At 47.4% G+C, this 71,755-nt stretch overlaps 1 protein-coding gene and 1 long non-coding RNA gene across 2 annotated transcripts; one reads left to right on the top strand and one right to left on the bottom strand.

Annotated features, from left to right (window-relative positions):
* Window positions 1–38,670: 38,670 nt before the first annotated feature.
* On the bottom strand, window positions 38,671–60,607 carry ISX (intestine specific homeobox). The gene is given in 7 exon segments (XM_074374480.1): window positions 38,671–41,261; window positions 41,263–41,451; window positions 42,352–42,468; window positions 44,073–44,224; window positions 59,451–59,801; window positions 60,047–60,294; window positions 60,534–60,607. Coding segments are annotated over 7 exon segments (1,281 nt in total). The 3' UTR covers window positions 38,671–41,111.
* LOC141579442 (uncharacterized) lies at window positions 52,291–55,591 on the top strand. The gene is made up of 2 exons (XR_012510888.1): window positions 52,291–54,308; window positions 54,903–55,591. It is a non-coding gene; the product is annotated as an uncharacterized LOC141579442 (long non-coding RNA).
* Window positions 60,608–71,755: the final 11,148 nt, after the last annotated feature.

Below are 71,755 nucleotides of genomic sequence, written 5' to 3'. Positions count from 1 at the left end.
CTGCTGCCCCATGTGGTGGCGCTCTCTGCCCAGACTCCCTCTCCTTCTTGGCCAGTTCCTGTTCCCTGTGAGCCAGCTCTGGCACCAAAGTGTCCTCCTTTCCCGAGGAGGGTCTTTTCTCAAAAGCCTCTGATGGCTTTCTTCTTGCCCGTGGGTTGAAGTCAAGGCCGTAGCCTGATTCCAGGCCCTTCCTGAGCCGACCGAATAAACCTTTCCAGGCCTTCCGCCTGCTTCTCTCCCCGTGCAGTTGGCTCTCCAGCTACCCAGATGATCTTCTCATTCCAGTTCAATTTGAATTTAACAAGCAGTGACCTGGTGCTGAGCGCCGGGCTGCTTATTAACTAACACGACTCCCAGGCAGTGGTTTCTGATCTTAAGCTCCTGAATTCCCCTCTTTGTAGATTGGCCTTCCCAGCAACACTCCTCCTCCAAACCAGGTGTCATTTTCTGTAGTTTTTTTCTTTCACAGTTGCCTGCCCCTTTGTTCTGTCTTTTCATTTCGGCACCAGCCCAATGACTCCAATCCCATCCCATCCACCTCCAATTTATCACACGTCAAAGCAAGATACTCAGTGGGGAAGACACGGGCTTTGGGATCAGACAGGTTGAATCCCTGTGCTGACCCTGGATCAGCCACTTCCTCTCTCTGAGCCTCAGTTCCTTCATCTGTAAAATGGGGGTTAGCACTACCGCATAGGGTTTTTGTGAGGATTCAGTGAACTAATGAAGATGATGAGGACATTTCGAGCCTGGCCTTAAGCCTAATGTCTGGTGCTAGTAAATGTTCAGAATCTTAGTCGTTATTGTCATCATGGCTGTTGCTAATTGCATTCCTTCCAGGTCCTATATACCATGCTGTGATGAACACACACAGGTAGCTTAGCCCCTGCCCTCAGGGGGTGTAGAAGCAGATGGATAATTCAGATACATAGTGTAAGTTCCATAGAGTTTTGAGCATGGTTGCTGGTGAAATCAGGGAAGGCCTCCTGGAGGAGGTGTCCCTTGGGCTCACCTGGAGGGAAGAGCAGGGAGGTTTGCAGGTGGGGAGCACACATCTCCGAAGTGAGGGGGTCCAGCTGGATGATGCCCGAGGTCTGATATAAAATGCCTGGAGCCAGCTGGACAGTCAGGTGACTGTTGGGCTCCTTTCTCTTGCTGGGACCAGATTTGGTCACATTCCTTTGCTTGGAATGCTCACTCCCCTCCTGGCGCACTCCTACTCACCCTTCAACACCTGGCCCAGGTGGCCCCTCCTCTGGGTCTCGCGGAGCTCCCTCCACACTGTCACAGACCCTGGTGTTGCCCCTCCCGTGACACTTAATAGTTGTGGGCTGCAGTTTCTCATTCACGTGCTTGGCTTCTTCCCCACTAGACTGAGCACCTCTTGAGGCAGCTTTGTGACTCATTTTCTCTCAAGTCCCAGTGCCTAGTGCGGCGACCATTTGCTGACGGCTGAGTGCTCATTCTCAGAATTCTTGGGCTCTCTGGAGAGACATGTCACAGTGTATAGATGTGCCCATTTTAATTAGCCAGCCCAGTCTGTCTCCTAAACAGTCCCATTTTGGGTTTTCTGTACATTTTGAATATGCTGCATTCAGCCTCGCCACCTGTTGGGAGATGGCGAGAAAATGAAGCAAATGGCTTTAAAAGGCCCAATTACTGCAGCCACAGCCATTCATTACAGGCGGTTCCATCACTGCTGACCTCCGCAGCTCACTGGCTGTGATTTAGTGGTCCTGGACTGAGCTGTTTGATGATTGAGATGTGCCCAGATGCCATCCACCGTGGGCTGCCCCGGACGGTACATCACCTCATTAGGCCCCTCCCGTAAACTCTGAATCTGTTCCACCCCCACTTTACAGATGAGGAAACTCAGGCTTATCGAGGTGCAGGGACTTGCCCACTGTCATACAGGTGACAGCAAAGGCGGGATTACAGGAAACCCCCTGTACTCTTCCTTCTCAGCTTTGGAAGCTGGACCCGCTGACCCTGAGCCTGGGGTCAGGAGAGACAGCAGTCAGCTGACCAAAGCTTTGGCCAACTTTTGCCTTTGAACACCTTTTAGCAGACGTCCTCTCCACCTTTACTAGGTGTTAGGTTGGGGGAGCGCCAACGATGTGAAAGGGCCTCCTCTCTTCCCTTACATTCTCCTCGTCTTCTGTTCACTTATTCCCAATCAATATACTGACACCTTCCAAACCTTCATTTTCTGCCCAGTTTTGTCCCTGAGTACCAGATTGTTGAACATTCCTGCTTGGGGCCTGTTAGTTATTGTCCTCAAAGTTCCCCAGGTCAATCCCGGGGAGGACAGAGGAGATGCTGTCCCTGCCCTAGTAGAGCTGATTTCTGGTAGATGGAAAACAGATGAGAGAAAGAAGACTCAGAGAGGTTTAGGGTCTTGCTTAAGGTCACACAGCAGGGGACTAAGATTCACATTCAAGCCTCTAGCCCCCTCTCTCAATATCCTAGCATTCTTTTCATGGTGTCAGGATAGAGATGTGCTCCAGAAAGGAATGACCTCAAAATGTAAGAACCTCAGAGCAAAGAGAACCAAATGCAGAGTCAGGAGTCCTGGGTTCTAGTCCTGGTTCTGCCTCTACATCCCTGGCTCTCCTCTCTCTGGGTCTCATACTGGATCTGTAAGATGACAGTTTGAAATAAATACTTTCCATAAACATGGTCAAAGGCCCATAACCCCCCCAGCATGTACCATTCCTCCCTCCTCCCTGTCCACTTATTGCGATTGCTGTTTTACTCATTTCTGACTGACTTTGGCCTCCTTTGCACCCATCTCCATCACTCCCAAGTAGACTGTGAGCTCTTTAAGAGGATAAACTGAGTGTCTTTCATGTCTTTCCCCCCCAGAACGTATAACAAAGAGCCAGTTAAATGAGTTGGATGAATCCTATAGGCAATAGAGAGTCATTGAAGACTTGGGAGGAGGGCTCAATATATACAGGCAGTATTTTAGATTTTTCTCCAAGTATTAACATTCTCCAAATTCTAAGAGACAGAAGTCCTTTGATGGGGAAGTCTTGAAGGCAGGACCCGATCACGAATGAATAACTCAGAACACATCTCAAGACGGAAGGCAGGTACAGTCCCGTTAAGTACGTCCCAATTGGCACCTTTCAGTGCTTCTCCAGCTCTAAAATTGGGTGGTTATGCCCACTGAGAAAGCTGTTAGCAACTTGTTCTCAGCGCTGCGGGAAGCAGGCAGCAAGTGAGTTCAGGAGAGCATGGTAATTGGATAACGCCTGATGATGCCTTCCTCACATCCTCATGACTAAATGGAATCAGCTGACCTCTCTGGGGCTTTCCAGCTTGACATTTGGGATCCATGTCCACCCTTCAGTCTCTCTCTTTTTTTCTCAAGTGGGATATGGAAGAACCAAGAGAGAGAGGATGTGGAAACCAATAGGGAGAGGGTGTTACCTGTTGTAAGTGATTGGGTTCACATGCAAAGATGAAAATCTACTCATGCAATTATAGTGTGATGCCTCCCCCATCACAACTTCCATCTGCCTTCAACGTCCCTGGGAAAGCTGTCTCCTTCAGTCCTTCCCTGGCTGAGCATCCCCTGATGGATATGGAAACTTAGGACAATACGGTTGGGAGGTAAGGTTAGTGCTGGTGAGGGGGCTTCCTACCTGAAGACAGTCTCTAGGCGTAGAATTACCAGGTAAAGGGCAGTCATTTCCCCACCCCACCCCAAATTATTATTATTTTTCCAACACCTTTATTGTATAATTCCTATACAGTAAACCACACGTATTTTCAGATGTACAATTTGATGAATTTTGATATCTGTATATACCTATGAAACCACCACCACAATCAAGATAGCTAAAATTTAAGGGCAGTCATTTCTAACATCAGAACACCAGTGAACATTCTCCAAGAGAAACCGAGGAAGGGAACTCAGCTGATCACTTGCTATGGATCAGGTGCTGTGCTGGGTACATTCTCAGTTCAGTCTTACATTATTTCTTCTGGGAAATGACAAACCCAATTTCTATGCTGAGACACAAGTTCAGGTTCTCTGAATTGCCTGAGGTCATAGAGCTAGAAAATATCAAAACTGGGATGAGAACTCAGGTTCAAGGCTGCCATTAGTTCATATGGCACATCTGTGCACAGAAGAAGAAGGTACATCCTCCAGGCAGACGAAACCCTGTACCAGGATGCTCTGCTTAGAAGCAAAACCCAGGCGATATTCCAGCAGACCTCCTTACCCCATCAGCTGAGCACCTTTGTGCAGTGTTCAACCTGAACAACCATACATCGCAGCCCTCCCTGGGTCTGTCTCCCAATCTTGTGCTCTTCAAGTCAGGTTGTGCCACCTCTCAGCCGGGTGGTATTGCCTCCGCCACAGACATTCTTCCATCCATTGGATAACTGGTTGGATAAGAATCATAGAATCAGAGAAGGAGTAGAATTAAGGTCATCAAATCCCAGCCTCACATTTTACAGATGAGTAAACCAACAGCCAGAGGGGTAGAAGTGATTGCTTGAATCATGAAGAGAGACTGCTAGCTCCTTGTTCTCCCTGTCCCATTCACTTCTCACCCAGGAAGAGGCTTGGCCTCAGTTCCTGGGAATTTTGTCCCAAAACACAAGAACATCCACGTCATGGCCAGGCCCTGACATCTGGCACCAATTGATTTCCTTTCTTTCTCAGGATGAACAAGAGTTTGGGCTGTCACCCATCACCCTCAGCAGTTTGCCAAAGTGTCTCTCCTGAGGACACACTGGTGGTAATTTGGTGAATGACTTTTCCTGTCCTGTTGCTCTCAAAGGGCAGAGCCACCTCCCCAGGTTAGAATGAAATGAAAGAAAGCATTCAATGGCAAGCACATCAGTCCCCAGGTGCATGGAAGGGCTGTTCCTCCCCTCTGTCCTCCCCCCGGCCCTTCTGCTTTCAAATATGGGAGGGGCCGTTCTTCTGTGACAGTCATGCTTAGGAGACCAGGGTTGTAGGCTGGGGAGATACTCAGAGTATTTAACCCCTGGCAGGAACTGGGCATTATCTAATCAGAACTGATTGAGGCTGCAGCGAGACAGGGTCCTGGGGGCCCCCACATCTCCCCGAGGCTGGATGGTGGGTGGTCCTGGGGCAGAGCAGGGGGCAGTGTTGCGGGCTCAGGTTAGAAATGATTCGATGTTTGACAAGTGGTCTGCCCGTACCTGTGCCTCCAGGCTTACAGTCACCCCTGGTTGTGGGTGAAAAGTGTTTTAACTCTGAGTCTGACCCCACCAGCCACTTTCCCCAAGTCTGAGCCAAGCCCCACGGTGGAATCAGAGAGGGTGCCCACCGACCAGGTCAGAATTCCAGCTGGAAACTTTCTCTGGGACAGGGCGTGGCGCTGCCCTCTCCTCCCTTCACCGTTTCACCCCTGTGCCCTGTTGGTGACCCAGGTTTATGGCGCTGCCTATCATCCCCCACAGCTGCAAGGGGGGCCCTTATCGCGCAGTGATTACACTTAACAAAGCACAAACACCCGTCCTGCTCCGGCGGGAGGGCAGCGTGGGCTCTAATTGTTTTATGGGCTTTTCACACTCAGAGAGGAGGGGAGACATGCCAGCTCCCTGGATCTGGTTTCTAGGACTTCTACTCCACAGCTGCCTTCTTGTCTGCCCCTCCTGAGTCCCCAAAAAGCTTCCAAGCAGTCAAGGAAAAACATCACATAATTGGCCTTTCCATTTGGTGGAAAGAGGAAGAGGGGTCCCCTGGAGCCGGACAAAGCCCCCCATCTTACTAGTGCTCCTGCCAGGCCTGATGGCAGGCCCCAGGGCTCTCCTGAGCCTGGCCAAATCGGGGAGCTACACAAAGCCTGCCACGCCGAGTTTAAAAGAAAATCACTGCTGTCACCGATCTTACAGCATCCCTCCCATCAGCCAGACTCCAAAGGCTGACATCTGTCATCTCCTGGTGCCTGGAGCAGCCCGAGGAGTTGGAGGGTTTGGCGGGGGGACGGCCAGGAGAAGCAAAGTTTATTATCCATACTTCACGGATGAGGAAACCGTGGTAAGGGATGTTAAAGGACCTGCCCACGAAGTCTGCAAAAACTCAGATCTGCAATGTCTTCTGAGTCCTAGTGTGTCCTGTCGTGTCTGAATCTCAGCCTCACTCTCTTCCCCCTCTCCCGTCTCCCCTCCCCTCTCCCTCTTTCTCTCTTTCTCTGTTTCCTTCTTTCTCTGTCCATCTCTGTCTGTCCCTCTCCATCTGTTTGTCCCCTCTTTTTGGCCAGTGGCTGAGACGGTGAGCACACCTCGAATCCAAGCCTCTCTCCACTTCTCTCCCCTCTGCTCTTTCATTATCTACTTGTCTACATCATTAGGTTTATCTTGTTGTGTCGTATATATCTTTGTACACTACCTTGAATCCTTTGGGGAACAGAACAAGGCAGGGCAGTGATAATGTATTTAATTTAAATGGGCCAAGTGAGTTGAAAGCAAAGTTCACCCAGGAAAGGGAGAGAGGATTCCCGCTGCTCCCCATCGCTTGGCTCCCCTCCTGGCTCCCAGTTTCCACTGGAGCCTCTGCTTCTCCTGTTTTATTTATCATGTTTCTGCATGAGATGGGAGGAAGGTTTCCCAGCTAAGGAGCAGTGTGAAAAGCCCCGGAAGTAGATGGACTCGAGAGAGCTTTCAAATCCTTTAAGTTTTTCAATAGCTTTTCCTTTGGGGCTTTTCTTGGAGAAAGAACAGCATTCAGAGTCTCCCCTGTGCTCTGCAGCCTGTCATTCCCAAGATCTTTCAGTTCAGGGTGAAGCCAGCCAGGCTCCAGGGATGCAAAATCAAAGAGGCGCACGCTCTCAGGGTGGGGCGGGGCCCCTGCACTTTATGGAGAGGGTGCTTCCTTAAGTTTGCGCCCCACACCTTGCTTGCTTTAGCTTAATCCCCACTGCTGCTTTGGTTCCCTTTTCCCTCTCCTGCATTTTCCTCTCTTGAATCTTTTAAATATGCTCAAATTCCACCCATGTTTTGCAAAACAAACACCACCACCTTGACTCCACCCTCCCCTCCCACTGCCACCCTGCCTTTCTCCTCCCCTTGGGTGCCATACAGCTCCAAAGGTGCCTTATACGCCCCACTTCTCCTCTCTCCTCAGCCCGCACTGGTTACTGGGTTCCTCCAACTCTCTCCAACAAGCAGTTTGCACTATGGTGGCCAGTGTACTCCATGCTGCTAAATGCACGGATGCTTTCTGGACCTCTCTCCTTCCTGAAATGCCCATTTCTATCGGCTTATTCCATATGGCGATGTTCTGGCTCTCCTCCCACTTCTCTGGACCCCTGTCCTCTGTCCATTAAGTGTCAGTATTCCCCAAGACTCCCACTAAGTGCTCTGCTTTTTCCCATCCGCCTCTATGGCTTCAGTTACCATCTGTATCCCATGTCTTCAAAATTTCTATCTGCAGCCCAGACCTTACTGCTGAGCTTCAGACCAATACAGAAATTGTCACTTGTCATCCTTATTTGAATGTTCCCAGCATAACACAAAACCCGTACATTCAAAACTGAATTCATTGTAGTTTGGTATAGCTGTCATGGAAAACAGTATGGAGATTCCTCAAAAAACCAAAAATAGACTTACCATATGACCCAGCAATCCCATTTCTGTGCATATATCCAGAGGGAACTCTAATTTGAAAAGACACCTGCACCCCAATGTTCATACCAGCACTATATACAATAGCCAAGACATGGATACAACTCAAATGTCCATTGACAGATGACTGGATAAAGAAGTTGTGGTATATTTATACAATGGAATACTGCTTTGCCATGAAAAAGAATAAAATAATGCCATTTGCAGCAACATGAATGGACTTGGAGATCATCATTCTAAGTGAAGTAAGCCAGAAAGAGAAAGAAAAATACCATATGATATCACTCATATGTGTGGAATATGAGTGGAATCTAAAAAAAAGAAAAAAAAAAAGAGGACACTAATGAACTCATCTACAAAACAGAAACAGACTCACAGACATAGTAAACAATTTCATGATTAGTGGGGGAAAAGGGTGGGAAGGGAAAAATTTGGGAGTTTGAGATTTGCAAAGGTTAACCACTATATATAAAAATAGATAAAAAACAAATTTCTTCTGTATAGCACAGGGAACTATATTTAATATCTTGCAATAACCTTTAATGAAAAAGAATATGAAAATGAATATATGTATATATATGCATGACTGGGACATTATGCTATACACTAGAAATGAACACATTATTAACTAACTATACTTCAATTAAAAATTTTTTTAAAAAATATTCCAAAACTGAATTCATGATCTTCCTGTCCCCACCTCCACCTTACCCTTAAATAACTGGTCCTGTTTATTCTGTCTTTAAAATGTTTTTCTAGCCGAGAACTAGATTATGTGGCAGAATGTAGGTGTGCATAGGTGGGAGGAGTCGTGGAAGGCTGCGTGACCTTTCATCCTAAGGAGGGGAAAGAAATTCCTAAAAATATGACAACACTGTCAAAAATAAATTAAAGGAGGTACATAAGTTGTGAAACATGAGTCAGCGTTCTATTCACCCTGAGATGCTATATTCATAAAAACCTTTTCATCAAAAAAAATTACGTGCTATGGCGAAGTCAGTGGAGGGTAACACTTGGTGACATGAGAAACCCCATCACTGCATTTGAGAAGCCTCTGAGTCATCCCCCTCCCCCACTGCCAGCCCACCGGTGGGGGTTCTGCTACTGACTTGTAGGAGATGCTCCCCAGAGGTGGATAATGAAAGCAAAGCCCTACTTGGCCTATGCTGTTCCTACTGCCTGAAATTCTTTTCCTTAATTCTCTCCCCTCCTCAGCCTCTCACCATTCCCTTCCCTCGACCTAGTCTCATGCACCCTCTGGTTCTCAAGTTAAATGTCACTTCCTCCAGGAAGCCTTCCCAGAATGCCTTATGTCCTTCGGGTCCCCCTGACCCTTGAGCTTGCCCTTCCAGGCTCTAATCAAATAATAATATCCCAATTATCCAGGGTTGTCTGTGGCCAGCTCAGCATCCCTGTCGCCCCTTTCACTGTGGAGAAAAGGCTAGGAGCTGCTATTTCTCAGAATCCCCTTCCCAGGATGGGTCTGGGTTAGAGCTGGCCAACGAGGCACTTGTAGGGGATATGATCCGTGGAAGGAAAAATAGCCATTGTCCTCCAGAGGCACTGCAGCCTGACAGGTGTGCAGAAGTGAGGCTGGAAGCAGCATTCAGGGCACCTACATCAGAGCTGCAGGCTGAGGTGGCTCGTGGGAGCTTCCCAGTGGCCTCTAGGTGAGTTCTTGAAAACCAGCTCATCGGGGATGGACTCTTGCCTTCCAGCATTATGCAAGCCTCAGATTTCCTCCCCTAAATCCCTTCATACTTGGAATAAACTGAGTGGCTTCTGTTTTCCTGATAGAGTCCTTGCTGACACACAGATCAGGTACGTGAATAGTATTAATATCTGTCTTCCCTCCAAACCATAGCCCCATGTGATCAGGGCCACCATGACATGTGTGGCTGTATCTCCAGATATCAGTCTAAACTGAAATAGAACCCATATCACCCCATTTAACAGATCGGTAGACTGAGCCCCAGGGTAGCTCACAAGATAGCGGCAGAGCCACCATCACTTGGTTTCTGAGTATATTCTTCCTTCACCACCAAGACACTAGAAACTGAAGGACTTAAATTCCAAACAGCTTGAGTGACAATTTCAGATATTACCCTCCTCCCCTCAATCAAAATGCTGGTCACACGGAAACCAAACCACGGGCTTCTCACTACTACAGTTGAGTTATTATCACCACTTTCCAGCTGACAAAATTATTTCCTATCTTTGTGTTTTACAGGTATAGCAATAAAAATTATTGTCAAGGGCATTCTTACAATTTTTAACTACTAATGGAATTACAATGCTTGATGGAGTACAGGCAGCAAACTGTACTCCCCACAGCAGGCAGGAGCTTTTTATTTATTATCTCTGGGCTTCACAGTTACCCTAGCAATATAGTTCCTATTCACCAGGATTATTACCATTTTCAACTGCTAATGGAATTATTGTTTTTGTTTGTGGTTTTAAGCCTTAGAAGGAAATGTAATCCTATCAACAGTACTGAAATTTTTAATGTCCTTAAACCTTACCGTGAATGATCAATATAACAGCAGAACTCCGCTAGACTTGTCATTGTCACTTCTTCTTCAGTTAAGGGGTTCTTTTTGTGCTTCTCTTGTTATGAGAGCCAAATTAGTCAAGGGAGCATTTGGGGCATTCATTCATCATACAATTATTTAGTAAATAGGCCCCATGCTAGATGTGGAGACTTCTGGGATAAATGAGACAGCCTAGGATGGTAGTTAAGGGAGTTGGCTTTGGGTTCATCTGGACGTAAGTTTGAATCCCAATTCTGGTAGGTGGCCCTGGGCATGTTTTCTGACTCCCTAAAGTTTCCATTTCATTATTCCAAAATAAAACATAACATAACAAAACAAAAAAGCCTCCAAACCCTCTCAAAAACAAAAACAAAAACAACAAAAAAATCCCAAAAGAAACCATTCTTACCTCTTAGTATTGGGGTAAGGACCAAAGGTGTAGACTATCTTTGCAGCATGCTTGGGAGAATGCTTGGCACAGAGCAGGCGCTCAGTGAAGGGTGATCGTGTTTGTGGCTGTTGCCATTGTCCCAATCCAGCCCTTTCTCTCAAAGGATTTGCATTCTAATCAGGGGGTGGGAGGGTCACTCCAGGGGTCACTCGGTATTGTGAAGTGTGCTATGCAGGGTATCTTTGGAGAGCCATCTGACCCAGCCCGGAGACATTGGTGGTGGGATGGCTTCCTGCTGGGGGGGGGACCCGGAAGCTGAATCCCAAAGGACAGACAGATGGCACTGATGCTCACGCAGCAAAGGAGATAAAGGGCAGTGGGCTTCCTCGCAGGCTAAGTGACTCCTGCCAGGCAACTCTGTGACTTTGAGCAACAACCCAAACTTCTTCCTGCTCAACGTGTGAAAAGCCATGACTGATAGCACACGGAGCTTGGAGAGCCTGCAGGCTGTCTTTGGATGAAAGAAAGCATTATCATATTAACTAATTACATGAATTAAAATAAATTAATTAAATAAATGGCTTAATGAGATTAGTGCATTTGTTGTTTAATGATCCGTTACCGCTATTGATAATCATAATGGATTCTGCACTTCTGACAGGTGACAAGTCTGTCAGCCAGCTGCGGAATTTCAAATCATGAAGGAGTCGTATAGGTAGGGGAGGATGGAGGACGCTGCAACTCTCCTGGCCTTGTCCTGCAAAACCCCGGGGTGAGGAAGGTCAGAATGTGGCCAGGGGGCTGGTCTTCACCCCTCCCTCAGGTGACTTCTCAGAGCTTTGGTTTCCCCACTTGTAAAGGGGCAGGGGCATCAGTGATACTGAAATTAGGTCATGTTTACACCAGAGTCTGTCCGCCTCCCCCCCCCCCCCCCCCCCCGCCCCAGCCCAGAGCAGAGCCTGAGGCAGAGGCTGACGAGGGCGTCCCCTGCTTGGCACTCAGCCTTGCTATCTATCTCGGAAAACTCATCCACTTGGCCTTTGCAGACGAGGAACTGCCACGTGGCTGGAACCCATCATCTCCATCGATGCTGGGCACTGCGGTTCCATGGACACATCTCCTACCCTTATCAGAAGGATAACAGCTCCTTTAATTGGCTTCCCTTCCATCCTGGGTTTACTTCCTTCGGTCCTCACTCCTCCCTGGATCATGTTTCCACACACAAACCTTTGGGGCACCCGGGCAGACATTGTGCTAAAACAGCCCTAGGAAGCAGTTTTGTAAATCTGTGCAGCAACATGGATGAACGTAGAGATGATCATACTAAGTGAAGTAAGTCAGACAGAGAAAGACATATCCTATGATACCACTTATATGTGAAATCCAAAAAAAAAAAAAAGATACAAATGAGCTTATTTATAAAACAGAAACAGCCTCGCAGACATAGAAAAAAACTTATGGTTACCACAGGGGAAAGGGGTGGGAGGGATAAATTAAGAGTCTGGAATTAGCAGATATAAACTACTATATACAGAAAAGATAAACAACAAGGTCCTACTGTACAGCTCAGGGAAATACATTCAGTATCTTGTAATAATTAATAATGAGAAAGAATATATATACGCATAAATGAATTACCATGCTGTACACCAGAAACTAACAGAACATTGGAAATCAATTATACTTCAAAAAATAAATAAATAAAAGAGGGTTGGGGGATGTGTCTGCCCACCTGGTGGGTTAGAGGAACCTGGTGCAGTGTTTTCAGACTAGTTCATTTAACTGTCCTTTTTTTTTTTAAAACACATTTTTTTATTGAGTTACAGTCATTTTACAATGTTGTGTCAAATTCCAGTGTAGAGCACAATTTTTCAGTCATACATGAACATACATACATTCATTGTCACATTTTTTTTTCGCTGTGAGCTACCACAAGATCCTGTATATATTTCCCTGTGCTATACAGTATAATCTTGTTTATCTATTCTATATATGCCTGTCAGTATTTACAAATTTTGAAATCCCAGTCTGTCTCTTCCCACCCACCACCCCCTTAGCAACCACAAGTTTGTATTCTGTGTCTGAGTCTGTTTCTGTTTTGTATTTATGTTCTTTTTTTTTTTTTTAATTCCACATATGAGTGATCTCATGTGGTATTTTTCTGTCTCTTTCTGGCTTACTTCACTTGGAATGACATTCTCCAGGAACATCCATGTTGTTGCAAATGCCGTTATGTTGTCATTTTTATGGCTGAATTTTATTCCATTGTATAAACATACCACATCTTTTTTATCCGGTCATCTGTTGATGAACATTTAGGCACTTCCCATGTCTTGGCTATTGCAAATAGTGCTGCTATGAACATTGGGGTGCAGGTGTCTTTTTGAAGTCCTCATTCGAGGCCTCACGGTCCTGCTCTCTGCCCTTCAGGCCCTTGATTATCATAGGAAGCCCCCTTTGGCTATGTGTTCTGTTTCCTTTGTAGTCTGTCTGTCCAGGAATTAGATCCCAGGCCTGCTTTTCAGCATACTCCGCTGGGCAGCTGCAGGAGGTGAAGGGGAGTATCCTTAATGTGGCCACAGAGGCACCACGACTCTGCCTTGTGTGATCTGGGCCAAGTATCAGATTTGCAAGGTTTCCTGAGCCATTAAGAAAAGCTGGCCCAGTCTACAATCTATATGATTACTGTCATCCTAGGCTGTTTCAGTGTCACGGCCACCACATAGCTCAGTGTCCCACTGTCCGCCTGTGCCTTGTCCCGGTCAGCCGTGGGTGAAGATCTGAGCAGGTGTGATGCTGCCAGATCTCAGGGGCCACTGATTGTTTTCAAATGTGAACCTGACAGGCTGTTTCCGGTACCCAGCGCCTTCACTTGGGTTTCCCCCAAGGTTTACTTATGTGTGGATAGTTTATTTGGGAAAGTGATTCAGAAAGGAGGAGTGAGGATCAAGGGAAAGAAAAACAGGACAGAAGAGAAGCCAATACAAGAAGGCGTCCTCCTTTCTGCCACCTATAAGGTGGACTAGTTGATCCTAAAGTAGCTTCTAAAAGGCTCTGGATTCAGTTTTAGAAACATCTGTCCAAGAAAAGAAAGGGGGGTCTCTCCATCAAGAATTATCCCCGGAGTGCTAGCTGCCCTGAACTTTCATTTTTCATGTTAGTGGGTGCTGAGTGGGTGTCTCCCAGGCACCGGGAGACAGGAAGTGAGAAATGCATATGGCGCCCAAGATGGGGCACTGTTAAGGTGCACATTCATAAAACTGGAGGAAGCCTTCAGGGCCTTGCCCACCCCACCCCCTGCCCCAAGCAGTGGCTGGAATTAAAGACAAGGCCAAGAAGATGGGAAATGGTGCCAGAGAAGTAGCCAATCTGTAAAGAGCTTGGCAAAGTGCCTGGTACAAAGTCAGAGCACAATTTAAAAGGCGGTTATGATTTTGTAGCCCTGGTAGCTTGCATTTACTAAATAATGGATGAATGGAAGGAAAGAACAGTGTCTGGCCTTTAGTAAGGGGGCCCCGTGCATATTTAAATGGTGGAGCTCACCTGCTAAGAGAATGTGAGCTCAGACCTCTGAGAGGTCTCTGTCCATCTTTTGCAAAGATGTCCGTGCTGGACCAACAGGACTTGAAACTGTCATTCTTGAGAAGAGATTTCGGCCTGTGGCCTCTGAGGACTTCACAGTGATGGGGAACAGCACGGCAGGGGGACAGTCCTCAAAGGAGCAACCTGAATAAACTCAAGTGGCTGGGGGCTGTCAGCCTAGTGATTCTGTCCAAAGACTCTGAGCCTCCACTGGCTGGGTTTGAACCCAGATTCAATCACTTATTAAAATGTGTGTGTGGGACATCTGCTTCTGGGAAGGTTGTATAGACAGACTTTCCCCTACTCGTCCTACAAAGCTCAACCAAAAATCCTGGACATTAAATAGAAACAAAATTCAGAAGATTCTGGAAGTTGGAAAGAGAAGACAGTCTGGATGGGGACTTTGGGAATGATGGGGGCATGGTTCCCTGAAAAGTATTGATCCAGATTCTTGAACCCAGTGAAAATTCCCTTCAGGAATGAAGAGGAAACCAAGACGTCCTCAGATGAAGGAAAATGAAGAGAATTTGTCACCAGCAGAGTCACCCTAAAAGAATGAATAAAGAAAGTTCACCCAACAGTGTTTAAGGAGGGGTTGGGGGTTGGAAGGAAGTGGGTGTCATTTAAAAGGGCAACACAAGGGACTCTTGTGATGATGGGAATGTCCTGTGTTCTTTTTTTTTTTTAATTTTGTTTGTGGGGTATTGTTTTTGTTTTTGTTTTTTGAGGAGGTAATTTGGTTTATTTATCATTGGAAGAAACTGGATAAAGGGTATTAGGGTCTCTCTGCTGTATTTCTTAGGGCTGCATGTGAAACTCCAATTGTCTCAAAATGAAAAGTTTAATTAAAAACGAGTGACCCTCAGCAAATTGCTCACTTCTCTCAGCCTCAGGTTTTCCCATCTGTAAAATGGGAAGTCACTTTTTTCCCATTTGGGGAATCATAGGAGGATCCCCATCATGTAAAATGGAATTATCAGAGCGTTGTGGTAGGTAAATTAAATAAAACAAGACAGTTCCCCAGAAGAGCCCCTGACATGTAGTAATTTCTTATGATGTGTTACTGACAATTACTAGGACCACTTTGTGCCAGACAGCAGCCAAGACTCACATGGTTCTCTCACTGAGCCCCTGCAACCATCGGGGAGGCAGACGCTATCAGGATGGCCATTGCACAGACGGGAAGACTGGAGCTTCAACAAGTTGCCCAAGGTCACACGGCTAAGAAGAGGCACACAGACGGTTTGAACCCAGGCCTCCCTGCTCCTTCTGCCCAGGTTCTGATCCACTTGGCCGCATAGCCCAGATGTTGGTTCTTCCTCCAGGAAGAAGTTATTTTTGTTATTTGTCCCTCTTCCCTTCACTGGATTAATGATCGCAAAGACCCCTGGAGTTTGCCCTTGACAGGGAGAGGCTGTGCCCCACACCCCTGTCCTGTCCCACCAGCTGGCCAGAAATTCCAAGTTTGGAGGAAATCGGGGCAACTTGAAAGCGGGCAGACAAGAAGGCAGGCTGGGGTCCCGGAGCCTATGACAAGGGATACGAAAAGAGCTAGAGAATTTGGCTAAGGTCATAAAAGTTCCCCTAGGGGCTTACCGGGTGTGAGCCGGAAAGAGACCAGCGCTTAAACCCACATCCCCTACTTGCTGATCCTGTGACCTCTCTGAGCCCCAGTGACTTCACAGGGAAACAGGGCCTGCGTTGGCACCTGGGGGTGGCGTGGGGGTGGGGCTCTGAAGACCAGAGGCGGTCCCAGCAGTAAGCACATGGCACTATCGTTGGTATACAGTCGGCTCTTAATAAATGTTCTCTCCTGCTCTCCTCACTGCTGGCTGATTTAAGAGGTATGATCCTTACTGCAGGGCTCAGTATAAAGTAGTAGGGGAGGAGGGATGAGCTGGGCTGTCCAGAGGGGTCCCTTCCCTCAGGTTTCAGGGCAGGGGGTTCCAGGTCTTTTTGATAAAGTCAACCGTTCAGCTCAGGAAACGAGGATTTAGTGACAACAACAATAATAGTAAAAATAGCCACCTAGGCAGACACTTAGCGCTATTAGCAGGCTAGTTTATCAGCAGAACACCCAGCAGGCATTAACTAATTAAAACTCCTCCAAGGCAAGCCATTATTGATTTGTGAGGAAAGATAAAAAGACCGCCAGTGGAGGTACTTAGGTCCAGCCAGCCTGAGCAATGAGTCAGTCTGAGCCACTTTGTTTAATGATGGCTCTATTCTCAGGTGCTGGGGGCACTGCCCCGGGGGCCTGGGAGGCTGAGACTCCTGGATGGCCTTGGACCCTCTGCACCGTAAGTTGTCGTCAACCACAGAGACAAGACGGCCAACCTTGTCTTCCAGGGAAGGGGGAGAAAGGAGGTGGCCTGGGCCAAACCATGGTGACAGTAACACTACCTACACAGTAACACACGAGCACTGACTACACGGCAGGCAGTGCCTTAGGCGTTTACTTAGGTTATCTCGTTTAATCTGAACAACGCCCCAAGAAGTAAATGTCATTATGCCTGCTTTACAGATGGAGAAACTGAAGTTCTGAGGATGAACTAATTTCCCCGAGGCCCCAGAGCTGGTGAAGGAAGAGCCGTATCTCAGGATTTCTGGAGGGTCTTGCACAGACATGCTCTCCTTTGGTCCTAAGGACAAACCTCTGTGCTGGGGCCTCGATCTCCTCCTACAGATGGAGAAACCGAGGCCCACAAGGAGAAGGGCATTACTTATGAGGGCTGGGGCCAGGTCACAGTGCAGGACTGTCTGATTCCAAGCCCACTTTCCTTTTTCCCCGTGGACCCTGAGACAGACAGAAAGAGGAGCTCTGGTTCCCAGAGGAAGTTTTCAATGTTGAATTTGGTGTAGAGAGTTGGTGATCAATGCTGTGGACGCTGGTGCTGGGGCCAAACACAGATTCAGTTCCCTAGTGGGCCCGGGTGCCCTGGTCTCCTCCTCTGTGTCTATGTCTGTGTCCAGGGAATTCCAGAAGAGTCATTCCAAGTCCACCGCCTGCCTTCACATCCTTTCTCCGCCCTGCGCAGTTGGTCGGGCAGGGAAACAAGTGCTCAGGCCCAGGCAAGGGGCTGGTCCACCCCTGAGCGCAGGCCATCTGACGTCTGTCCACGGCCCAGGCAGGATGAAACCCAGACCCACACAGCCAGCACCCTGGGATCCACGGCCCGAGAGAAGGAGATGGAAAATAAACAGGCTGCCAACCTCCTGTCACTTCGTGCTGTGTTAGGCACTTTCATTTAATTCACTCTCACAACACAGCCAGCGTGAGATTACCGCCCGTGTCCCCACTGAGTAGAGGAGGCAGCCGACCACCCGGGGACACACAGCTGGCAGGTCAGGGAAGCAGGCTTTGGACTCAGTCTTACCTCCTCCGGAACCCACATGCTTACCTGTGGCATTGGCCCACCTGCCCTGGAAACAGAGGGTGCGGCGTTTACTGCTAATAATAAAAGCTAACACTTCGAAAGCCCTATTCTATGCAGTGCATGGCTCTTTTATGTAATCCCAACAACAAGCTTATGCAGGAGGTGTTACTGTGCCCTTTTCCTGGACGAAACATTCAAGGCAAAAAGGTGTATAGCGTTCCCCATGAGCCTGGCAGCAGGATTTGGGACTCAAGTCTGTCTGACTCCAAACCCCAGCTCTGACCCGCTCTGCCGGTACCTGTTTTGTCTTGGTTCCTGACACGCGGAGTCTCCGGCTATTACCTGTCTGTGGCCTTCCAGCTTCTGTCCTGCTGTTCCTGGCTTCAAAATCGCGTTTCCCCATTCGAAGCTGAGTGTCATCATAGCACAGGAGTCAAAGGGCCTGGGGATTAGTGTTTATAAAAGCCTCCCCAGGGGACTCTGATGTGCACCCCAGGTGCTCTTTCTGGGCAACTCTATCTGGTCTCAGGTCCCTCCTCCCATGGCCTGTCCTCCCCTGGACCACTTCCTTCTGGATGTCTTGGTTATATCACAAGTCAGGGCTGTCAAAGACTCCATAATGAAGCGTTGTGGAAGTTATGGCAAACAGAGGCACAGAGAGGGAGAGTCATCGCAGGGGGAGCCCTACTGTCCCCCAAACACACTAGCATTTGCCACCTGCCAGCCCTTGCAGGTACCTTGAAGTGAGAGAAAGGAGGAAGGCAGATGGGGCCGAAATAGCACCCTTATTACTTACTGATGGAGCAGGGCCTGGAGGGTGTGGCTTAGATCCCGGGGCCACATGGGATGCTATCCCCTTCCACGCGTCCCTCTAGGGCAGGGCTCCCCGTGGAAGGGCTCATGTCCCCATGTTCCCAAGAGACTGGGAAGAGGAGGGGCTGGGCTGCACAGACCCACCAGTCCACAGGTGTGAGGGGCAGCTGGCGGGGGCGGGGGGCACTGGTCCGTGTCCCCCGCATGGAAGGCAGTGGCAGGAGTGAGGTGACACTTGTGTGTCCTTCATTAATGGGATGTTCCAAGTGGCTGCTTCATAACCATCTGTGCGGTAAAAGAGCATGTCTGCAAATCGGGAGGGTGATGCTTGCCCTCCCAGGTCAGATTCCACGAGGGTGAACCAATTCTGCTAAAATACGCTGCCCTACAGACACTTTATCAGGACAGTTTGACTTGCCTTCTGGTCCTGGTTGAGCTGTATGAGTGACCTCAGACATGCCACCTCTCTGGACCTCCACCCCCTCATCTGCAGAATGAAGAGAATCATAAAACACGGTCCTGTGATGATGGATGTAATTAACTTGATTGTGGTAATCTTTTCACAATGTGTATATATATTAAATAATCATGTTGTAAACCTTGAAAAAAAATAATAAAACACGGTCCCAAGGATGCAGTGAACAAATGGCCGGGCACATGCCGCAATGTTCAGGAAAAGTTCGGGGCTGCGCTTAGGTTTCAGGGCTCTGTTGTTCCCCGCTCCGTGCTGGTGCAGTGGCAGCGTCTGGTCGCCTTCCCCTCCCTGGGGCCAGAGGGCTCAGCCTGAGCGAGCCCTGGGATGCTCTGGCCCCAAACCGCCCAGCCACACCCCTCCTCCCAGCTGTGGCAGCGCCACTTTATAAAGCCGGCGGGCGCTCTCCACCAGAGCAACGCCCCAGGCACAGGTTTTCATCTTGCAGCCATAAAGTGGGATCAGGGAAGAATTTACAATCGAGGCTATAAAGTAATAACAGCAAAGAGGCTATTTCATTGGGTTCAGGTGGAGGTGAGCGAGGGGTTCAGAAGTTCAAGACTTCCAGGCATTTCCTGGCGGCTGATAACCCTCCCGGGACGCTGAAACCAGCTGGTGTCCCAGCCGCAGAGGCTTCTCGAAGACCAGATAAGGGGGGCCATTGTTCCCGGTTCTCAGCGTGGACTGATGGACACCTGTCGGTGCAGGTGGTGCCCCAAGACAGGCGCTGGGGGTGAGATGCCATCTTCTTGGGCCCTCACCTGTCTGCCACCCTCGGAGGACGTCCTCTCTGGCTCCTGCCTTACTCTGAGCAGGTAAAGGAAGGGGCAGAGCACGGCCAGAGAAGTCAATCATCCCCTGCCATGTGGGGTCTGACAGGCCTGGGTTCATGTCCTGTCTCCCACTTACTGTCTGTGTGACCTTGGGCAAGTTCCTCCACCTCTCTGGGCTGGATTCCTCATCTGTCCACGGAGAAGGCAACGCCTCCTGTAACTGAGATTATAGCCTGGCACACTGTTGCGTAATGAAAGAAGCTTTTTGGTTTTTCCCTTTACCATCCTTCTCTTCCCTCCTCTGGGGCCCTCCACCTTCCCAGGACCAGGTAACCCCTATTTGGGGTTACTCAAGTTTTAAAAAACAGAGTTGAGTGTCAATGGCAAGACAGATTTGGTGGCATGGTTAGTATAGCCAGACACATTACCTATAGTGTTCAAAACTTCTTTATTGCCACAAGAGTCCAGCAGTATTTTTGGGACCCTTTAGGTCAGAGGTTAGCAAGTGATGGCCTGTGGGAGGAATCTGGCCCCCTGACTGTTTTTGTAAATAAAGTTTTATTGGAATACAGCCACGCCACGCCCATTCATTTACATATTGTCTCTGGCTACTTTTGAGCTACAAGGGCAGAGTTAAGTAGTTGCTACTGAGACCAAAAGGCTTTGAAAGCCTAAAATATATACTCCCTGGCTCTTCCACACATTTGCCACCCCTGCTCCGGCAGCTGGGGGGGTCTGAAACTGGGGTCTGTGCTCAAATCCACGGCCCACCCTTTATTTTATAGGAGAGGAAGCTGAAGGTCTGAGACTTACACCCACCACACAATGGTGAGATGGCTTCTCAGGGTCAGGGTACAACGTGGTGAGCTCAGTATGGTTCTGTTCTCATCCAGGGGTCCCACCGGTGGCGGTGGCCATTGCCCGCCAGACCCACGGCTGTTCAATCATGTGTAAAATGCTCTGTAGTTGGTGAAGCAGATTCCAAACCTCTGTTCCCTCAGTCCTCAAGCTATTCTCCTGGCAAGTATTTGTGTCAATAAAAGTGAAACGAATGAACGGACAATTTTATTTTATTTTAGAGGGATCTTTGAAGTTCCCATGACCAGCATTGGCAGGTCCCAAACTCAGAGCAACGCCCCCTGCTCCCTCCTGGCTTCTCCATCAAGCTCAGAGCCTTCAGCGTCCCTCTGCACTGGAGACACAGGCCAGAGCCAGCTGAACACATGAAGGTGATGGGGCTGGAGACCCCAGCCTGTGATCTAATCCATCACCCCAAGCTCTCTGTCCGGGATTCTCCCCTGTTATGTTGTGGACCCATCAGGCCTACACTGGCTTTACCCGCTCATCATGCACCAAAACACAGAGTTTTACAGAACCTCTTAAAGATACTCTGCTGAGTGAGTCATTTGAGAGAGAGTGTTCTCCTGTCATAAAAGAAGTTGTGTCGGTGGTGTCCCAGCGCTGGCTGATTGAATCTGGAGCTTTGGCTGGTGCACGTGTACCCTTTCTCCTCCCACACCCACCAAACTTAGGAGGCAGCTCATCCCTGGAGGGGAGGGGGGGAGGGGGGCCCTTGAAGGTCTCCCAGATGCCCTGAGCAAAGGGGTCCAAGACAGAGCTGGAGTGAGCATCTGTTTCTCTGGACTCCCTCTGGGGAGTGGGGGTTGCTGCATGGGGCAGAAGAGAGGGCAAAGGCTATGGAGCTTGAAGGACCCAGGTTTGAATTCTGAATTGGTCACTTGCTGTGTGGTTTTGAGCCTCTTCTAAGGCCTCTGGGCATCCCTTTCTTTGTCCATAAATGAGGACAATGAAGATTCCCCCATTGACTCAACTAATGTGTACAAGAGTTTCTTCCAGATGCCAGCAGCTGCTATGTGGATTAAATGCAGTAATTCCCAGGAGGATCTGGGTCCAGAAAGTACCCATTTGAAAGCTATTTGTATTCTTGTTCTTGTTCTTGTATTCAGTCCTGGCTTCTTGACCTTTCCCTTCTCTGGGGCCGTAGAAAAGATCTATTTGTACAGAATCTGAGATGGGAGTGCGGGAGAAAGGCGCGATGGACAGGGGTCTAGAGACCCTGCCCTGGGAGGGACCAGGGCTGATGAACTGGGGAAGATGAGGCTTGCGTGGACACAATCCCTTCAGCCAGTGTGCTGGAGGGGGCATGGAAAAAGGCAGAGACGGGCACAGAATGGTGGCCAACACAATGGCCTGGATACCAAGTTCCCATCTGCCACCTGGGGTCTGTGCACTTTGTGTGGCTAATTGACCAGGGTCACAACTGTGCATGTGCACCAGGGATCGTCACAGACTCCTAGTTCATGGGCTGCTGTCGAGGCTATCCGAATGGATCCTGGCATGTGGGAAGGGTTCCCAGGTGTGGGTGTTATTACTCTAGGGGCTTCAAGGGCAGAGCTTTGTGCAGAGGGCAGGGAAGGGCAATGGTTAGTTACACGGACATTCTTGGCCTTTGGGTCAGACTGTCAGGGTTTGAGTCCTTGATCTGTTCCTCGGCAGCTGAATAAGCAGGGAAAGGTAACGTTTACTTCTTCAAAACCAGATTCCTCAGCCATAGAAGAGGCACATGCTGACTTCATAGACTACTGGAGAGGTTTCGGAAAATACTTAGCACAGAGCCTGGTACATAGTAGGTGTTCCATAAGTGGTAGTCATGATTATTGCTCGTATTAATAGATGAGTGGGTTGGGAGGTGAATTTCAGTTCAGCTCAATGAAGAGCTCTGGATGGAATTCCACTTCTAACAGTTGTGGTTAGGTTGCCTCGTCAGGTCATGAGTGCCCTGTGAATGGCAGCATTCAAGCAGGGGCTAGGGGATCACTTGTCAGGATGGAATGGAAGAAATCCATTAGGGAGGGGAGGCTGTATTAGATCATACCCAAAGTACCTTCCAGCTGGAAGAGAAGCCTCATTATTAAGGCACATTGGCTTGTTCGACCATAGAGATCACCTTGGGATGGTATTTTCCCTAACTGTGTGAGGCAAAATATTAACAGGTGTCCTGAAAAAATGTTCTAGTCAAGTAAATTTAGAAAGGGCTGCATACTATGACCCACTTTAAAAAGTCACATGCATGTCAGCAAATTCAAGGCTCTGAGAAGTCCTGCAAAAACAAAAAGCTTTTATTTTGTTTGGTTTTTAAGTAGAGTCACTCCCTATTCAGATATTGCAGGGCAACTGTGTTCAGTAAAACATACTCTAAAAACATGGATCTAGGAGAATTCACCTCTCTTAGGCAGGACCCACATCTCCAAGTTGAGGTTAGATGGCTTACTGAAGTTGGTGGTCCATCTCACCCTGAAACCCAGACCCTCTCAGAAGCTCCTGGGCCAGTGAGCTTTCCTCTCCAATACCGTGTCATCCCCAAGAAGACTTGTATTTGTAAACTGTCAGATCAGTTCTGATCTGGCTTCTGTTACTGGTTCCTATGAAAGATGGTGAACCCGGGATACAGAGGAAGTGTCCTGCTGGTTGTCCTTGCCCCTTAAAAAGGCATTCAGCTGCATGGGGTGGAGTTCAGCTCCCTGCTGTCACTTCTGCACTGGTTTTTTCCAGAGGCTTCCTACCCCTTCTAATTGCTCTGAGCCCCCAGGGCAGGTCATCTCCCCATCACACATCCCCCTGTGTGCACATAGCCAATGGCAATGAAGGAATTATGAGACCTACATAGGAAATTGCTCATGATCTGACTCCCCTCCTGGAAAGCAAACTTGGAGAGTGTCTCCGTCTTGTTTGCTGCTGAATCCCCTGCACAGAGTAGGTGCTCCGTGAATGCTGCTGAATGAATGAACATCTCATGCCTGATGGTCATCTGAAAGTTGAAACTGAACTTTGCTTTAGGGCCGTAAGTGCAATTTCAGAGATCACATGCTGGATAGTAAGATAACTTTGTCCTGGGCTTGATTGCATCAAGGAAAGTTCAAGAAATGTTCAAGGAAGGACCCAAGCCTGGAGAATCAGAGGGCCTGGGATTCCACACCCACGTGCTTCTTGACTCTGTTCCAGTCAAGGTCAGCTGCTGCTTTCCCACGCCTTCCTTTCTGCCTCTGGGATTTTGTTCATGCTGTTCCCCCACTTCTCTCTGTCTCTGTCTCCATCTCGTGTCTGTGTCTCTTTCTCTCGGCATTCTTAGGAATCCACCCCATTGTCGTGAAACCTTTCCCGACCCCTCAAAGCATACACTCATCCTTCATCCTTTCCTGAACTCCTTTGGCAGAATTAATTTCACCACACTTTTAGGCCCTTGCCTTGGGATTAAACCATTTCATTGCCCATTTCCCCAACCAGATGCCACCTTTCCTGAAGGCCATGTGTCACACCTAGTTCAGAGTACAGCACAGGACTGAGGACACTGGAGCTGAGCATGGTCATTCTCAGGACTGCTGATGGAATGCTTGCTGTGTGCTAGGGATGTGCCAAATGGCCTCACGCATCACCTGCTCCAGCCAGCAGTTCTCTTACCACCGCATCTTAGAGATGAGGACACTGGGGATGACAGAAGCTCGCATGGTTCGTAGAGCTGGGACACAGCCCAGGACTTCTGGAGTCTGGACACTTAACTCCTCACGCTCAATGAGTTTAATCCACAGGGACTAGCGGGATGAGGCCTGACCTCTAGTTTTTTCATTTCTCAGATGAAGTGGACCAAGGTTAGGGTCACTAAATGGAAAATGCATCTATTGGAAAGAGTAATGGCTTTGGAGAGAGATGGTCCTGATTCCAGACTTGGCTGCATCACTTACTGTCCTTTGGCCTCTCTAAAAACATGGTTCCTCTTCTGGAGAGTGAAGACCAACCCCTCAAGGCCACAGAGATGCTTTGTGGGAGGCGTTGCACCCAGTGCCCAGCTCACGGGGAACACCTGACACGTGTTATTCTTCCCGCCTCCTCCCCTTTAATGCTTTTAGCACTTCTTAAATCTTTATCTGATTTTTTGATTATGATCATTGCAAATTTGAGGAGTTAAACAAATCTCCAACTCCTAGCATATGGCAAGCATCCCACAATGGTTTGTGAATTGATCCAATTTATGTTCAGGGGAAACGTCTCGTGGGATTTCATCCAAATGTAGGGTGATGGAGGCTGAGAGATCCAGGTTCAACTCCTGCCCTGCATCTCCCTCACACTGACTCTGTGCCCCAGGGCAATTCATCAGCCTCAGGGAGCCTCAGTTACCTGCACAGTGGAGGTAAGAGAATGCACCCCTTTGGGTTATTTTTACCCTTTCTTTTCTCCTCCCAGCTTTATTGAGTTATAATTGACATATAACATTGTGTACGCTTGAGGTGTACAACGTGACGATTTGACACGTATATTGCAAGATGATTGCCACAATAAGGTTAGTTACCACTTCCATCACTGCACGTAATTACCACCTTTTTTCTCATGGTGGGAACATTCAAGATTTACTCTCTTACTGAATTTCAGTCTGTAATACAGTATTGCTAACTATAGTCACCATGCTGTACATCAGATTCCCCAGAGCTTATTTATCTTATAATTTGTACCCTTTGAACAATGTCTCCCCAATTCCTTCATCCCCAGCTCTTAGCAACCACCATTCTACTCTCTGTTTCTCTGAATTCGACTTTAGATTCCACCTATGAGTCAGAACATATGGTATTTGTCTTTCTCTGTCTGACTTACTTCTCTTAGCATTCGTTGGGTTATTTTAAGACTTAAAGGAGACAATGTATATGATGTCACTTATGGCTAGAATCTGAAAAAAATGATACAAAGGAACTTATTTACAAAACAGAAAGAGACTCACAGACATAGAAAACAAACTTACAGTTACCAAAGGGGAAAACAGATGGGGAGGATAAACTGGGAATTTGGGATCAACAGATACACACTGCCATACAGAAAAAAGATAAACATGGTCCTACTGTATAGCACAGGGAACTATATTCAGTTATCTTGTAATAACCTATAATGGAAAAGAATCTGAAAAAGGATGTATATTTATATATATATATAAAACTAAATCACTTTGCTATACATCTGAAACAGTAAATCAACTATACTTCAATTAAAAACGACTTAAATGAGATAATGATGATAAAGTAATTTATATAATGCCTAGCACATACTAAGTGATAAAAATAGTTTTGAGAATAATAGTTACTCTCATTTGCATGCTAATTAGTCAACGTGGAAGAAACCAATGTCCGAGAGGTCAGGCTATTTGCCCCTGATCACCCGGAAAAGTCTAGGAAGGGTAGACATCGGGAGCTGGGGCAGAGCTCAGTGGTAGAGCGCATGCTTAGAATGCATGAGGCCCTGGTTTCAATCCCCAGTACCTCTATTTAAAAAAAAAAAAAAGGTTGGCATCAAGTGCATTGTCCTTATTTGCACACGCACCACCCAAAGGCAAAAGGGAATGCCTCAGTGAGTGTTATTCATTCATTCAACAAACATTTATCAAGTGCCCACTGTGCACCAGGCACTGTGGTGTGAGCTAGAGGCACACAGTCCACCAGGGCTTAGTCCTTCCCTCAAGGGGCCTCCTGCATTCCCTGGCTCTGTTGCTGGAGGACCCCCGGACATCTTGTCTTCGTGGAAGGTGTCCTTCCCATGGCAGAAGGCCATGGACTCTGGGGCCTGAATAGGGCTACCTGTCTGACCAAGCAAAGCCAGAGATGAGGCCAGGTTGTGGGCAGCACCTCACTGGGGCATCGCTCATTGAGTGACGTTGATGTGATCCCCAAGGCTGTGGTACCCGAGAGGGATTATCCACTCCTCCCTTCTCATTCAACAGATGCGGACACTGAGATCCAGGGGTGTGGTGGCCACTGTCCAGATGCATCCAGCAGGTGAGGAGAGCATGGCTGTGAATCCAGAACCTTCCTTTTGCTAGCCCAGGACCCTCTTTCCTCTGCCCAGGGCTGCATCTTCCCAGAGGGCTTTGGAAACACCCCGGAGAATGAGCCCAGCTGTGAGAGTAGTGACACAGAGAACAAAATCATTAAGTGGTTGCCTGCCGCCCCCTCCCCTAATCTGGGACTTGTGACCCTCCAGTCCCAAGTGAGCATCAAGGTGATGAAATCATCACACCTGTTCCCTGGAGAGCAGTGTGCTCTAAGCTCTGGGTCAGGTGGCTCAAGGAGGGAAGATTTCCTCGCCTGTGATGGAACAAACTCATTCTGGGTTTAACCTCACTGGAAGTGCTCTCGGGCAGCATTTCCTACCGCTGTGGAAGGGAATATGAGCCCGTCTACAGAAAACAGTTTGCATCGGTGGGAGTTTGTGAGCTGTGGGTCCAGGGACTCTGCGGTTGAAGTCTGATCTTCGCTTGGGGTGTAAAATTCCAGTTTATCAGCCTCCCTTTGAAAAAGTCACAGAGGTGGGCATTTTCCTTGCTCTTCAAAAAGGTAAATGGACAGAGCAAGTCTGATTGGGGAAAATTGGTTGGGAGATGCTGGCCCTCCCGTTAACCTGAAGAATCACAAAAGGCTTCTGTGGTCCCCACGGTGGGAGGCCTGCGGTGGGGGGTGGGGGATGGTTCTTAGCTTTTTTGAACCATAGACTCTTTTGGCTGCCTGGCGAAACTCCTGGCCCTTCCTCTGAATGATGCTTTTAAAACTGATGAAATAAAATATAGCTTTTAATGGAAATTAATTATACTGAAATCCAGCCATTAAGATAGTAAAACATTTGTGATACTCTATTTTCTTTATTAATCCATTGGATATTTTGAGGCACCTGCAGGTCAGAGGTACTGTGAATACACCATGCTGTAATTTGCTGTCTGCAGTCTTAATGGAAGGAAATGCTTCATTTTAGTTAGAGGTTCATGAAAATACAGGTGCACACGCCTACGGGATGTGGATGAATAATAAGAAAGTAGTCTGAGCCAAAGGCTCAAAACAGGTTGGTGTTTTGAATAAATTGATTGCAGTAAGGTTAAATGGAAAAGGACTAGATAATACCCTTGCTTGCTTTACGAGATCATTTTTTCTCACTCTTTTAAAAACTTTTTAACATGGTAAAATGTGTTAAATATGTATTTTGTAATAAAAATACCCTTTTTTTCGAGCTTAAGAGGGAATTTATACTTATTTTTCCCTCTGTGAAGCCACAGCTAAGGTGTAAGTGTTTTCTTTAGTTCTCATGTCTGGGAATATATTATATCCTGGGGTGGGGGGAGAGAACCCCCTATAAGGAAATGATCTCTTGAAGGCTAGATGCTCCCCCCGCCTGCCCCCTGGGAGATGGTGTGGGTCAGAGGGAAGCCCTTTGGAGTCTGAAGCTCAACTATTTACTATGAGTGACCATAGATTTTGCTTGAGCCTCATTTTCCACAACCCGTACAGTGGGGATTATAACCCAGACCCCACGGAGATGTGATGTGGGTAAACGCAGCAGAGGCTAAATAAATATGAGTCCCCTTGAGGTCCTATAGCGGTGCACAACCTGTCTAGCTGTGTGTGATGGCCCTCAGTACCCTCTCCTTTATCTGCAAGGCTTCCCCCCCCAATTTTACTGGGGTACAATTGACACAAAAAAATTCTATGTATTTAAGGTGTACAACGTGATGGTTTGATACACATATAGATTGTGAAGTTATTTCTGTGGTTAAATTAGCATATCTATCCCTCACATAGCTTTTTTCTTTTTTCCTGTGTGGTGAGAACACTTAGGGTCTATTCTTTTAGCAAATTTCAAGAATACAATAGAGTATTATTAACTATAGTCACCAAACTGCACACAACGTCCCCAGAACTTACTCATCTTAGAACTGAAAGCTTGTACCCTTTGACCAAGGTCTTTCCAATCTCAACCTCCAGCCCCTGGTAATTATGGTTTTAGTCTCTGGTTTTATGAAATGAACTATTTTTTTAAAATGGAGTTACTGGGGATTGAACCCAGGACCTCACGCATGCTAAGCACGCACTCTACCACTAAGCTATACCTTCACTCCCTTGAGTCCAACCTTGTTATATTTCATTTCACACGTAAGTGAGAGCATACAGAATTTGTCTTTCTCTATCTGGCTAGTTTCACTTAGCCTAATGTCCTCCAGGTTCATCCAGTTTGTTCCAAATGGCAGGTAATCCTTCTTTTTCATGGCTGAATAATATTCCATTATATGTATATATGTGTGTGTATACATACATACACACACACACACACACACACACCCCATATCTTCTTTATCCATTCATCTGTAGAGAGACACTTAGGTTGTCCCATCTCTTGGCTATTGTGAATGATGCTGCCATAAACATGGAGTGCAGATATCTGTGTGAGATACTGATTTCATCATTTGGATATCTACCTGGTAATGGGATTGCTGCATCACATGGTAGTTCTATTTTTAGTTTTTTGAGGAACTCTTCTAATGTTTTCCACAATGGTTATGCCCAATGTACATTCTTACCAATAGTGCACAAGGGTTCCCTTTTTCCCACACCCTTGCCGATGCTTATCTGTCGTCATTTTGGTAATAGCCATCCTAGCAGGTGTGAGGTGATATCTCATTGTGGTTTTGATTTGCATTCCCTAATGATTAATGGTGTTAAGTAGCTTTTCATGTACTTGTGGATCATTTGTGTGTCATTTTGGAAAAATATCTTTTGAGAACATTTGTCCATGTTTTAAATGGGTTATTTGATTTGTTTTTGTTTTTGTTTTGGTATTGAGTTGTAAGAATTCCTTGTATATTTTGAATATTAACCCTTTATTGGATATATGGTTTACAAATGTTTTCTCCCATTCTGCAGGTTGCCTTTTAGTTTTGTTGATGGTTTCCTTTGCCATGCAGAAGCTTTTTAGTTTGATGTAATCCCATTCGTTTATTTTTGCTTTTGTTGCCCGTGCTTTTGGTGTCATACCCACCCCCCCAAAAAAAATTACCATTGCCAAGACCAATGTCAAGGAGCTTTCCCGCTATATTTTCTTCTAGGAGTTTTATGGTTTCAGGACTTACATTTGTCTTTAATCTGTTTTGGGTTGATTTTTGTGAGTGGTGTAAGAGAAGAGTTCAACTTCACTCAAGTTTCCAAACACCATTTATTGAAGAGACTATCCTTTCCCCTTTGTGTGTTCTTGGCATCCTTGTCATAGATTAGTTGACCATATATGTGTGGATTTATTTCTGGGCTCTCTATTTTATTCCATTGGTCTAAATGTCTGTTTCTATACCAGTACTATGCTCTTTTGATTACCGTAGCTTTGTGATATAGTTTGAAACCAAGAAGTATGATGCCTCCAGCTTTGTTCTTCTTTCTCAAGATCTTTTTTGGCTACTTGGGTCTTTTGTGGTTTTATATGAATTTTCGGATTTTTTAAAAATTTCTTTGAAATATGCCATTGGAATTTTGATAGAGATGACTGCAGGATTCCTGGTTATCCAAGGCTCTGGTAGTAGGTTGTATTTATTGGTGCTACATGATTCAACTGAGTAAGTCCTTACTGAGACTCTATGAGGAAATGTAGATGCACCAAATTGGGAGCTCTGAATGTGGGGGTAGGGGAGTACAAAGATCGTAGAGAATATTTTATTTACGTCTCCTGGAAACTTTTAAAGTTTTTAAATCTAAGCCTACAGTAGCTATGATGTTCTATGATGTACTATGTATTAGATATTCCAGGGGCCTCTCTGTGCCTCAGGGATAAGACACTATTAGTATTCCTATTGATAAAATAGGGATTTTATCAATAATAGTGTCTACCTTCTAGGGCTCTTAGGAGAGTTCGATGAGTAATATTATAACATGTTTAGAATGGTACATAGTGCTGTATCAGAGCTTGCTAGGTAAATATATAGTCACTTATCTGTGTAGCATTTTTGCAAAGTAGGTTTATGACTTCCAGTTGCCAGATGAGGAGACTGAAGCTTGCGCCTGAGATTGTGGATGTGATTTTAGGGAGAGAGACTCTGCGATCTCATTTTGATCAGTCAGGGGAGCCATCGCGAGTCTCAGAACCTGCAGGGTGCGTGGGGTTGTCTGTGCCACTGGGTGCTCGCCTGTGCCGTACCTCTCTGCCCTCATCCAGTGTTCTCCCACCCCCACTCACCATGTCCACCATGCCAGCCTTCCTTTCATTCTTCAAAAATGCTCAAATGTTTTCCACTGCAGAGCCTCTGGACGTGCTGAACTGTACACTCGGTTCACTGCTCCAGGTCTTCTCAGGCTGTCTTCTTCTGTTCACTTGGCTCTTGGCTCAGATACCTAGGTCCCATGGAGGCTTTGCCTGGCCATCACAACTTAACTAGCCTCTCTCCCACTGCTCTCACACCACCCTTTTAAGATCTTATAGTTCTCCATAAATTACATTTATTTTTCTTTGCTTGGCTCTTATCTGTTTCTCCCCATCCAAATGTAAAGTTTCAGTTCAGCAGAGAATTTGCTCATCACAGTTTTCCTACCTTCAACCGGTGCTTTGAATAGTGTAGATTCTCAAATATTTGCTAGTTGACTGAGCACTCCTCTCCTAAGGGGCTGTTACAGCTTCAGCTTCCATGCACATATTGTCAGGGAGCTCATTCCTTCCTGAGCCCATCTGTTCTGCTGTCAGTGGCTTTGACTGTTAGACAGTTCCTTCTTTAACTGGATCAATTCTGCCCTCTTGATATCCAGAGACTGTCTCTTCCTATCACCTTTGGAGGTGGATTTCAGTTGGTGGCCTGATTTTCGGTTTGTCAAAAGATTCTCCCTTTCCTTCCTTTTTCCCTTTCCCATGGCCTCTCATTTAAGACGTAACAATGGAGGTTGTCCCCTAGGATCTTCCAAAGGTCTCTGCAGATGACTGTCTGCACACAGTTGAGCGCAAATAAGTACCTGTCTTAACCAGAGGCGTGTAGCCGAACAGAAAGCCTCTCAGTTTAACTTCAGCCCAAGAATGAGAAGAAAACGTAGGTAAAAGATCGATATTTCTAGAGGCTTCTTGTGCCATTAGTAGATTTCCTGTGGGGGTGAAAATGTTCAGTGGTCAAAGTCTGAACACACTGAGTTTCACTGATTTAAGCTTTCCTGTAGATCCTGGTTTCCTTCCTAGAGATCTTGCCAGAAACTTTGAGATGCAGTGGGCTCTGTGATTCTCTATGAGGAAGTCACAGTTTATGAATTTCCCAAACCCATTCATCCCAGGAGTATGTTCATTCCATACCCATAACATCTCACAAACCACGGATGTCCACGGCTTCTGATTTGGGAAATACTTTCCTAGATGTTTCTTTAGCTTTTCTAGCTAAGATTTCATGGTTCTGGAGAGGAACCTTCTGAGGATAGAACACTTTTCTCCTACAAAATCCACAAGGACAGGCCTGCTTTGCCCACATCTGATGAAGGACCAGGTACCTGGATGGAGCTTTAAAATTTTTCCTCTTTGCCCATCGCCGTGGGCAGCCATCTTCCTTCCTTGTCCTCTCTCATCATCCCCTCCCCCAACCATGTTCTCAGTTTATGATCCCCTCTAAATAACATCTCAGGATTCTTGGGGAGATAAGGATCACCAGGTAATTGTTTGAAAGCTGTAAATGACTTAAATTGGTTAGGATTCTAATTACCATGAAATGGCTTTATTGCCTTTTGGTGATAAAGGGGCTGTAACCTTCCTCCCCTGGGGAGTACAGGTCCCCACCCCGAGGGTCACACAGCGGTCAGAGCCCTGGCAGCTGGGAAAGAAGAGAGAGGCCTTCCTCTCCCAGCCTCCCAGCCCCATATTCTGGCAACACCTAGGAGCCTCCTGGACTGGGGGTGGCCACTGCATTGGGGCCTCGTGGGCAACTCCCCACCCTCTGTCACCCCATGGACTTCCTGGGGACCTTGGCAAGGCCCTGCCACTCTCTGCCACTTGTCTGCAAGGACTACTCTTCTGGCCCACGTGGAGTCATGGAACCCAGTCCTGTTTATTTATTCTATTGCCCAGAAGTTTCCCATGGTTGTGGGGTACTGTGGGGAGAAGTCTATACATCACTAATTATAATGCTGGATTTATTCATTCATCTATCCCTCCATGATCAAGTATTTATTGAGCATTTACCACATGCTTGGCAGTGTGCTAGAAAGGAAAACAGACTCAATGAATACGGGGAGGAGTGTACACACACACACACACACACACACACACACACACACACACGCCATTTATACATTCATAGTATAAAGAAAAGTATATATATGTTTAAATTTTGGTATCGCAAATCTGAGTTGAAGTTGGACCGTTGCTGTGTGACACTGAGTAAACTGCATCCCCTTGGACACTCAGGTTGCATAGATTCTGGAACTGGGGTGAGAATGAAAGCCTTTGGCACACAGCAGGCCCTCAACTCCTGGGGGCCACGATTATCATAATAAAGGCACACAGTGCTGTGGGAGGGAAAAGGAGGAATCATGATAAAAGGTAATCTGTAACTCATCTTTGATACCTATCCATAAAGATACGCATGGAACAGCCGCCAGCAGATTCAGAGCAATTCGAGGATGCTATTACTTCGAGGAGAGATCAAGGCCGAGGAGGAGTGGAGCCTTGAAGCCTGAGCAGAAATCCAATCCTCGGGGAGAGGGGAGGGCATTCCTAACCAAGGAAAATGCGGGACAAAGGGCGTGAGATAGGAAGGTGCTCTGTGTGTGTCAGGAGTCTCAAGTGACATGGAGTGGTTGGAACGTAGGGCTCGTGGAGGGCTGTAGGAAAGAGGCTGGAGAGATGCAAGGGGAAGAAGGGACTTGGGGAAAACCTAGCCCTAAAGTTCTTTGCCTTGACCTTAAACTTCTCTCCCCCTAACTTCTGTGTTGGTCCTGATGCTGCCCTCTGGGGCACTGGCACAGCGCAAGTCTTTCCTCTTCTTCCAGACAAGCCCTTCAAACATTGGAACGTGGGGCTAGATCGCTTGGGATCCCCGTCTGTGTCTCAAACATCCCTGGTTCTTTCACGTGAGCCTCCGGAGACCTGGTTTCAAGAACCTGTCCCCCTATGCCTCCCAGATCTGTAGGTGAGTTTGTTTGCTGGAGTAGTATAAAGCAAATCCCAAACATCACGTCTTTTCATCCATAAGATTTTAGTACGCTTCCCTAACAAAAAAAGACGTAAAAAAAAAACCTGACCATGTTATTTTGACAATTAACAAAATAAAAAAAAGTTTCGATATCCTCTATTACTCCATCCATATTCAGAGTTCCCTGAGATTTTATTATTTAAAACAAATCAGGGTGCAAAAAAAGATTCATATATATATATTTTATTATTATTATTTAAACTTTTTATTGAGTTATAGTCATTTTACAAAAGATTCATATATTGCATTGGCTTGTGGGATCTCCTAAATTTCTCTTACTCTGTAACTGTTCCTCCCCGCATCTTTTCCATGCTATAGATTTGTTGGAGAAACATAATCGTGTTTCCTGTTGACTCTCCCATAGTCTGAGTATGGTTGATTGCTTCGTGGTATTTAATTTGTTCTATCTTTTATACTTCCTGAAATAGGTAGTTCAGTCTGGAGCATGACTGGAGTCAAGTTCAATTTTTTTTGTTTTAAGGGACGAACAATTCACAGATGGTGTCGTGTACTTCCTACCGCCTTACGCCAGGATTCACACAACAGAGGACTGCTTCACTCTTAGTGACATGGAGGCCAATGGGTGTTCAGATAGTATTAGCCTAATCTTCCTAGAGATCATCTCTTCTGAACAGAGTCCAGTTTGTCTATGAAGCACCGAGAAAGGAATGCACTGCTCCAGCTGTTGCTGGATTATAGAGGAGTATCACCTCCCTCAGTCTGTACCTCATACTTCTATTCATGCAGCCAAAGGCTCCATTAACTCATTCCAGGGCTGCAGCACATTGCTAACGTCCACTGAGCTCACTTTGAATAAAGCACCCAAGCCTTTTTCTCACGGGCTATTGCTAAGCTGTCTCTCTTTCTTCATGAACTTTCCTGTTTATTTTCTTGGTCCGAAGTGAACCTCATATTTATACAGGTAAACCTCATATATCTTATACATATATAATATTTATCTATATACTATATTATTCAAAGTGAGTTTTCATTTTGTCTCAGCCAACTCTTCAAGGTTCATTTCCATTGTGATTTTGTCATTATAGGAAGGCTGATAGGAGAAGGGATGGCTGAGAGCCTTGATTTTCAGCTCTATCTCTTTATAGATGAAGAAAATGAAGTACAGAGCAATTTCCTTTCTTGAATTAAGTTGCTCATGGTCATGCGTGGTGGGGTAGACTGTTACCCTGGTGACCCCCGGTGAACCACACTTCCGGATGTTCACTCTATTATGTAGTCCCCGCCCACAAAAGGGATTGGCCATGAGATTCTATTTGGCCAATGAGACATTAGCAATGTCAGCAGAGGTGCCATGAGCACTTAGGTACTCCTCCAATGGCTGGGAGCACAGAGTGATGCAGTTAGAGAGAGACCAGAACAGCTGTCCACTACCTGCTGCTCCATGAGCAAGGACAGCACAGGGCCGACCTTCTTTGGAGCATCGGGAAGCTTCAGAGTCTTCTATTGAAATCCATTGGTTTAAATATAAACTCAAGTCTTCAACCTCAACTTCAAGCAAGTGAACTAACAAAGATCAAGACGTGCTTTTGAGGGCCTGGAAGCAAAGACAGAGATCCCAGATGTGATAGCATGTTTTGAGCATGGCTTGGGACACACAGGGTGATCTAAACCACGCCAGATCCATTCTGTGGTCACAGTGCTGGAAGATCCTCATTAGGACTTTAGTATAAATAGCTGGACATCGCTCCTAGGAAGCGCATCCTGCCCTTGGGAGTTGGCTGAGTCTAAGTTTGCAGAGAAAGCTTCATTGAGTTCTCCTTCCAGGAGAAGGAGTTCTGTGAATTCTGCCATCTGCAGCCAACCCTTTTGTTGTCTTCCTGCAACAATGCTTGGGTTGCAGAACCCACCCAGGTACTGGCTGAATAGGTGCCTGGATTGGGTAGATGCCTCCTGTCTAATTACCCCAAGGAAGATTTTGGGATCTAGCTTGGCAAAGAAGAAAAACGCAGCTCCCAACATCCTTATTCCTGTGTTCGTGTGGCATTCCTTAGATTTGGGGGCAGATTCGGGTTTTATGGAGCCTGAGGTTTCTGCAGTTCAGAGACCTTTCCAAAGCAAGAGAATGTAACCTTACGAATATTAAATTCAGTCCTCCATCTCAGAAGAAGCCCGTGCAGAGGAGGAGCCCTGAAACTTAACCTTCATAGCTTTTCAGTAAATCCATCTCTACTCCCACTTATGCAACCATTTCTTTAGCCAGAGTGTTCTTTCTCCTACTTCTTTGCCTCTTAAACTCCTACTCCTAATTCAAGGTCCATGTCGAATGCTCCCTCCTCTAGAAGTCTTCTCTGGCTTCCCTGGGCAGATTGAGTCACCTCAGTATGGTGCTCCCACCTGGCTCCATTTAACCCATATCCTCCCAGATCTAATGTTCTGCGTAAATGTCTGTCCGCTTCTGTTGGACTGTCCACTCTTGAGGTTGGTGACTGTGTCTTCTTGGTTTTGCTTCTCTGGGACCCAGAGGAGGACTCTGTGTTTCTGGGGTGGTTAAACCCTTGTTGAATCTTGGAGATTAGCTATTCCTTTTTCAGGCTCAAGGTCAACTAGTAGCTTCTTAAAGCTTGAACATGCCTGATGTGGAGGAGAAATACTGAAGATAAATTGTGGTCAGAGGTCATCCTTTACTGCACACACACACACATGCACACATGCACACACACATGCACTCCCATAGACTCACAGCTTCTCAAGATGCTACACAGCAGAGCTCTGCTATAAGAAGTAGAAAAGTCTTTTGGTTGAAGAGGTGAGTTTCTTCTGCTAGTTCACTGCATCTAACTCCAGATCAAGGGAACCAAACAATTAGCTGAAGTGACTCAGCCCTGAGGGGGACCATTCTGTTAGCCGTGACCGCAGAGAAAGATTAGTAAGTAATACCACCCATTTGGAACCTTCCTTCAAGGAGCCTGAGGCTCACAGTGAACACCCTTATTAACCCTGATCTCCATCTTTCTTGGGGGGAAAGAGGTCAGGGCTTATTTGAACCAGTTTCCGACCAGGACCCTGGGGACCAGAGAGGAAGTGAGTCAGTGTCTCTTGCTAACTCAGGCGATGAGTTGGACTCAAACCCTGGCTTTCTGAGGAACAAAGACCCTCAGAAGTGGAAGAGGCCCCAGGAACCATCTTGACAAATGTTATTTTACAGATGATGAATTGAGTTGCAGACGGAGAGCGAATTGGTCACTGCCACGCCTGATGGGGATGGGACCAGGACTCAGGCTCCCCGAGTTCCTTTATACTATGAAAGCGTGAATAAAGAGCACCCAGAGACCTTATATGGAAGAGGTTAAGTCTGACCTGAGACCCGTGAGGGGAGAAAGAGGGAGAGGCAGGTGACCTGCCACTCATCATCTCCATCTTTTGGGGCTCGTTATCTTTTAATCGTGTGCTTCTCCTCCTCTGTGTCCAAGAAAGAGAATTTGTGTATTTGGTTGCTCTTGGCTCCCAGCCTGGTTTTCAGAGAAATCAGGGCAAAGGAGATAGAGTCATGGCTCTGGATTCAAAAGGCCTGCGTTCCAGACCCAGCTCTGTGCTTTCTAACCTTGTCACCCTGGGAAGTCACTGTCTAGGAGCTTTCTAGGCATATACAGATTGTGTGTGGGTGTATGTGTGTGTGCACGTGCGTACACACACATAACAAATATTGAGTGCCTACTATTCAGCAGGCCCTGTTTTGTTCACTGTTTTGGGAAGATAAGAGTGTACAAATCAAATAAGATCCATGAACCTCATGGAATTTGCATTCTACTGTTGGGAAATAGACAATAAATAAATGAATGCATAATATGTCAGGTGTTGATAAGTAGTATAAAAATTAAACAATGGGATAAGGGGAAGGGAATGACAGGATGTATGTGTGTGTGCTGTTTTAGATGGGATGTTCTGCTCTGAGGGTAGCTCTGTGACTTCTATTTGAGTGGAGACCTGGTGAGAGTGAGGGAGTGAGCCAGGCAAGCAGCTAGAAAAGGATGCTTCAGGCAGAGTGACAGGAAGTGCAAAAGCCCTGGGGCAGGATTGTATTTGGCATCTTGGAGCTGCAGCGGGTAGGAGGCCAGTGAAGCCGGAGCAGAGAGTACTGGCGAAGTGGTGAGAGCCACAGAACCTTCCATGTTGGCCACAGGGAAGATTTTGACTTTATTCCACATTAAACAGAGAAGAACTTGAGGGTCTGAGTCATGATCAGACTCACATTCTCCCAGCGTCTCTCTGGCTGCAGAGTGCAGAATAGAGCCCAGGTGGGGCCAGGTAGTTGCAGGAGACAGTGGGGAGATGATCGTGGCTGGCATCAGGAAGGTAGACTTGGATGCTGGATTTGCTGCTTGGTTAGCAAAGATATCAAGAGAGCTGGGAGGATTTAAGCCTGAGCATCTAGAAGAAAGGTGTTGCTGTGTGCTGAGAGGAGGAAGGCTGAGGAAGATGCAGGATGGGTGGGGAGGAAACAGAGTTTGGTTTGAGACGTGTTAAGTTGTAGATGACTATTCGACATTCAAGTGGAGGTATTGAGAGAATTCAGGGAAGAAATCTTGATGAGATGTTCATCTGGGTTTAAGGTAGATTATAAATATGGCCACACACTTTGAAGCTCTTCCTGTCCAGTCAAGAGGAGGACTCTCTTTTTCCTTGAATCTGGGCTGGCCTTGTGACTTGCTTTGATCATTGGAGGCAGCGGAAGTGACAAGTGAATTCTGAACCCAAATGTCAAGAGCCCTTGTACCCTTGGAATCATGGCCACTCTGAGGAAGCCTCGTGTGGCCCAGTCACCCTGTCACTTCAGCTAACAGCCTGCCAAACCCCAGCCTGTCTGTGAGGGAAGCCATCCTAGATGACCCAGAGGCCACCCGGACCACAGACACATGAGCAAGTCCAGCCAAGATTAGCCGAGTCAGCCCAGCCGAGACCAAGAGCCCAGTCAAGCCTGAGCCGTGAGCCGAAGAAACCATTGTGTCAGGCAACTAAGTTTTGGTGTGATTTGTTATGGAGCAAAAGTTAACGTGTGCAGAAACCATCATATTCTGATGATGTTTTTCTATATAAGGATCTCTTGATCATTTTCTTACTCAAATGAGATCATAATGCTGTTCTGAAGCTTGGCTTTTCCATTTAATGATGTGTCTAATGACAGTTTTCCATGAGGTATATTTCAGTCTCTTTCATTATTTTTAACATCTGGATGAAGACGCGATTCAATCAGGGTCTTATTTAGGTGGTTTCCAGTATTTGGTGTCACAACGCCTCGGTGAACATTCTTATAGACAGTATTTACATACACGTGGATTTATCAGATAAGTTCTTGCCAATACAATCACTGGGTCAAAGAGATGTGTATTTAGAATATTGGTAGCCATCAGGATATCTTCCAAAATGATTTACTAATTCATACTTCCTTATATATGTGAGTGGCTATTTCACCAACCCCTCACCAACACTTTTAAATATTTGTCAATTTGAAAGTTAAGAAAATTATCTTTCATTACTGTTTTATTTATGTTTTAAAATTATGGAGGAGGTTGAGACAATTTTCATCTGTTTCGCACCCATTTGTATGTTTTTCCTGTGAATCTTTTTTCTGTTCTTTGCCCGTTTTCTATGGCTTGTTTAACCTTTTAAAAAGTTGAACCATCAAAGTTCAAGGAATCTGAAAGAAATGTTACTGTAATTCTAAACACTTTTCTAGATGCAGACTTTTTAATTTGAGTTCTAGAGGATTTGAAAGGCAATGAATAATAATTTCCTAACTTCATAGTGTTTTCTGAACGCAAAACACTTTGCTCCATCAGCTAATAGAATCTCACAGCTAACTTCTAAGGGTAGGTCCTCTTATCCTCAGAGAGATTACGTCGTAACTTTGGGTCAGGAAAAATTGTGAAAGCCTTTGAAATGAGCATGAAAAGATTGTTGGGTGTAGCACATTCTTCCAGCATCTCAGCACCTTTCATTGTCTTTGAGCTATTTTTCTGCTCTTTAAATTGTAAAAAAAAAAATCTGGTAGTAATGCAAATGAGTCTTGTCCATAGAAATGCAAATGAACTATGTCTGAGGGAGATACCTTTGATTACCTCCCTGTGACCAGGGCCCTTTTTTGTTTTTTTAAAATCTCTGTCTGTAATTCATTTCAGCTCCTGATTGTCTTTGTATGCACATCTGTTCTTTGAATTCTCCTTTGAACTGTTCTGATGGCTTACTGGCTCCCTCATTAATAACTGAGTTGAATAAAACTTGAGTACTTTTTCATTTTATATCTGAGTGATTTTAACCTTTAAAAAAGTGACCCTTTAACTTCTGACATTCTGGTTTCCTGAACTTCTTCTGCCTGGCCCAACCCAGTTTCTAGAGGAGGGAGGGTATGTGACCAGGAAAGGAGATGGGGACTGTGTCAACCTGACTGGGCCACAGGGCGCCCAGAGATATGGTTAGACATAATTCTGGGTGAGACTGTGAAGATGTTTCTGGGTGAGATTAGCCCTGGAGTTTAGACTGAGTAAAGCAGATGGCCCTCCCCTCTGCCCCCAGGCCCATGTGGGTGGGCCTCATCCAACCCATTGGAGGCCTGAATACAACAAAAAGGTGGAGGCTTCGTTCTCTCAGCCTGATTGTCTTTGATCCTGGACGCAGGTCTCCTCCAGCCTTTGGTCTTACACTGGAGCTTGTACCCTCTGCTCTCCCAGGGTCCCCATCTCCAGTTTGTCAACTGCTAGTCACGGGACTTCTCAGTCTCCATGACTGTGAAAGCCAATTCCTTATAAAAAAAAAAAACCACTCTTTCTCTCTTTCTTAGGCTTCTCAGGACAGAGTGAGGCTGGCCCCTTGTACAAGTCCTGGGAGGATAAACTCTCAGAAGAGCTTACGCTCTTACCCTTCCTTCAAACCAGGAATCACAGCATCCCTCCCCAATCCGGTAGAATAACCGAAGACACCAAATTCTGTTTACATTTTAAAAGAAATGTTTCTGTATTTCTCTCCCTCTTTAGGACATTAATATCAAAGCCAAACAGAATGTGTTAGACGTGGGCCTCTTGCAAGGTCACTGAGAGAATGTTCTGCTTGCAGGGGAAGGTCATTACCATCCCTTTGATCAATCTGGACTGAGCTCCTGGGGGCAGAGCCTCAGTGGTTTCTGCCAATAGTCAGTTCCATTTACGAAGTGCTCAGCTAAATGAACAAACAAGCTCTCCTTGGCCTCCTCTGTGCTGCTGTTCTCATCATGGTTCACCTTACCAAGGTAAGAGCCAGAAGAGCCCTCAGAAGTCATCTTATCCGACTGCCTTGTGTTACAGATGAGGCCCAGAGAGGGTGAATGACCAGCTGGAGGTCACACAGCATGTCAGAGGAAGCACAGGTGCAAGAGGATGACCTCCTCATTCCAGAGCTCATCCTGAGACCTCACACAGCATCTATTGTTCAAGCAGAAGGGCCACACCGGCCAGGAGAGATGAGAGCTTCCTTTAATGGTCATCTTGCTGCTGAGTCTCATGCAACCTTCCAAGGGAAATGCACAGGGTGGCTTCCTGGGCTATGGGTCATCTTTGAAAGATCGTGAGGTTGATTCCCCGAGGTCTAGGCCATCTGCCTTCACCTGGATAGGAGAGCAGCTCCACTGGGGAGAGGATGTCCGGTTCCTGTATGAAGGTGGCACAGAGCCTGCCCCATTTGGGGTGCGGAGGTGGAAAACAAGCAGAGAGCAGGGATGCAGATCTGCTGGTTGACAGGGCCGAGGAGAGGCTGGGCCTCCCATGGGTGGAATGGGAGGAGGGCCATCCGGGCAGGGATCCAGGCAGGGGCCAGCTGACCTTGGGCCGGTGGATAGCACCCAGTGGGCGGAGCCAGCCTGGGCCGTGCAGCGGGGAGCAGCATGGGACCCTGTTACAAGGAAAGGCCAGGAGAGAGCAGTGAGCCCTCAGCTTTATTCCGGGCTGTCCCGCGGCTTCCAAACCTTTCTGGTGACAGCTCAGGGTGGGTAGGGGGACCATCTTGGGGAGAAGTGCCCTGGGGGACTGGGCGGGGCCAGGAAACCTGGTACCTCGGCGGGCATTTACAGCAATTGTTTGCCTTGGAAAAGTCACTCTGCTTCTCAAAACCCAGTTTCTGCATTGGCAAAAAATGAAAAAAAATTAAAAAAAAAGTCCTACCTCATAGCGTTACTATGGGTATGTACAAATGTTAACCACTGTACTATTTTGTGTACCACTCCCTCCCCTGGGTTTAGCATCTGTATACACTCCAAATATGTGTTGACTCGGGACAGCTAATCCTTAGAGAGCACTTCCTAGGTGACGAGCATTCTTCAAGCCTCCGGCATTTCAATCTTATCCTCCTCAAAACTATGACCCTTCTTTGAGGGGCGCAGTCACTCTTTCAGGCCGCACTGCTGCTACGGGCAGAGCTGGGATTCGAACCTAGGCAGCCTGACTCCTGAGCTGACGTGCTCGACCTCCATGCACCGCCCTTTATTCTGTGACCCTGTGAAGTTTTGCACAAGTAATTCAAATTGGTCCGGGGAGGAGGGAGAGGACTGTGATTGTTACTCAGTGGATGAGGACATGGGGACAGAAAGGCAGCGACTTCCCGCAGACTTTCTGAACATCCATGCCCAGGATCTTTCTGAAAAAACCGCCCCTGCACTTTTCACTGCAGTCAGACTCCGCCCCCCACCCACCTGCCCCCCCGCCCGGTGTTTCCTCACTTCCGGGTCTGGATGGGAGGTTCCTAGACAGCGGCTCCCCCCAGCTCCGCCCCCCACCCGGGGCCTCAGCCACTCACGGCCACGTCCGGGTTTGTGGGCGGGGCCAGGTCGGCCTCACTCAGCTGCTGCGAAGCCCCCAGGCTGCCAGTCTTCTCCTGCTTCCTCCACTTGGCTCGCTGATTCTGGAACCAGATCTGAGATGAGGGCGAGAGAAGATGCAGATAAGCAAAAGGGATTTTCTCCATCTATTACCTACCCTCGAAATGTATAATAACAGCGCCTTCCAAGGGACTGGCCCTTTGCAGTTTAGAAAGCTCCGCGGCCCCCAGGATTTCTTTGGATCCGGCCCGCCTTCTGAGAGGGGACCCACCCCGGATCACAACCTTCAATGCCTCCGGGGCTGTGAGGGCTCCTGGGAGGAGGAGGGGAGTGAAGCAGCTGGGAGTCGGATCTCTGGGCATGCTGGGGTCTGTGGTGAACAGAGGCTAAAGAGGGCAGCTTCTCAGTTCTCAACCAACAGTCACCATGTGGACATGTGAGCGCAGCGTTGCAGCCTCATCCAATATCAAGCAGAAATCTTGATTTTTATGTGAAAGCTCTGAGATTTAAAATACCGTGCAGCTCAAATGAAACCCATCTGTGGGCTCTTTCCTGCCGGCAGGGCACCAGTTTGCAACCCTGTGGACCCGGGGGCACCTGTAGGTTGAACGTTGGCAGTTCCCTGTGTCCGTGAGTGCCCTGTTGTTCCTGACACGTGGCCGTTTGTACTTGGTCCTTCTGCTGAGGCAGCCGCTGAATTCTGGGCTTTACAGCAGAGGCAGGTGCTGCCCACTTAGCTGGTGATTGATTTCAGATGGGAAGAAAAAGGGGGCAGTCCTTAGACAGAAGAAAAGTAGGTTTGGATGAAATAAAAGGTGGAATGTTGACTTGGACCCTGGCGCAGATTTTGAATTCCAATGAGTTCATCATATTTGTTTAAAAAATAAAAAGAAGGGTGATTTAGAAAACTTTCAGAGAGAGTGTCAACAGTGTAACAGTTGGATCTGGATTTGCTGGAGCTGTACTTACAGAACTGGGGATGTGTAAGAGGACAGGGTATACCCCTGGAGAGGGACAAGGTACTGACTCTAAACCTCTGAGCGCCTCTGAGTTCAAGGTAAAGTGTTGACAAACTAAGGCCTCGGGCTAACTCTGGCCTCCATCCTGTGATTACACAGTTTGTACATTTTTAAATGGTTGGCGGAAAAATCAAAACAAGAATAATATTTTGTGACACATACCAATTGTACAAATTTCCAATTTTAGTGTCCATTGGTAAAGTTTTATTGGAATATCACCACGCCCATTTGTTTACAGACTGTAAGCCATGGCTGCCTTTGTGCTGCAAGGGCAGAACTGAATCACTGTGACAGTGACCGTCACAAAGCCTACCATAATTAGCATCTGGCCCTTTACAGAAGAAAATTGTTGAGCCCTGGTCTAGATTGTCAAGACCTATTTTGTGAATGAGGCCTCGTGGTGAACGACTACAGCCAAGTGGAGAAGAAGGGAGTGGAAGCAGATACAAATGGTCATCATCCAATCCATCTCTGCTTCCACCCACCAAGGGGAGAAACTATCTTATAACTATGGTGACCTCATTTCCTGGAAAGTAATATTTGACCAATATAACTGTATTCAGGGGATAAAGCCGATGGAAGACTTCAGAGTGGGCAGCCCTGGAGGGAGCAGATATGTGGGGTCTCACCGATGGCCCCGAGTGCATGGAGGTGGGGGCTGAGGGTGGGGATGGCTGTACCTGCACCCGAGCTTCTGGGAGTTTGATCCTGGCTGCCAGCTGGTTGCGGATGTGGACATCGGGGTAGTGGGTGAAGTGGAAGATCTTCTCCAGCTCGTGTAGCTGCTCTGTGGTGAAGGTGGTCCGGACCCTCCGCTTGCTCTTCCTCTCTTCTGGATGGAGGAGGGTCCAAGATGGGTTAGTGATCTGGGTGTCAGCATCTCAGCCAAGCCTTTGTGCCACCTTGTCTCGTCCCTTGGCTCCTTGGGCTTGGAGTTTTACAACATTCTCTTTCCTAGAAACCCTGCCCTTAGGCCGACCCGCTCTTCTCCATCCTGGACAGTGTGGCCAAGAATGACCTTCTAGAAACTTCTTTGGTTGTTCTTTCTGCTGCTCAGATGACTTCAGGCAAGTTCCCCTTGTCCACCACCAGGGACGGCAAACCACAGCCTGGGGGCCAAATCTGGCCTACTGTCTGCTTTATAAATAAAGTTTTATCTGAACACAGCCCCACCCATGAGTTTAAGGATTGTCTGTGGCCACTTTCGTGCTATAATGGTAGAGTTGAGTAATGGCAACAAGACCACAAAACTTAAAATAATTCCCATCCAGCTCTTTTCAAAGCTGGCCGACTTTGGTCTACAAAGTAAAGACTGAACTGGTCAGTAGTCAGTGCCTTACAGCCTGTTTCCAGCCTCCTGTCCAGCCTCATGTCTACTCAGGGCCCCGCTGCATCCTATGTGGGGCCGAGTGCAAAAGGGAAAAAAAAGCTTTTTCCTTTCTTCCACAGTCTCTGTCTTGACCTGTCAGGGTGTTTTTTTTATTTGCTACTTAAGGCCTTGCTCTGTCGGGTACAGGGGTACTAATAGGGTGAGTGTAGACCCTCTCAGTCCTCCAGGGCCCACCCTTCAACTTGGCGCCAGCGTGCACGTGCCTGACCGTGACCCCCCTCACATCCATGCCCTCCCCGCCCCCGCAACACACACAGGATTGAGGAGCAGAGGTCCCTGGGTAGGGGCGGGGCAACAGTGGCCGAGAGCCCATCCCAGGCAGGCAGGGAGGCAGTGAGAGGGGCACTGAGTGTGAGTTTGGGGCCCAGGCCTCTGGTGCGTGCTTCCTGGTCCCATTGGATTCACTCACGAAACACAGTTTCAAACGTGAAATTATTAACAATTTTAAGATGGTGACTGTAAGCTTTAAACACCAAGTGCTAGGCCTGCTTCTGAGCACAGGGCCCTGTACAGCTACACTGGTCACATGCAGGCCCGTGAAGCCAGGTGAGTGCCCGTGTGCGTGACGGGAAATCAGGTATCCAATCTGGACATGCTAAGTCTGAGAGGCTTACTGGCCATTCAAAGCAAACTATCAAATAGGCAGATGCTTATATGCTTGGAGCTCAAAGGGGGTCTCAGGCCTGAGGTTCAGATTTGGGAATCATCGGCACATATTGGCCTTTGCAGTCAGGGAGTAGGTGAGATCACTTAGGCAAGAGGTATGTTTGGGGAAGAGTGGAGGGTCTGGGAGTGAGCCTTTGGCCCCTCCACCATTTCAAAGTTCAGCAGCCAGCGGGGAACCCAAGTTGAAGCGCTGCCATTGATAGCCAGGGAGACCACGTTCGTGTGGTCCCGGGGATTAAAAGAAAGGATGAACAGCATGACATCAGGTAAACTCTCCAGCCAATCACTCTCAGTCTATTTTTGGGGAACCTGACCTAAGACAGGAGGAACTCAGACACGCAAATATCCATAGAAACCATGGGAGAAGAGAGGCTTGGACAGAAAAAAGTGGTCATAGACTTCATTTTATTTAAAAAAAAATTTTTTTAAACTTTTTTTAGGGGGAGAGGAAATTAGGTTTATTTTTTTTTTATTTTGGTGGAGGCTGGGGATTGAACCCAGGACCTCATGCATGCTAGGCATGCAGTCTGCCACTGAGCTGCACCCTTCCCCTGGTCGTAGACTTTACATAAGAGAAATTGAAGAGGAGGAAAAGCAAGAAACAATCTGGTGTGCTTATTGAAACCTATTAAGTGCCAGGTATAGTGGAAGACCTTGACCTTGGCCTGTGTGTATGTATGCATGTATATTTCCCCTGCCTTGTTCCAAGATGGATTTGAGGCTTGTGGTCCTGAATTTGGTATTTAGGAGGTCATTGAGGTCCACAGGAAGATGACTTGGGTAGAATTAGGATGGCAGAAGCCAAGTCAAGAAGAACAATTTTGTGTTATCCCCAAACACACTAAACACATCTGATACTTAGTGGGAACTTCAGCAAGTATCTGTTGAATTAAATTGGATTGAGGTGTGAGTGGTTGGGTTGAAGTGGATGCAGTGAATAAAATAAGAACTTATATTTATGTCTTGAGAAGGTTCTAGAAAGGCTGGGGAGGTTGGGGAGAAGTTTGGAGTGCGGTGTGGAGCATATCTGAAGATGAGAAGAAGGAATTGAGGAGGAAGAGAGAGGGCTATGGTGGGGTGTTTGGAGCAGGACTGAGAGGTAGGCTGGTCAGGGGCGGTCATATGTTGTTGACTTTTTCAGGACATCACAGCACATTTTCAGGTCAGGGCATCTGCAGAGAGGGAGGGAGACAGGAGGGGTTAGGGGCTGGAGGGATGAAGAAGGGCTTTGGAAAGCCGCTCTGGAGAAGGGCTAGGGAAACTAGGAGAGCAAGGAGAATGGCCCTGCTTGCAGCCTTGCTGTACCTCCTGATGGAGCTAGGACAGGGCGGACACTGGAGGAAGCACCACGCCAGGTGGGGTGGTTTGTCTTCCTGATCATGGACTTCTGAGGCCAGGGTTACAACTCGAGTCTTACTTGGAACAAAGACCATGTGATGTAATTTTAGGAACTGTAGGAAAGATACAGCTCCCCCTCCCCAAATCACCTTCACTTTCGGCACCCACTAGAATTCCTACCATTCTAGTGGACCACCATGGCTCCTGAGTTCTTTCTCACTACTGTAGGAAAAGTTTGCCCTCAGAAAGTGATGGCGAGGTGGGGAGGGTATAGCTCTGTGGTGCAGTACGTGCTTAGCACAAGGTCCTGGATTCAATCCCCAGGACCTTCATTAAAAGTAAATAAAAAAGTAAACCTAATTACCCCTCCCCCCCCAAAAAGAGAAAACGGTGAATCTTGGTACTTTCTGTCTTGGCATCCCTCACTCATGTTGGCAGGACTCAAACCCTCCGGGAAAGGGAGCCCACACTTGCCTGCTCTACTCTGTCTCTCGGTATCTCTCTCTGTCTCTGTCTCTCTTTTTCTACTGTGAGCTCCTGGAGGGCAGGGACCATACCATAGACTTGCTGAGTAACTGGGACCTATGGGGAGCTTAATAATTATTTGCTCTAAATAAATAAATGTGAAATCAACCCACTGGGCAGGTAAGACACTTTCACAAGAAGCAACGCTGAATGATTTATTTGACCTTTTTTGCACTGTCAGATGTCACAGGTCAGATGTCATATGTCAGAGAGATTTTTGAAGACCCGAAGCAGCTGGAGAGGAGGGGGTGGATCTGAACTTCTACTGAGGCCTCCTTTCTCCACTCAGCCCACTTTCTTTTGCCCTCAAATGAGGTAAAACCACCACAAGCTATGAACTGGAATACACACTCAGTGAAAAGTGGATTTCACTTGTGATGGTTTAACAGCTGAAGAGATCAACTAACTTTTGTGTGTGTGTACTTAGTAGCCACCCTGGTATCGCTGGATGGTAGAAAACCCACTGAACTGGATATTGGAAGCCCTGAGGTCTCTTCCTGGCTCCCCTCTACAACATGGGTCATATTTTATTTACTCTCTGGGCCTCAGTCTCCCTATCTGTAGAATTGGGGTCGGGGAGAGAAGGGTTAAACGATCAAGTCTCGAAGGCCAAATCCACCCTGACACTCTGTAATTATCTTTTTCTTCAGGTAGAGGCTGAATGGCTTGAAACGCCTTGCCTCGGGCTTGCCTGGGGTACGAATTTGCTTGGTGAAAGCAAGAGGGCCAGAGAGGAGAGATTTCAGCTGAGGATAACTCTGCTGGCTCGGATGATCCTGCATCTCTGTGACTTGACAAGTACACTTCAGAGTCTGCCTTTGGACTTGCCCCTCCCTACCACCCCTCGTGTTTACTCTTAATCCATTTTTTTTATCCCCTCAAAGTACTTTACTCATTTTTTCTGACTCTTGGGAGCTTCTTGGGAGTTGCGGACAGTGAGGTTTCAGCCATAATTATCCACTAGAAGGGACTGTGAACCGCTTGATGTGATCTGATCTCCCTCACCCTCCTTCTCTATCTCCCTCCCTCTCCTCAAGTCCACCCTACTTTTTAAATAAAGAAAGAGATACGTATTCTCTGGTTAGAACTGGTGGTGTATTTAAGGGATAGAGCCAAAGCAAACTAGAAGTGATGTAGAGAGAAATGGAAGTGTTAATCCATTGCCAAGATCTTACTGAATGTCTTCTGTGTACCCAGCATCTAATAGGCACTGAGGGCCTGTCTGCAGAAGTACAGAAATTAACAAGCCATGCTGACAGTATCTCATTCATTCATTCATTTATTCATGAGCTCAGCATTTTAGATGATACAGTGCAGTTCTATAGAATATTGCAAAACAAATTCACAGAATGGAAGATTCCAGGTTGGATGGGTAAACTGAGTTGTCAAGGATACGATGGAGCTGGGATTCCTTTGAGAACACAGAACTTTGGAATAGAGGCTACTGAACGGAAGACGTAGTGTGTAGAATGGGAATAAGGGAAAGTAAGCAACATGGAGAACAGAGGATTAGAAACAGAATTTAGGTTATATCAAGAATAAAGCAACTCTTCCCTTTTCCCCAGAAGGAAACCTAGGCAAACAAGGGTTCATGACCAAGTATAGATTCCTTAATAAAATAACTATTTCAAAACTTGCATGTGTGTCACTAAGGGAGCCACTATTAAGATATATACGGCTTTCCCTGGGACGAAAGAGGGGAGTCTAAAATTCACACTGGTGGGGAGATGGAGGCTGAGCCCCAAGGGGACCAGCCTATAGGACTCAGAATGTCAAAGCCCCTCCCCTAAGACCAAGCGTGGGTTTTTGGGTGTCAACAGTCAACACTGACTTTCTCCATACAGCCCTTCTTGGGATGTTACTTGAGCCTGAATATCCCCAAATTGGAGAACTATAAAATGGAGTGGTAGGGAGAGGGGTCCTGGAGCTGACGTCACTCTCAGTGAGCGGGGGTCCCTGAAACATTACTAGTGACACTCAACCAGAGAGCAGCTTTGGGAGACAGATAGACTTGAACTTGAAGTCAGGGAAACAAGATTAGGATCTAAGGCTGGAAATGTTAAAAGTTCAACCCCTTAGATCTGCATTGTTCAATATGGTAGCTACTATCTACATATGGCTATTTAAATAAAATAAATAAAATAAAATAAAATGCAGTTCCTTAGTCACACCAGCCATAGGTCAATAACTACATATGGCTACCATATTGGACAGTACCAGTATAGAACATTTCCATTATCTGAGAGAGTTCTATTGGGCAATGCCACTCACAGTTTTCCCATTGGATTCTTCACATTCGGGGTCTCACATTAAGTTTCTCTTTGTGTTGCAACTTACTCATTGCCACGTATATCCAGGAAAGAGTACCCATCAGTCATAGAGCTGACTTCCATGGTGTCGGAAAACCGGAAGTGCAGGGAAAGTAAGAGGAAGGGAAGGCTGACCCACCCCCATCTCTCTGCTGGTGCCTAGGGACAAGGGGAATGTCCAGTGGAGAGTACAGTGCCCAGGAGCTCTGGGCGGTGACTCAGAGTAGAATGGCCTGCCTATGGGCCACAGGACAGGGAGGATAGGGAAGGGCAGAGTCTGAGAGGTCAGCTCAGGAAGGATGAAGGTCAACACTGAGGTTTTCCCACCATGTGCAGGAGGAGGCTGCTTTAGGAAAGGAGTGAGGGGGGCCAGCAAGGCTGACAGTTGGGCTACAGACCACAGTGGGTGATAAGAGAGAGGAAGCAGGTGAGAGAAGGCAAAGCAGCATCAATGGCACATGGAAGAGAGAAGAAGGCAGAACTCAGGACTCTGCAGGTAGACTTTTGGAGCCAGAAGGGACCTCATTAAACAAGAAGCTGGAAGTACCAGCTCACTGATGGAACTGCTCCATGCACGGGATGATTCTTAATTCCGGGGAAGGGCTGGAGTGTTCTGGGCCCCGGCTCAGAGAGGAGGACAGTGGGGTGGAGTGGGATAGGGTGGGAAGGAGTGGTTGGAGGAAGGGGGCGGGGAACTGCCACCCTTTCAAGTTGCTCCTCTTGGGGTTATTAATTGTGCGAGCTGTGAATCACACTTCAGTGGGTCTTCAAAGAGAACGAGTCAGCAGAACTTAATTAAACCTGAGCCGTTTAGCACATCGATCATAAGAAATACACAGTTTACACAGGTGATTAGGCCACCTAATTATAAACCTATGTTTCTTCGCGCTCGGCTCCATTCCCGGATCGCTCCTTCTCTGCGGTCTGCTAATTGGCCCTGTCTGCTCAGTTAAAGGCCCCAGGGGCTTTGCCAATGGGCTAGGACTCTGGAAATGGGCCTTGTCCTAGTCTTCTCAAGGCAACAAGTTCCCTGTGGGGCCCTCCTGCAGGGATATCTCCTGGCCAAGACAGGTGGGGTGTGGGGAGGAGCCTCCCAGGGCAGGCGGTCGCTGGCCAGTGTACTAGGCGAGCTCGTTGGCGCGGCACTCAAGGCCCTTCTTTCCCTTCGGTCCTCACTTCTGTTATTTCAGTCCCACTTGATGACTTCTAGATTCTAGATTCTAGACTTCTAGATTCCCCACATTGACCATGCCCTTTACCCTCCGATGTTTGTTCTCACTACCCCGCATCTGGAATGCCTATCCTCCTCCTTTGGTAAACTCCTGCTCATCCATCAAAGTTCAAACCAACCCAGGGTTTCCTTCTTGCCAAGGTCTGTTGTGAATCTCCACGTGGAAACACAACAGGCTTTAAAGATATATATATATATATATATATATATATATATATATATATATATATATATATATATATATATAATATATAATATAAAAAACACATATATATATAAAATAAAAAGTATATATATAATGTTAAATTTCAGTGTGCAACAAACCAGCCTCCATATTTGTAAAAAAAAAATAAAAACACACACACAACCAAAAAATCTGTCTCTACCTATGTTTCACAATGTTTAACCTATACTGAAAAAGAATATGAAAAAGAATATTTATGTATGTATAACTGAATCACTATGCTGTTCACCAGACACTAACACACATGGTAAATCAACTAAACTTTAATTAAAAAAATTTAAAAAACCCCAAAATGTTAATGGTAGTTATTACTGGGTATGAGATGGTAGAGTTATAGTTACATTTTCTTTTGTCTTCTTTTTGTTTATCCGAGCTTAAAATTTTTCTGTAATAAAGGTAGATTACTTGTGTCAATAAACAACATCAAAGAGAATTCAGCCAGGGTGGAAAGAGATGAGACCAAATAAACTCCGAAAATAAAAATGGTCAAGAGACCAATGGGAAGCTCACCAGCCACAGATGTGCGCCCTGCTCCCAGGGGTGACTGGTTTACTGTCTCCTCTCTCAGCAGTGTGAAGATTGTTATTTTCCACATGTACGGTCTCCCTTTCATAATATTTTTTAACTTATGGATCTCAGCATATTTGTCTCCCCTCCCCCCACTCTGCCACAATTTTTATTTTTTATGTCTTCTTTTCTTTTGTTAAAATAGCAGTTATGCCTTTGTTTAAAGGACATTGTGTGGGAACCCTACAAAATGAATAGCGGTAGGGCTCGTCTATTGATGCCTGTCGGGGCACTGGAGTGCAGCCCACTGGGTCTCCCCTTCACCCAAGGCCGCTCTGATCATGCATCTCAGCGGAAGTCTGAAATTTCCAAACATAGGTTTTAAAGATGCTGATGGGTATAGATAAAGAGCAAGGCTCTTAAATTGGCACACATGACCTTCAGTCTGTCTTGTTCCTCTCATCTCCTCTGGCATTGCAACATGGTTCCTAGACTCCAGCCACCCTGAATTTCTTTGTTTCTCAAAAGAAATATTTCTTTTTATTTCTCCAGGCTGGTGCACATGCTTCCCTCTGCCTGGTGAGCCATCTCAGATGTCCCCACCTTTCTGAAGCCTGCCTTCAGATAGAGTTTGTTACACCCTCCTCTGCATGCTCAAAGCACTCTGTCAGGTTTGTATGTTTATCTGTGTGATTACAGTGTGGCTCCTGTGACAGTGTGCTTGGATCTGGGCATAGAGTCCTGGGACAGGGTAGCCATGGGCTGAATTCACATGCTTTCAAAATGCCATCGTATTTGAACCGATAGAATTGTTTTGCTTGCTGAGAAGTTGTGCGTGTCCATGTGTATGTTCTCCTCCTGCCCTCATGACTTTCCATTCTACATTTGTGACAATGCTGGGGAACAAACAGACCACGCAAGCTGTGAAGCTGGAGGAAGTTTCCTGATGTGACACAGGAAGTGTCACAGAACTTCCTGTCAGTGGAGGACTCCGTATTTAGTTACCCTTCCTGCTAAGAATTGAGGAGGAAGTTAGCTAACTCTTCTCTCTATGAAAATACATACAGAAAACCAACCCAAGTACAGGTACGCAGAGTGCCCAGATTAAAGGTATTCAAAGGGTATCCGAAGCCCCAGGGAGAAGAGCCATTTCTGGTCAAAAAATGATTAACTCCTGCCACCTTACCAGGAGTATTTGGTGGAGTAAACCTCTTTAGGAACATACCATTGATTTAAAAAAGAAAGAAAGAAACTTTCTGAGAGTTTTATATATGGAGACTGAAAATGACCTGTGAAGAGTTATAAGGGCCCTGAAATAAGAAACCATCCTCCCAGCATGGAACAGTGTGAGAGAAAAAGAGGATCAGCAAGAAGAAGACTCCAGACCAGGACCAAAGGCACACTATTCTTTCAGTCATACCCTCTGGCTTCAGTTGACTACTTTAGAGATGGACATCTCACTCCAGCTGGGCCAGTAAGTCCCTCCTCTGGGACTTCTGAACTTGGGACTTTAGAGAGCTTGAGGGAAGACACTGGAGGTTGATGTAACTCTTGGAGCTACTGGGGCCCACGGGGAGAATGATGGCTGGAGTGAGAAAGGGTTGAGCCAACTCTCAGAGAGAAGCAACAGGAGAAACTTGATGATGTTATAGATTTTGGCTCCATCTGGTTTAAGCCTGCATAGGATCCTGCCCTTCCTGTGGCTTAGTTTGGGAAACAATTTCTTAATTTTCTCCAAGGCAACACATTTCCTCTTCTCTTTTAGCTAACCCAAGATAGTTTTTGTTAGCTGGAACCCAAGCATTCTCATTCATCTTGGTCATTGCACATTTTCTTGCCTGACCCCCTACAATGGCTCTTGATTCCTTTTGGGCTACAAATCAAAGCAAAAGCAAAAGCAAAAAAAATCCCCACCATGGTCTACGAAACTTAGCATGGATTGGTTCCTTTCTGGCTTCCAGATTTTATCTTGCACATTTGGACATCTCGTCTACCACGAGGTCCTTGTCCTCGTGGTTCTCTCTGCGTGAAACTCATTCCCTCTTTCCCCCTACTCAGCCTTCAGATTGCAGCTCAATTACGGCCTTTTCTAGGAAGACCTCACTGGCCTCCCTGATGGACCAAATCTCCCTTGGAATAGGCCCTCAGGGTACCACGTCACTCTCTCTAACACTTATCACCTTTGTCATTGTACTTCCCCTTGTGATTAATCAGTGGCCAACGCAGCCCCTGCTAGATTGTATGCTGGATAGGGCTGGATAGGGCAGGGCTTGTGTTTTGCTGTCTAATATCATCCCACTCCCAACTACGTACCAGTGGTGGTTTTAAGGTAGGTTTGCAAATTCTTAGACATGCCTCCCTTTGAATTCTTTTCTCCTTTGATGCAGGCCCCACTTAGCGACTCACAGAACAGACGGACGGCAGTGGAAGTGCTGCTGTGAGGTTTCTCAGGCTGGGTCACAGAGGATGCAGCTCCCACTTGGCTCTCTCCAAGAGAGAAGCCACTGCCATCTCAGGAGGACACGCAAGCACACGTGGAAAGCCTTGCCTGGGGAGGAGCTGAGGCTCCTCCAACAGCTGGACCAGCTAACTTGGAGCCATCTTGGAAGCAGATCCTTTATCCCAGTCTAGACTTCCAGGTGACTGAAGTCCCAACCAACATCTTGCCTGCAGTCTCAAGAGGGGCTCTGAGCCAGAACCACCCAGGTAAAGTCATTCCCAGGTGCCCCTGAGCCCTGTAGGAATGTCCCCACGGCCACGTTTGGTTGTGGCTCTGTTAGCTGGAACTGAGAGAGGGTGTCCGGTGGTAGGAGACCAAACCACGCTTATCCCTGGGGAAATGCAAACTTAGCTCTGCATCCTTTCTGCTCCTGTCTGCTCTCTTGGAAGACACTGGGTCTATCTGTCTGAGAGCCAGAGTCTTTACTGACAAGTCAATGAGACGCACCTATGTGGTGGCCACAGCCCTAAACCAGGGCTCCCTTTCCCAGGGCTTAGAGCAGAGTCTCTGATTTTGGTTCTAGGCAGTGCAGAGGAGGAGGAGGAAGAGAGGGACAGGAAGGAGAAGAAGGATGGGAAGGGAGTGAAAAGAAAGAGGATGGGGGCAGGGGAGAGAGGGGACAAAGAGGAAGATGGGAGGGACAAAGAAGTGAGGGAAGATGAAGTGGGTTGAATTGTGTTCCCTCCGAGAAGGTAGGTCCTAGTCCTAAACCCTGGTACCTGCGAATGTGACCTTATTTGGAAATAGTATCTTTGAAGGTATAACTAAGGCTCTTGAGATGAGATCCTCCTGTGTTTCAGGTGGGCCCTAAGTCCATCGGCTGGTTCCTCATGAGGGAAAGGAGAGGGAGATTCGACACAGACCCAGAGGCGAAGGCAGGTGACGACGGAGGCAGAGGTTGGAGTGACGTGTCTATAAGCCAAAGACAGTGTGTTGGCTGCCACCAGAAGCTGGGAGAGAGGCACTGAACGTTTTCCCTCAGGGCCTCCAGAAGGAACCAGCCCTGCCAACACTTTGGTTTTGGACTTCTGGCTCCAGAACTGTAGGATGATAACTTTCTGATGTTTTAAGCCACTCAGTTAGTGGTAATTTGATACAACAGGTGCAGGAAACTCAGACAGAGGGCGAGGATGAGGGAAAGAAGAGGAAAAGGAAGAAGAGGAAGGGGGACAAGAGCAAGGGCTTCTAAAGGGCAAAGGACACGAAGGTTCAGAAGTCGGTCAGAGGGATGCTCCGTGTGCCTGGAGGATCTCTGCCCTCTGCCTGTTCTTGTTCCAATAAAGTTAAATTTTTTTTCTTTTATTGAAGTGTATTTGATTTACAATGTTAGTTTCAGGTGTACAGTAAAGTGATTCAGTTGTACGTATACATACATATAAACATCTTTTCTTTTTGGATTCTTGTCCATTACATATTATTACAAGAAATTGAATAAGCAGTTCCTTGTGCTATACAGCAGTTCTAATAAAGTTTTATTGGAACATAAACATACCTGTTCATTTACACCTTGTCTACTTTTCAGCTACGACGGTAGGCTTGAGTAATTGCAACAGAGACCATCTAGCCACCAAAGCTTCAAATTACTATGTGGCCCTTTGTAGAAACACTGCCAAACCTGCAACAGGATATTCTCCCAATCCCAGGAATTCCATGGTACCCCTGGTCACCCCGACCCGACAAGACGAGCAGAAGTCGGCACTGTCCCAAGGTAGTGTCGCCAGGACTCTTATTGCTGCTGACCCACCCCCACTCTAGGTGGGTGGTCACTACGTCTGGTTCTGTTCACCACCGCCTCCCCAGCCCCCAACCTGGCTCAGAGTAATCAGTCAGCGGTGATTCACTGAGTGACTGAATGACCTATGAATGGAGGACAGAAGACATCTGGGTCTCCTCCAGGCCCTAAGATCTGTCCTGCTTTACCCACTGAGGTGGTCTCTTCCCTGCGCATCTCCTCCCCTCTTCCCCCAGATGTCACCATGTCCCTGCAGAGGGCTGTCAGTGGGACAGGTGCAGAGATGATCTCTCTCTTCCCAGGGTCGGAGCCTCCAGTACAAAGTGGCTTCCTCCCACCTGGGTCTTCCTTGACTTTGGAGGGTCCCCGGGCTCCGGGGACCTTGCCTCTCTCAGGAGGCATGAGTGGGCAGCTGAGCTCAGCATCCCTTCAAATTGGGAGACCCTCTTGAATTTCTCCATAGGCATCAGACTGGGGAGGGTCCAAGCCTTAGATTATGAGGGTCCCTATGAGACAGGGAAGAAGTAGGGAGGTGCAGCTTTGGTCCCTGCCATGAGAAGTGACGGAGGGCCAGCACCGGCCTTGGCCTGGGTCACTGCCCTGGCCCTGGGTCTGGGGCGTACTGGCTTGGAGCACAGAACGAGCTGCTTTGCCTCCCCGGGCTCCCGCCTCCTCACAAAATGGTCCTTGGACCACCTGCATCAGAATCATTTGGGAGAGTTTGCTGGAATAGACTCCTGGGCCCCGCCCTAGACCTAGAGGCAGAATCTTAAGTGCTGGGCGAGGACTGCAGCGTTTCCAAGAGCTCCCTGGGTGATTGGGACCCAGAGGTCCCTGAGGCACTCCCTGAAGCCCTTTAAGTTTTAAGTGGAGACAAAGAGGAATTTATTCTCTGTTGTTATTGTCGGAGGAAGGGAGGGACTTGGATGCACCATTTCTGTCCTGTTGCCCATTCCCTGAGGGGTCCTGCATACTGTGTGTGGGTGGGGGGAACAGGACAGAGTGGTGGAGAATCATTAGCTCGGCCACCAGCCCTGGTGGGGGTGGGGCCCCCTGGGGGGCAGGGAGGGAGAGGGAGGTGGTGAGCCGGTTCGCCCTGCCTGGTGTGGAGACATCCTCTGGAGACAGGAAGCTTCTGCTGTGGCAAATGACCACGAGTGACCCTACCAAGGCTTTGCAGCCACCGGCTCCTTGCAGAATTGGCCATGGCATGTCAGAGCAGGGAGGGAACGTTCTAGTTCTGCTCTCTTGTGTTTCAGAAGAGGAAACCAAGGCCCAGTGAGGGGAGCGGCTTTCCTGAGATCTGCCTGCGCATCAGTGCCAGACTGGCTCTTAGAGGCCAGGTTTCTGGAATCCCAGCTCTCCGTCCTCCCTGCCCCTGCCCAGCATCTCACGGATTCCTGCTCCTTTGTAGATCCTGCAAGTTACCTTTACAGTGTCTGACATGCTGGCTTCCCATCTTCATTATTATTTGTGTAGCATTGACATGGACTTTTTGCTTTTACCTAAATAAATATTTATTTGAAAAGAAAACCTCACCTCATGACCATCAACGGGTAAGTGGTATCGTGAGTCAACAACAGAAGGTGAGTGTAATTGGAAGGATGGACTAGGGGTTGGGGATTTGCAGGTATTAACTACTATACATAAGACAGAGAAACAGCAAGGTCCTAAAGTATAACACAGGAAACTACATTCAATATCTTCTAATAACATACAATGAAAAAGAACCTGAAAAGGAATATATATGTATATACATATACATATACATATATATATGAATTGCTATGCTGTACTCCAGAAACTAACACAACATTGTAAATTGACTATACTTTTATTAAAAAAAGAAAAAAGAAAGAATTACAGAACTATTGACCTAAAAAAATCTTTGCCTGCCCCTCAGAGTCATCTTGCAAACCACCAGGGGGACCCTCGCTAGTCTTTCGGAAATGCTGGAGTCCAGCCTAGCGGGGGGAGGTGTGGATTTAGGCCACGTTCAGGAGTAACCTAGAATGGATGGTCTCAGGCCACCAGCATTCGATTCTAGTGCTAACTCCTCATGCGGTTTTTGCGAGTGATTGGTCTTCTCGTCTTGGTTTTATCATCTGTGAGGTGAGGCTCACAGCTGTGACAGGTGGATGGAGCAATGGCCACGAGATGGCCGAGAGAGCCACGGGGCACCGTCTAATCTTACAACTAACATTTTGTCAAGAACTTACTGGGGGCTCTGCTCTGGGCCCAGCAGGCTCGTTGATATGGGACAAGCCAGCATCTTCAGGGAGGTTTGGAATGAATGGCTTCCTTTATTTTTAATTTTTTTTTTTGTCCTTTGTTTTGTCATCTGCCATTGTCAGGCTAGGGGAAGGGAAGCTGCTCTGGTAGGGGACGTAAGAGCTTTCCTCTCTCTCTCTCAGATGTAGATTTTATGTAGCTGCAGCAGGAGAGACTCAGGTTAGACTCTCAGAGGCATTGTTTCTGTGAATGCTCACTCAATTCACTGGAAGATATTAACAAACTTCTGAAAATTAAACTGGGACCCTTTCCTATTGACAGGCTCAGCTACTGGGAAACCCTCCAGTTCCCCGGAGATGCGTGGGCCCCACCAGGGTCTTCCCCTTGCTCTGCTGCTACACGTAAGCCCCATCTTGGGAATCTGGAGGAGGGAGAGAATGGGGCTCCGTGGATAATTGGGGAAGACATCACAGCCCCACTGAGCTTCCGTTCCTTGGACTGAAAGGGTGGAAAGACCAGAGGACCAGGTGAGTCTTGTGAGATCCTCTGGGCTCATCGCCTATCAGATTCCAGTGGCCCCTGGAGACATCCCCGGCTCCTCGTCCTCTTCCCTCACTCAGCCATCTCCCTGAGGATGAAACCGAGGCCAGAGTGGGCAGGGACTTTGCTGAGGTGGCGCAGCAGGCCAGGGGGAGAGCCGAGACTGACCGTGGATTCCTGACTCTCAGTGGTGTGTGTGTGTCCCCTTCCATGCCCTCCTTGAGCCAGCTCTCAAGGAGAGGCCTGAGATCTGGTCATTGTGACTTGAGGACACGCTCTGGGGCTGGCACTGGCCTGGGGTGTGAGCAGGGTGGGCAGCCGCAGCCACTAGAGGCCGTGCCGGCTGCCAACAAGGGAAAGAGCCCGCCAGACCAGGCAGGTGTCTGGGGGCAGTGGGATCTGGGTCCTCTGCTTTGTGACTGTGTGACCTGGGGGCATCACCCACCTCCTCCCTTTCACGGATGAGTTTCCTCATCTGTCAAGTTATGATAATTACATTTTTCTGCTGAAGTTAAAGAAGAGACATGCGCAGCCTCTGGGACGGTGCCGACCACACCAGAAGTGCTGAATAAGTAAGTAGTAACTAGTGTTCTCCACTGTGGCCTGGTTACAGGGACAAGGCCCACGTCCCCACATCTGGCCACTCACTGAGCATTGGTGTCCACGTCGGAACAACCACAGTTCTGAGCTAGTGAGAAAGGTATTTAAGATGACCAGCCCAGTGCCTGACATCTCTTTGAATTCTGAAGTTTTCTCTTTTGTTGATTCAGAGCAACTTTCTGCCTCAGCCCAGCTGGATCTGGGAGACCCAGGAGTGGATAAGAAATGGCCAGAACACACTTACCCTGGGGCTGGTCCTGCGGGGGTCTCTCAGGCCCGGAGTCTGCCGCAGCTGCTCGCCCAGGGCCCTGTCCACCTGCCCCTTCTGGCCTGGCCACATCACTCCGCTCAGCAGGCCTCCTCAGGATCTCCTCAATAGAGAAGGACAGGCCCAGCTTCTTCGGGGCCTCGCAGCACCCAGAGTTCTCCATAGCCCCCTGGAGAGCAGGGCCCACCTTGGCGCAGTTCCCAGGCCACAGCGAGGTGGGCAGGGGGGCTCTGTGGGTGCCCCGGGCAATGCCAGTGGAGAGCGGCGTCCTTCCTTTCCTGAAACTCCTGGAATCAAGGGGGCGAGCAGAGGTGGGGAACAGGGATCCTCATGTCAGTTTATCCAAACATGGGACTTCCCTGGGTCACCTCAAAAACCCCTTGGATCAAGGAGGGGGGTCACGTCGGGAAAGCTGGAAGGGGCTGGACCCCGTGCCCAGGGACTCAGAGCCCTCGGTGGCTTGATGTCACAGGAGACAGCACTGCCAAGCTGGGTTCAGCCTTACTTCGGAGGATCTTCTCCAGGGCGGTCACTTGCACTGTCCCCAGCCTAGGCCGGGGCCCTGAGGTCACGGCCGGTGGGGAACACGACAAAGAGCTGGCAGGAAGAGGGCGCCTCCCCTCCTCCCCCAGGGGATCCGAAGGCCAGGTGTCCACCTTTGCCCTTCCCCCGGCTGGTGGCCCTTACTGCTGGCCCCAGCCAGGCCTCTGGAAGGCTGGCGTGCCACCAATGGGCCTCAGGAAACTGTCCTGGATTTTTCTCGCTTCCGTTGCTCCCAGATTCCAGAATAGGCCTTCCGGAGCGCAGTACTTCCGCTGTCCTGCAGGTGGAGGCTGAGGAAGGGGGTCACTGGGTCAGGGCCAGGCTGTCTCCCTGGGACGGGGCTGGGCTGAGCACTGGTGTCTGAATCTCCCCTGGCATCTCTGGTCTGGACTTCACTTTGTTCCCATCTCTCTTTGACTTCAACTGCACAGGTCTCTCCACAGGCTCCTGGCCAGAAGTGCCTCTCCTTTCTTCTTGGGATCCTTTCTTCTCTTTTCCTGCTTGCATGCCCCTTACCTGCCTCCCAAGACAGCACTGAAGGGACCCTTTCTCTCTGTCCAGTAAACCATCGGCTGGGAGCTGACAGGCATCGACTCGTCCTTGCCAGGAGTTCTGTTCCCAATTACTGTGTAACCAAGGAGGAGGGGGCAGTAAAACGGCTGATAAGAGAAGAAACTCTCCACCCACTTCAGGCCAGGGATGCAGGTGTCGGGGGAAAGGAGTCGGAGGCAGAGGGAAGACGGAGGATGGGAACTAGGGGCTCTGGGGAGGTGCCGTGCTGAGGAGGCAGCCAGGTCTGAGCAGGACAAGGGAAGAGGGGGTGAGCTGTATAGCCAGGAAGTGTCCCCGGGCCCCATAAAATGTGTTTACTCAGCCAGGAGAATTTATAGTTCATGTATAAGTGGGAGGTGTGGCCAGGGCGCGGTCCCCCGGGTGTCGGCAGTGGGCAGTCCCTGACTGATGTGCTTTTTCTGGGCTTGCAAATATCAGAGTGGGAGAGGTCTTCTGTGGTCCTTATGGTGTGTGTGGAAACCGAGGCCCAGACCAAAGGAGTATAGTGGATGTCATTGCATGGTCTCATCTAAGCACTCTCTAGGCAAGCTCCGGAGTTCCATGCTGGCCACAAGGTACCATCTACACGAGGGTGACAGATGCCCTTGGAGGGCCTGCAAACCTGAATTGGGATGTTAGAATCCAGACCTTCTTGCAGAGGGTTGGGGAGGGGAGGCTGAGCCTCAAGGAGAGTCAGGAGAGTGAGGGACTCACCCTGAGATGATGGGAACCAGGTAAAGGCCCCCTGTCCTGCTTTGGGAGCTGTGCCCCTTGGACATGTCAGGCTGTCTGACTGACCTAGGGGAGTCTGCCTCTGATGCAGTCACAAGAAAACCCTCAAATCATGGGAGCTTCATTGCTTACCTATGTCATGGTCAATGCAGCTGGACAGTCATTAGGGGCCCCAGGCTCCCACCATCCTCAAATTGTGGGCTTCAAGTTTTCCAGGGAAGAGGAGAGATAAAAGGAGGGAATTTTAATGAGTCAGCCATGAAAGTGGTTAAGTAATTTCTGTTCATAATCTGTGGCCAGAACGAGTCATAAGCCCCCGCCTAGATGCAAGGGGGCCGGGAGAGGGAGTTCTCCTCTGTGCCAGGAGGAAAGTAACCCAGTGGCTGATGCACAGTGAAATGCCTGCTGTGTATCCTTTGTGGTCAGGGGGCCAGAGTCCCACAGAAGCCAGCCCCCTCCTTGGCGGCTAAAGGAGTTGTTGCATTGGGGGGGGGGGCAGGTTTCCTTCCTCCTGCAGCAGAGAGAGCTGTGATGGACACCTGCGGTGGCAGGTACGAATGAGGACAGGCTCTTCAGGGGCTGAAGCAGCAGAGAGGAGTGGAGGCCATGGAGCCAAGGGCTGTACAGGAACTGCCTCACTTAATCCACCCAACAGCCCAGTCAACTGGGGTCACTGACACCACTTTATAGCCGAGGAGATGCGCCCAGAGAGGTAGCAGGTCACCCAGCTAATCTGCTGAAGAAGCAGCGGTCAAACCCAGATGAGTCCAGCTCTGGAACCCTATGCTCCGTTCGCTTTGCTGTAACCCCAGAGATCATCTGGTCCAAACCCCTCACTGTATGGATGAAGAACCATGCCTCTAAGAGGGAAGTTTCCAGAGTTACACCTTTTCTTTTCAGCATCTCATTTGAGTTCCTTATATTTTCTCTCTCTCTGGGGTGAGCCTCTCCCTGAGGCAGGCTAAGAAAATACCCTACTTGCTCTCCTTCTAAACCATCGTCCCCATGGTTAGCCCCACAGCCCTGACATTCACATGTGTGTTCATCCCACAAATGTTTCTTGAGCATCTATTATGCGCCACCCAAGAGGGAGATGCAGATGAATGAGATATAGACCCTGCCTTGAGGGACTCACACTCTAGCAGAGGGGGGCGGAGGGGAGAAGACACAAGTTAGCTGGGCATATCTTAGAGGCACCCTAAAATGGAAAGTGGCTATATGTAGTGCCTAGGACAGGACACAGAGCTCTTTCCTTCGTGGATTTGGGAACCAGAGAAGCTGGACCTGGTTTAAAGTTGATTCACATCTCTCTGGTCTGGTATGTGCAGTCTGCTTGGACCTTGGGATGTATGTGATGGTCAGAATCCTCTATTTCCATCACATAGTTGAAGTCAGTTATAACATCTGAGACCAGAATATCAGGATTGGTGGAGGGCTTGCGGGGCCAGCTTGAACCACTCCGATTTCCTAAAGATCATATCTCCTCTAGACAGCTGTATCAAGCTGACAGGACAATTCCTCACCAATGGATTTATAGAGTCTAGTATTTCTGAGTGGCGTGGATCTGGGGAAATTTTCCATTCAGTCTTTCATTCACCAAACACTGACTTGGTGCCTACTATGTCCCAGATCCTAGGCTAAGTAGGAAGAAGGTGGCTCCTGCCAGGATAGGGTTGTGATCAGAGAGGAGATGTGAAAAACAAGCAGACAAGCAGATATTACAAATTATGGTAAGCAGCTTGAGGGAGACGGTGCTGTCCACTGTATTGCAGTTAGCCTGTCTTATTCAGCAGGAAGACGATTCTCAGGCAGGGACAAAGTGATGATATCCCTCCCACCTTAGTCACAGGTATGACCAGGTTTTTCGCACTCATGGTTGCATCTCAGAGAAGGCCGGTATTGCAGAGAGGAATGGAGTTTTCAAATTGGTGGAAGTTACTTTTTTGAGACCCTCTTGAAATGCCAGGAAATGTCCTCAGTTTACCCCTCACCCACTATCAATGGAGCGGTCAGTGACTTAAAACGGGCTTTGCTGGCTCATTTTGGTTTGGGTCCAGGTGGATTTTGTCACAGTAATTCTTGGTTTGATAAAGACGGTCAGCAAGGAAAAAAGAAAATAAAGGAACTAAGAGATAAAAGAATCCTTAAACTGTGAGCCAGGAAGCGAGCTGATGTACGACGAGGAGTTTTGAGTTAGTTATTATCAAATTTAGGTCTTGCTACATGGTGGTGGTGTATCTTGCCAGGGTGGGTTCTCAAGGGTGTTACTCAGGTGATGGTTACTGTCCTCAGCATTACTGTTGGGACTCCCTTAGGAAAGCACCTCATTGAGACGTACATATTGGCACTGGGTAAATCCACGAGGCAAGTTTCTCTTCTTTAGAGTTGGAAGAAATTGCTGCTTCTTCATGTAAATTCTACAGGGGGCAGTTGGCTTGTAGGATTCGTGTTGAATGGAAACAAGTCATTTTTAAACTCTCGACTGCCAGTTTTATGGTGAGATGAGTGACACAGAGAAAGAATGGACTGAGAGGCAATTGGGGGCATCTTCCGTCTTACCACCGATGCTGCAGCTTAGACTCCCCTGGGGAGAACTTCCACAAGATTCTCTGTGGCTCAGCCCCACCCACACCAGTTATGTCAGAATCCCTCGGTGAGGGAGCTCATGCACAAGTCAAGCTTAATAAATGCTTATGGGAGAACAGATTCTGGAATATGGTTGCCTATAGCAGGAATCTGGAGTGTGAGAGTTCTGAGGACCGGTTCTGAACTGATACCCTAAGTCAGTGCTTCTCAAACTACAGTGTGCATCCAAATTCCCTGGAGATCGTATAAAAATGCAGGTTCTGGCTTGGTCCTCCTGGGCTGGGGCCCAAGAACTGGCCTTTCTAACAGCTCACAGGTGGATTCTGAGGCACACCCAGAGTGGCCACACATCAGATGATCTGTAGACTTAACTTCTATGACATTGGAGAGTCGATTTTTTAGAGCAGGGGTCTCAGCCTGGGCTGAACGCTCTCCTTACCCGGGTAACTTTTACAGAATCAGGTGCTGAGGCTCCAACCCAAGAGGCTCTGACTCAATGGTCTCGGGTGGGACTTGGGCATCAGCTATTTAAAAAAGTTTTTCAAGTGATTTTAATGTGCAGCCAGGGGTAGGAGCCTCTGCTCTAGAGGATTCCTTTATTTTTCATTTCTTTTTTAAGTTCAAGATCAGTGCTGCTTAATAGAAATAAAATGTGTGCATATTATTTATCTGTTGCCATGTAATCAATTGACTGAAGTGTAATATTTATGATGTCATCTGGCTTCTGAGGACCAGAAATCTGGGAGTGGCTTAGTTGGGTGATTCCAACCAAATCAGGGTCTTTTGTGAGGTCATAGTCAAGATGTCAATTTGGCTGTGGTTATCTGAAGGTTATCTGGACTGTGACCGGAGAACTTCCTTCTAAGACAGTTCATCCATGTGGGTGTTGGCTGGAAGCCTCAGTTTCTCCCTGTGTAGGCCTCTCCATGGAGCTGTTCACAAACTAGTAGCTAACTTCCCCTAGAACAGAGAGAGAGAGAGATTGAAAAAGAGACCAAAGTAATGTCTTTTGTAACCTAATCTTGAGTGACATGCCATTACTTCTGATACATTCTATTGGTCACACAGAGCAACTCTGATCCAATGTGGGAGACCACACGAGGATGTGAGTATCAGGAAGGGGGAAGCACTGGGGGTCATCTTGCAGACAGCTACCATGTGTGCATGCAAGTAATTTAAAACTTTTCAGTAGTCATATAACAAAAGTAAAAAAAAAAAGGATGGCATTGATTTTAACAATACGTTTTATTCACCCAACATATCCAAATAGTATCATTCTGACACATAATCAATACAAAGTTATTTTGCATTCTTTTTTGGTACTAAGTTTGAATTCTGATGAGCACATTTACAGCTCATCTCCATTTGGACTCACCATGTTTCGAGTGTTCATTAGCCAAGTTGCTTGTTCTCCTTAATTCTACAGGTAGTCTTATCTGGATGGACCCAAAGGGTTGATTAGCACACTTTGTTAAGGACCACCCTTTATTCCCTCAAATGATAGACATTTTGGTTTACTTGATATTCCAACTGAACCATCTGTCAATTTCCTCTTTTATAAATTGCAAGTGTGGGTTTCTCAGGCTAATATTTTGCATGAAGAAGCCCTTGAGTTTTTAGCACATTACTCCACACTATTGACCTTTTTATGCCACTTGTGCAAAAATTTGTCAGGAACAATATAAGAGTTGCAGCAGCAATGACAGATTTTGGCCTTATACTCAGTGGAGAGAAACGAATTACATGGAGAGAAACCAATTATGGGCTAACCTACAGGCGCCCAGTATTAATCCCCACCCCTGACTTGGGCACTTATACAGAACCTGCCCCTTAGCACTGCCTGAGGGCTGCCATCAAGAGGAATCGTGTCTTGACGAACCAGATCATGATTTCAAGCACAGCACAAGAGCCATGTGCTGTGGTCGCCTGCTCTCTCTAATGAGTATTTTATGACTTGAAAGAACTTTTGGATGAGCTGAATGAATTGCCCTTTGCTACGAGGAACAGAAAGTTGAAAGTCTTTTCTATGCAGATGACATGGTTTTATTGTCAGGAACCAGGAATGGCCTCATTACTGTCAGAAAAAAGTGGCTCAGAATGAACTGCTCCAAGCCCAATTGTCATTGTTGGCAGATGTCCTCCAACATTGAATTGGCTTTTATTCAACAACCTGTGAATTGTATTCACTCATCTAGTCTCTTAGGGCTACATTTCCCTACTAAGCCACTTGTGAGACTCACCAGGAGGAGATACTTGCTTGACATTAGGTGTCTGTGGATGCAGTAGTGGGATTTTTCTAGGACTTTCTTGGGAGATTTGTAAAATGTACTTAGAAAAAAATTTTAAGCTAAAATTATTCTGGCTCAGCTAGATGGACTAGGACATTATTTCCTGGTGTGGGAGAAAATCCAGAGCTGTTCTTTTTAGGATTACAGCTTCCCACAGGCAGCCCCACAAGCTCTCCTGCTGGAATTCCCACAAGAACTCTCAGGTACTCTCACAGGTACTCTCAGAGGTATTCCCACAGGCACTCTCAAGGTATTTCTGTAGATCGTTCCACAAATATTATCACAGGTTCCACAAATATTATCACAGGTGTTCCCACAAGTATTGTTGTGGAAAAATGTGTTGCAGCTTGGTGTTACAGCTCAGTTGTGACAGCAACCTGTATCTGGGCGAGAGACCAAGAAGCACTCCAAAGAGTTGGAGAACTCAGGTTTATTATACCTCCCCGCCAAAAGAAGTTAACATTCCAAGCTCTGGACCGTATCTGTCGGTTTATACAGGCCTTTATAGGCTGCCAGTTTACACTTTGCAACATCATATGCAAATAAAGTGTAACAGAAGTTGACCAATCAGGAACAAGCTTTGTAGAACTAGACCAATCAGGAGTGAGAGAAATAACCAATCAGGAGTGAGCTCCATGCAAATGAAGTACTACAAAAGGACCAATCAGAAGTTAGGGAAGTGGACCAATCAGAAGTGAGAGTAATAACCAATCAGGAGTGAAGGAAATAACCAATCAGAAGTGAGCTCAGGGAACCAATAGAATTTTAGGGGTAAGCAAGCCGTTTCAGAGGCAAAAAGTGAGATAGAGCCTGTGGGCCAGGGAACTGGGTGGTGCTGGCAGGAGAGTAGTGGCCCTGCCTGGGGGATTCTGCCGGTCTTTTTATGGGGCTTCCCGCCTCACTCCCAGGGGGTATTCCCACAGGTACTCTCAGAGGTATTCCCACAGGCTTTCCCACAGGTATTCCTTTGGCTACTCTCTGTGTAGGGGCTGGTCTGCTGGACTGTTAAATGTCCATAGGTCTTCCCTTAGCTGGCAGAACAGCATGTCTGAGCTACAGGTCCATTTTTACTCCAACCTTTAACTTCAGGTTTTCCTGCTTACCACATCATATCTACAAAGAGATGAAGGGGAGAGTCGTGCTCCGAATTCCCCGGAGGGACTGGCTCTTGCTGAGGCTCACATGATGTTTCCTTAGTGAGAACACACAGTTGAGTTCTCAGACCACCAAGCCAGGAAAAAAACCCACTTCTTTTGAGCACCTTTAGAATCCTTGTCATCCCGACCACTTGCAGGTGGTCGTGTTTCTCTTTTCTCCGTGGCTCCTAGGAAGCTAAGTTAAACACCTCATTTGGCCTCTTGGGTCTTAGAGTGTGCTGGGCTGCCTTTCCTTCACTCTGGTTTCTTTATCTAGTCCTTCCTGTAAAACATGTGCGGGTTGTCTGTATTCAACTAAACCTCCTCAACTCTTCTGGGATGAGGCTGAGAGGTAAATAATCACGAGCATGAAGAACAGGACCATCCATCTGTCATTCTAAAACAGCTCATTGGGATTGAGGACTGGATCCCAGGTCTCCTGACTGCCTCGCTGATGTTTTCCTGTCAGACCGTGATCTGGACAACGTGAGTCTAACAAGAAAAGTTTAGCTTTTGTGGAGGCAACACATTCCTGTTCCAACAGATGGGCATTCTGGATAAAAAGTAACCACAGATTTTTGGATACACCAGTGAACTTCAAACCCAAGCTTCTGAAACCCGAGGGACCCCAGCAGAGGCAAAGGAGACGTTGCCCATGGGACGATTCCACTGTTCAACAGCACAAAAATTGGCTAGAGGTGAGCTCTTAGTGAAAACCTGCAAACCATGTGAGGATAGGGAGCCTGTGAGAAATGGTGGGCAGCCCAAGCCAGAGGGGAAGGTGGACCTCTGGTCACACTGGCCTGGGAACTGGGGAGGGGAGGGGACTGGACAGAATTCCAGGCAGGAGGGAGCCTGGAAGGATTGGAGGACCACAAGAGGTTTGTGTGCCTGCATGCTTGTGTGTGTCTTCACGTGTGTGTGTTTGTATAAGGTGTGTGTTTAAGTGTACGTTCAGGTGTAGGGGTGGGGAGAATTCAGCCTGGTGAACACTCTTCCACATTTGCCCAAGTGAATCTTTGTTCTTGAACATGCAGCGTGTCCTTTGGGTACTTGTCTCTGCCCTTTCTGGCTGAGTCACAGCCCCTCCTCTGTGTCCCTCGGCTCTCCAAACTTCCCACTATTACAATAAAATTAAATGGAGACCAGACTTGAAAGTCCCCAAGCAGACCAAACCATTTAAGCCACGTAAGCAAAACAAATTCTAGCTTATGTCATGAACAGAGGCTAAACCTCTCAGGTTATCTATCTCTTGTCAATGTTCCTGATCATCATAAAATAAACCGAAGTCATCTTCCTAAAATGGTAGAAGCGCATCACTGTAACCAATCCCCTGCCGTCTGGAAACCCCCGTGGTAACAGCCCATCACTGTGAAGGTCAAACAACTTCCTCCTCTTCACTCTAAACCGTCCTGGAACGTCATGCCTCTCAGCTTCTTATCAGCTTGGGGTTTGAAGTATCCCTGGTCACAGTTTGTTTCTCGATCAATAAAATAGTCATATCAAGTAAAGCCCTTGCAATTTTTCTTTTGACATTGTATCATGGTTTACTGGCAGAATCCCCTGCCCTGAGAGACCCTTAAAAGCAAGGGCTGAGGCTTACTGGTGTTTCACACCACACCCCGGACACCACGGCTTGGCCACAGCAGTGAGGGTCTGCTGAGCAAAAACTCATATGTCAACACATTAATTAGCATTATATTTGGCCGCATGTCACAGAACACAGGAATAAATGTCTCAAAAATGTAAATTAAACCAACCCTCCCAGTTTATCCAATTTCTCCCTTCCTACACCCTCCACCTCTGGCAACCACCAATCTGTTCTCTGTATCTATGAGCTTGGTGTTTGTGTTTTTGTTTTGTTTTGTTTTGTTTTTAGATTCCACATATAAGAAAGATCACATAGTATTCATTTATTTTTTTCTGTCATGTAAATGGGGCCAAGAGTGTCAGGCGAGGGCTCGGCTGCAAATTCACTATCATTAGGTCTATCTACCTTAGTGCCAGCTTCCAGCCTCAAGGTTGCCTCACAGTCCAAACTGGCTTCTGGGGTTCCAGAAATCAGGTCTGCATTCCAGATGGAAGGGCAGAAGGACCAATCTCTTGGCTTCAGCCCCCTCTCAAAAGCCTTTTTGGAGGGAAACTCATCTAATGATTTTTTCTTTCATCTCATTAAGCCTCCTCTTTTAGCTGAAGGTGGGATGAGGGAATGTAGTCTTTAACCTGGGAATACTGTCACCCTGCATGAGATTGGGGTTCTATTGTTAACAAGAAGGGAAATATGAATATTGGCTATATAACCAATAGCCTGACTATAGCTTGTAGTTGGGAGCTACAATGAGCAATTCTCCTAAAAATCTGGAGAAAGGAAGCGGGATGTCCTCTTTGGTGACAAACTTAATAATGAACACGTAATATGCTGAAGCAGAGAAGTGGGAAGGCAACTTCAGAAGACACAAAAGCTGTAACCTGTTAAGAATGTATCCATGTGAAAGGGGCTGGCAGCTGCCGGGGCACAGAGAAAACCCTCAGAGGGGCAAACATAGGAGGTCCCACCTCCCTCTGACCATTGCAGTCAGGGAGTGCAGGCAAGGAGAGAATTTAGCAAGTGGACTTTAGTTATTTTGGGACCACTGGGAAGACTATATGCTTGAGATGTGTGTGTAAACAGCTGTATCACTTGGTGTACAAGTTGGTGTAAGATTAAACAGTCCAAACCCTCAGCTCACAAATGTGAGCATACTGGGATCCAAAAATGTAAATCCATAACATGGCAGGTAATGAATGCGATGAAGGAAAGAAAAAACAAAAAGAGTGAGGAGACGAGAATGACAGAGAGTCAGGGCAGTATTTCAGAGAGAAGAGAATAGATATCAGGATGCTAGAGTCCTCATGCCAGCCCTGCTGTTGACTTACATGTGTGTCTCCATCACTGGGTCTCAGTCTCCAGCTCTGTGGAATGGATACATTGAACTGGTGGCCAGAAAAGTGCAGCGATTAAGAGCATGGATCATTGGGTGGGTGCCTCCTGCCTTTGAACCCCAGCTCAACTGTTAAATGAGCCAGTGATCTAGTCTCTCTGAGCCTCGGTTGCCTCATCTATAAATGGGAATCAGGGCAGTTATCACACAGATGCCTCTCGAGGGGCTTAACGAGACAATGCAAATAAAGTGCCTGCACAAAGCAGCTGCACAATTCTTCCTCTGCTTACCCCGCTGGACCAGAAAATGCTGTCCTTCCTTGATAATCTGCTTCCAGCTGTCACCGCCACCAACTCCAGACTCCCTTTTGCAGCCATCTCCCTGGTGACAGTTGCTATGATTGTCTCAAATGTTCAACGGCTACCACCCAGCGTGCTCGCAGAAGGCTTCATGTGTTGCTGTCTGGAGTCCTTTTAACCTATGATTTATTACATTTGTTGCCCCTGATGACTTCTCAAATGAGCCCATAAATTAGAAATATTAATAAAGCGTCCCTGGGGTCTTAAACTGATCATTTGGGTTGTGAAGTCCATTTTTGGACCAATTATGGTCAATTGACATTTCTGTTGGCATCACTGTCCATCAGGGTGCAAATGGTTCTCAGATTTACTTATGCTCTGGGGGATGAAGGGAGACCTCAGTCGAGGGGTGGAGGGTGATGGAGCTACAGTGATATGGGTCCTTGTTTCTTCTGCACGCACAGGCTCCATCACTTTGCAGGTGTAGCACTTAAACACGCTTCACATCCTCCTGCCCCCCTTCAGCATTCCAGAGCTTTCTCTGGGTGGGTGATGCATGCATGCATTCATTCCTTTGTTCATTTGTTCTTCATTCACTTCTCCTTCCTCCCTTCTCGCCCGCCTTCCATCCCACCTTGGTTGAGTGTTTACTGAGTATCTCTTCTCTTTTTGGGCAAGTCTGTAATTTTATGAGTAGTGATGATGAAGTTGAGAAGGATTAAAAAAACACTCCTATCTGTTTTGAGGATTAATACATGCTAGACACTCTATTCTCTGGAACAGGTAATCAGGACACACAAGCAGTAAATTAACTTGTGCAAGATCAGGGAGATGAAGTGACTTGACCAAAGCCACATAACAAAGAAGGAGAGGAGCCAGGGAACTTTGGGTAAGTTACTTCAACACTCTTTGGCTCAGGCTCCTCTTCTGTAAAATGGGTTTATTGATAGAACCCAGGTCACAGGGCTGCTGTGAGAACTGAACACAAAGGGCTTCAGACAGTGCCCGGTCTGCAGAAAGTCCTCAAGACGCAGTCGCTGCTGCTATCAGCACTGCACCTGACACTGATCATTTAGTTGAAACCTCCCAATAGCTTCATGAGGAAAGGGGGACCCGGAGAGCATCTTGGCGTAGGATTGGAACCCAGATCCATCTTGCTCTAGAGCCTCCACACTCAGAAAGTGCTTTGCCTTCCCGCTCTCCTCCTAGAAGCCAAAGCTGAAA

Source organism: Camelus bactrianus, chromosome 12 (assembly GCF_048773025.1).
Source record: "Camelus bactrianus isolate YW-2024 breed Bactrian camel chromosome 12, ASM4877302v1, whole genome shotgun sequence".
NCBI classification, from domain to species: Eukaryota; Metazoa; Chordata; class Mammalia; order Artiodactyla; family Camelidae; genus Camelus; species Camelus bactrianus.
The sequence above is the reverse complement of the archived record's forward strand: the minus strand, read 5'-3'. Positions and strand labels throughout refer to the sequence as shown.